Source organism: Rhinatrema bivittatum, chromosome 4, assembly GCF_901001135.1.
Source record: "Rhinatrema bivittatum chromosome 4, aRhiBiv1.1, whole genome shotgun sequence".
NCBI lineage: Eukaryota > Metazoa > Chordata > Amphibia > Gymnophiona > Rhinatrematidae > Rhinatrema > Rhinatrema bivittatum.
The window spans coordinates 477402483-477474571 of record NC_042618.1 but is presented as its reverse complement, the minus strand read 5'-3'; the positions used below and the strand labels follow the sequence as shown (position 1 = coordinate 477474571).

The 72089-nt window shown below is 44.0% G+C and overlaps 1 protein-coding gene across 1 annotated transcript; it reads right to left on the bottom strand.

Annotated features, from left to right (window-relative positions):
- Positions 1-18275: 18275 nt before the first annotated feature.
- Positions 18276-64789, bottom strand: LOC115089227 (aldo-keto reductase family 1 member B1-like). Its single transcript, XM_029597319.1, has 10 exons — positions 64632-64789; positions 52398-52565; positions 52190-52306; positions 49909-49986; positions 49621-49743; positions 35545-35651; positions 34042-34123; positions 26432-26515; positions 19453-19535; positions 18276-18749 (listed from the first exon to the last, which is right to left on the bottom strand). The coding sequence occupies exons 1-10, from the start codon at positions 64695-64697 to the stop codon at positions 18707-18709; spliced, it is 951 nt and encodes a 316-aa protein (XP_029453179.1). The 5' UTR covers positions 64698-64789; the 3' UTR covers positions 18276-18706.
- Between the last annotated feature and the right edge of the window lie 7300 nt (positions 64790-72089).

The following is a 72089-nucleotide window of genomic DNA, read 5'->3' as shown; positions in this document are numbered from 1 at the left end:
GGTAAGGAGGGCGGAGAGAGGGCGTCGGGAACCGACGGACACAACATATATCCTGTACATTTGCCTATTAATGATACAAAACCTGCTGAAATGGTGCACATAGCTTATGTAAATGCCAGGTCAGATAGGAAAAAAGAAATCGAGATAGCGAATCTTTTATCTCAGTTTGATTTGGATTTTTTATTTATAACATAGTCATGGTTAAAGGAATCTGATGTGCTGTTGATAAATGGTTTATGTCCAATGAGCTATTCCTATGGGAAAAAAGGTGGGAAGATGAATACTCGTAAGTTTTAAAAACCATTTTATTTATTTTATTTATTTATTAAAGGCTTTTATATACCGACTTTCTTGATACAAATCAAATCAACTCAGTTTACATCGAACTAAGCAGTAACTATAAACCAACCAATCAACAAGAGACAATTTAAAAGGAGCATAAAGTTACATTATAACAAGGATGCCTTAACGGAGTAGGAAAAAAGAGAGGGAGAACGAAGATAAAGTACAATATTCGATAGAGTATGGGAGGGAGGCAAGGAGCCGACCTCATGATGACTTGTGAGCGTAATTAGCGTTTGTTTATTTACATAAGTGATGGAACAATTCTAAGTCAGGCTGTTGGGCTGCAGGCGGGGAAGGCTCGGCAGAACAGCCATGACTAGTTTCTTTTTAAAAGTTAGTAGACAAGTTTCCTGCCTGAGGTCCAGAGGCATGGCTTTCCAGATGGAGGGACCTGTGATAGAGAATGTCCGGTCTCTGATGTTTGAGTGGTGCACAACTTTGATAGAAGGAACATGTAAGGATCCCTTGTAGGCAACCCTTAAAGGTCTGGCCGTCGAGTGCAGTTTGAGGGGGTGTAGCAGATCAAGAGGGGTCTGATGGTGAATATTTTTGTGGATAATTGTGAGTGATTTATGGAGAATCCTGAAGTTTACTGGGAGCCAGTGAAGATCTTGTAGAATGGGAGAGATATGCGCTCTCCGATTGATATTCGTCAAAATTCTCGCCGCTGCATTTTGGAGCAACTGGAAGTTGAGATGTCTACTTCAACTAATTTTTTAACTCCATTTTAACACAAGCACAATACATGACTTCAAATAATTTTGAAGCTTTATTATTCTATGTCCAAGTTTGAATTTTTTACCTCGTCTGTTTACCATCTGCATGGGGGATAAGCAACGGATGATGCAGTTCATTTTCTATCCACACTATGTGCTTTAAAACATTTTATAGTTCTTGAATTTAATATACATGTTGAGAACAGAGAGGCTAGGAATGCTGTTGAGTTTTTATCTGCAATGAATGTTATTGGGTTGGCACAGGTGGTACAACAACCTACTCATCGTGGTGGTCATATGTTAGCTAGGCATGTTGTATCTTGTTTAAGAAACTTCTTCATTCCATGGTCTGATCATAGGCTTCAGTTGTTTAATCTTTATCATATGGGGACAATGAGTAGGTGTGACATGAAACGTTGTTCGTCCTGTAATTTCTAAGGCTTGCTAAATGGGAATGATTGAAAATGTCATTTGACTTTATTCAATTGGATGATGCTGTCAATTGGTGGAATCATCTATTGAAACATATGTATGATGAAATTGCTTCATAGATGTTTGTGGATGTCTTATACACCATGTTTTTCCAAAGATTTACTGACATTGCAGGAGAAGTTGCATAGAGAAAGACTTTGAAGGAAAATATGAGTCCTCTGTTCTTAAGGATAATTATTTTACACTCTTATCTTTGTGTCAAAGGGAAGGTTTTTAATACAAAGAAAGCTGTCTACTCAATGAAAGTTGCTACCACAGCCAATAAACCCTTGCTTTTATTCAATGTGGTTAAGGGGTTAATGAAGAAACCTTCATGGGATTTGTTTATGATTCTTACTGCTGATGATTTAGTTCAATTTTTCCATTAAAAAATTGGATTGGTTAGGAATTCAATGGCTCTGTCTAATGTCATCAACATAAGAAATTTCTGTTTGGAAGATACTCCTTCAAACTGGTCAACATTTTGTATGTTATCGAAGTCTACACTTGCTGATGCAGAGGTTCTGGAAAGCTGGCCCACAAATCTTTAGATCCGTGTCCATTTTTTTTTGTTAAAAAATTCTCTTGACTGATTTTTGGAACAGATGGGATGTATTTTTAATACGTCTCTGACTGAAGGAGCTGCTATAATTCAACCTTTTCAAAAGAATTCTATGCAGTCTGTAAATATTGTGTCAAAGTTTAGACCAATTTCAAAATTATGTACTATGAGTAAAATCCTAGAGAAATGGGCACTTATGCAATTAGACAACTTATTTTTAGAACAATATCACAGCAGATATTCAAAAGCCATGTAGATGGATAACTGAAAAGTTATCTGTCTAAATAAGCCGCTATTTTAAAAAGCTTAACCAGCTATATTCTAGCCTATTAATGAGTTTATTGGGGTAGAATATAGCCGGTTAAGGCGGGGGCAGTCCAGAGGTATAAGAACATAAGAAATTGCCATGCTGGGTCAGACCAAGGGTCCATCAAGCCCAGCATCCTGTTTCCAACAGAGGCCAAACCAGGCCACAAGAACCTGGCAATTACCCAAACACTAAGAAGATCCCATGCTAGTGATGCAATTAATAGCAGTGGCTATTCCCTAAGTAAACTTGATTAATAGCCGTTAATGGACTTCTCTTCCAAGAACTTATCCAAACCTTTTTTGAACCCAGCTACACTAACTGGGTGTAGGCAGGCAGGCAATAGGTATTCCTGGGAGAAGCGGAGTTAGCTTGTTAACCTAACCAGCTAACTCTAGCCACGTCGAAAAGCTGGTTTAAAGTTAGCCAGATACACCTATCCGGCTAACTAAGATATCTGGGTATATTCAGTGGTGCTACTGTGTATCCAGCTGTTCAGCAGCCGAATAGGAACCCAATCAGGTTTTAGATGAAGAGCAATTCAGTTTTAGAAAATATTGTGGAACTGAGACTTTGTTGCTTTCATTGTTGGATGTGATTTGGTTCTAGAGTACTAGTCCAATTGGGCGTGGCATCTGCATTTGATAGAATTTTCACTCTGTTACTTACATGCTTAAAAGCGATTGGAATAGGAGACTGTAAGTCTTCTGGGGATAGGGAGTACCTGAATATAATCAGATTTGAATATAAAAAGCTAAAATAAAATAAATAAACAAGGATCTGTTTTAAAATGGTCTCCCTCTTATTTGTCTACTAGGTGTCAGAAGGTTGATTGTGAGGGCTCAGTTTCCTGTAGACTCAGAAGTTCCCCAGGATTCAGCCCTATCAGTGCCCCTTTCTCATGTATTTGTACAGCTGTTGTGCGTAGTGCATACATCTTATGCTGATGACGTGCAATATTTCATACCTTGTGAGGAGTCTGGGGTCTTTTCCCATGGCTCATTTTAAAAACATGTTATGAGGCTGTTAAACATTGGTTGACTTGTATCCAATTATTGTTGAATGAAAATTAAATTACTCTTTTGTTTGGGGCATAGGTTATTGAGATTTCGGGTGGGTAGAATTTCAGTCTGATAGAGGAAGCACGAAATTTAGAAGTGATGGTGGATAGTAAAATGTGTTTTCAAACTCACATAAAAAATGTTTTTAAACAAGGATTTTATAAATTGCATCTGGTAAGGTTATTAAGGAATTATTTGTCACCTATGGATTTTCAATTAGTGATTCACGCTTTGGTTCTGAGCATATTTGATTATTGCAATTCTTTGTTTATTGGCTTACCGAAATATTTGATGAAAGTTTTACATTTGGTTCCGAATGGTTTTTGGTTTAAAATGGGGGGATGATTTTAAATCTCATATGAGAGCTCTCCATTGCCTTCCAGTTTTGCAGCACTCACAGTTTAAGCTACTTTCTTTAATACATAAAGCGATATAGGATGATTGTAGTTCTTTATCTGGCAAGATATCTTTATATGTACCAAATTGTTCTCTATGCTCGGAAATAAAAAATGGAGTATTTCCTCCAGTCAGGATTTTAGAATGCAGCACACGCAATCACGAACATTTTCTATTGTAAGGTCCCAGTCAATGGAATATGGGGCCCTTGGAGTTGCTTTTAGACATTAGTTACAAAGGTTTTCAGAAAAAATTAAAAGCCCATTTGTTTATAAAGGCCTATTCAGGTTGACATCCACTATTGCTCATAAATATTAATACCTTTTTATGAATAACACCTCTTTAACAAATCTTTGTTTGTGTGTTAAACTATAACTATGTTTGTAAACCATTGTGATCTATGCATGGAACGACGGTGTATAAAATAATAAATAAATCTTGGATGTAGTGCTACTGATGTGATTATTTTATATAATCACATCAGTACACCAAACCGCTCCAAATGGTCCAAAACGCAGCAGCGAGACTTCTAACAAACACCAGGAAGAGAGACCATATCTCCCCAGTCCTAAAAGATCTCCATTGGTTACCAATTCACTTCAGAATAATTTATAAATCCATCACCTTAATATACAAAATCATTCACCATCACACTACAATTGACCTACAAATTCCTATTCGTCCACACATATCCACAAGACCGACCAGAGAAGCCTACAAAGGATGCCTCCTTATTCCACCTACTAAAACCACTAATCACAGTACCTTAAGACACCGAGCCTTCTCCACAGCAGGCCCACAGTTATGGAACGACATCCCACCAGATCTCAGAAACGAGCCATGCCTACTAACTTTTAGGAAAAGACTCAAGACATGGCTGTTTAGGCAAGCGTTCCCGAGCTCCACTTAATACGCCACACCATTAAAGACTCCTCTCAGCAGCTGTATATTTCGGACTGTGTATATATACTGTACTATTGTTTATAATTAACCTTATCTTTTCTCTTTACTTCCTCCTCCCAGTTTATTAGCCCCTGTTAATTGTAACTGCATCTCTTCATCACGTTTATTTATGTTATTGGTTGTATTCTTCACTCCCCTGTTTTCATGTAAACCGACATGATGTGAACGCTTTCATGAATGCCGGTATAAAAAAAACCTTAAATAAAATAAATAAATAAATAAATATGCTGCAATGTGTATTTTATGATTGTAGTTTAATGTTGTAGATGTTAATTTTATTATGTATTTTATGACGTGTATGTGATAAGTGTAATGGATGTGGTTTAATGTTGTAGATGTTAATTTTATTATATGTATTTTATGACGTGTATGTGATAAGTGTAATGGATGTGGTTTAATGTTGTAGATGTTAATTTTATTATATGTATTTTATGACGTGTATGTGATAAGTGTAATGGATGTGGTTTAATGTTGTAGATGTTAATTTTATTATATGTATTTTATGACGTGTATGTGATAAGTGTAATCCGCATTGAACACGTTAGGACTTGCAGAATATAAAATGACACCTTGATCTTTTTCCTGGGTGAAAGTTTGCCATGGTGTATGCTCTTCCCTACATGCACCTGTCTTTGCACATGTTACAAAGACAGGGTTGTTCAGACAAGCCTTCCCCTAATCAAGGCTAGCATCGCCATGCCATAGATCAGATGTAGGCCTCTCTACTACCCACCATCTCTATAGTTGTAATTATTTTATTGAATACTTCCCCCCCCCCCCCCTCTGCATTTTCATCTTCCCAGTTACATCCCCTTGTTTTATTGTAACTATTTTGCTCCTTCTGATTATGGTTAACGTTTTAATGCCCCTGTTCCCTGTAAACTGATTTGATTTGTATCACGAAAGTCGGTATAGAAAAGCTTTAAATAAATAAATGTCCACTTTAATACCTGCAGTCCCTGAATGTTATGCATTTTAAAGGGCCCAAAAGACCATCTAGAAATAAATAAAAATAAATAAATCATGTGCCATCCTTCAACTTTTGCAGTCTTGTGCTGATATCACTCCCCAAGAGTTTGCCGATTTTTTACTTTGGCTGTAGGAAATAGGTCAGAGCAGCCAGGTGTTAAATCAGAAACTCTCTGGGAAACAAGTGCACATTTCCAAAGGGGAAGGTAGGGCCTTTATTAATGCAAATGAAGTAGTCATTCTGATCTTTGGAACGCTACCTATCGCACCTTTTTAACGCTCAGGTTACTTTTTTTTTTTAACTCCCGATGCAGTAAGCTAATGCATCAGGAATTAAAAAAAAAAAACCCCACACAAACTTTAAAATCTGCGATTGGCACAGGCTGAATGTAAACTTTAACTCGGGAAGGGAAGGGAGGAGCCAAACCTGCAGCGAGAGCCCTCCTGGTCCGCCTTTTTTAATTTCCGATTTTCATTTCTGGGCGGGGGAATAACCCTGAAGGAATCTGCAGGGAAGGCGAACGGAGAGAGGTGAATCAAAAGGCATCCCGAGCCGAAAGGAATCTGAACCCTTAGCGCCCAGGCCAGGGAAATCTAAGCGGCAAGATCACACCCTGCAAGGAGCATTTGATGTATTTCAAGCATTCAGCATGATTCCCTCGCTACTTAGCCTGGATAAAGACCAATTTATCCGTCCAGCTGGTGCGAGTCACTGCTGCTTAGCCGGCTAAGTAATGGTGACCTGCTCTAGACAGACAGATCAGCCGATACCTATCCGGGTAACTGGCGTCAGGTACTTATTTGTGGACATTTCTAAACTGGTTTTAAAACTTTTCCCCCCCTTTTTAGGGGGTTTAAGTGCCAGCATACTAGCACTGGGTACTTGACTGCAGCTCTGACCTGGTGTTACACTTCCAGTGCGCTGGCCCAATACATCCAGGGATACTGCTTAATGCCCTCATTCGCATGGCATTTCCATGCAAGGGCGCTGAGCAACTCTCCTTGCTGCATCGGCGTAGCTTTTGCGTGCAGAAGGTGCAGCCCCCAAGGTGCGCTGGACTGCACGCACCTGTCTGCATTGGGCCCCTGGATCTTTACTACTTCTTGCTGTTATCACCAAGTTGACTACTGTGTCTCGCTCAGAAGCTGCTGTGCCAGATGTGTTGAAAAGATCCATAGTTAGACCCATAAAAAAAAAGAGAGGCAGTTTATCTGCTGCTGATCTTGCAAGCTAAAGACCAATGTAGAATTTAATTCCACTGGGAAAATTGTTAGAAAAAGTAGTTTTAATGCAATCAAAGGATTTTCTAAATGAACAGAATTTACTTCACCGTAATCAATGTGGTTTTCGGGCCAAGCACAGCAGCGAGAATGTATTAGTTTTGGTGAATGATTATCTTTCACGGTCTATTGATCCAGGAGGAGCAATAATTTAGATATAATGTCTCCATTTGATTCAGTTAATCATGCGATACTGTGCTCCAGGGATTAATGGAACGGAAGTGCAGTCGTTTGCCTCTTCCTTGGCACTTCATGCTCTGACTTAGGACTGCAGGAGGCATTAAGGCTCACTTTTATCTTCAACATTTCTTAATATATATTTACAACCTTTGGGGTAGATTCTGTAACATGCGTGTGCTTCCTGGCGCACACACGTGGACATGCTGATTTTATAACATGCGTAAGGGGGGGTGTGTACTTTTGCAAACTCTGCGCGGTGATGCAATCGGGCCTTCCCCCTCCCCTCGTCTCCCCACCCCCTAAAACTAACCTACCTGCCCTGAATTTTATTTCATTACTTGCCGCTCCTCGGGAACAGAGGTAATTTCCGGGAGCTGGCCGGCTGCTGGCGTGCGCTTCCCCAGGACAGCGGCAAGTGGCTGCTGTCCCAGCTGCCCCTCCCAGACCACACCCCCCAGCCCGCCCCCTTTTCAGGGCCCAGCGTGTCACTTACACGCGTGGCTGGGCCCTCTTGAAAATGCGCAGGGCCTGGCCACACGCGTAACTGATGATATTTGCACGCGTGGCCAATTTAAAATGAACTTTTATGTTTGAAATTAGCGCTTTCAAACTGCAATTTACATTTTATGCCTGATGATATTCAGGTATACATTCCTGTATCTGATAATGTGCAGACGATACTACACTTGATATTCGTTTGTATTGCTGTACTCAGTAACTGGATGGAGGCAATGCTTTTACTTCTTAGCCATAGAGCATACGTTTCTATCTAGAAAACCTAGAGCAAAGGAACTGCTGTTTATTCATAGAAACATACATAGAAATGACGGCAGAAGAAGACCAAACGGCCCATCCAGTCTGCCCAGCAAGTTTCGCACTTTTTTTTTCTCATACTTATCTGTTTCTCTTGGCTCTTAGTAACCTTTGGTTCTATTTCCCTTCCACCCCCACCATTAATGCAGAGAGCAGTGATGGAGTTGCATCCAAGTGAAATATCTAGCTTGATTAGTTAGGGGTAGTAACCGCCGCAATAAGCAAGCTACACCCATGCTTATTTGTTTTACCCAGACTATGTTGTTCAGCCCTTATTGGTTGTTTTTCTTCTCCCCTACCGTTGAAGCAGGGAGCTATTTTAATTATTTATTTAGAAACTTTTATATACCAGTATTAGTGGGGACATCATACCGGTTCACATAATAACTGCAAGCTTGGAAAGTACATTTCAACAGGGAGAGTAACTGGGCGCGGGGGTAACCAATAGGCAGTATGAAGGATAGAAAACAAGGAAGTCATAACCAGCTATGCTGGATATGCGTGAAGTATCAGTTTTTCTTCTCCCCTTCCATTGAAGCAGAAAGCTACGCTGGATATGCATTGAAAGTAAAGTATCCGTTCTCCCCTGCCGTTGAAGCAGAGAGCTATGCTGGATATGCGTGAAGTATCAGTTTTTCTTCTCCCCTGCCGTTGAAGCAGAGACCTATGCTGGATATGCGTGAAGTATCAGTTTTTCTTCTCCCCTGCCGTTGAAGCAGGGAGCTGTGCTGGTTATGCGTGAAGTATCAGTTTTTCTTCTCCCCTGCCATTGAAGCAGAGAGCTGTGCTGGTTATGTGTGAAGTATCAGTTTTTCTTCTCTCCTATTCCAATCAATAGAGTGAATATCATGTTTAAGGATCAGGTTTGAAATTTAGGCTTCTGCCTTGCCCCAGGTTTAACCTATAGCAAACAGATTATAAATGGTTTTATCAAGTGGTTATTTTAAATTAAAATTACTTTGACATTTCAGAGCTGTATTAGAGAACCTGCATTTTCATACAGTTGTGCAAGGGTTTATTTTAATCATCTTGCAATTTCTTACAATCCTTTTGTGATTTCACAACTTTGAAGAATTTTGTATCAGCAGGTTTGATCACCTCATGCATTACCACCATGTTAAAAAGCAGTGGTTCCCTTACAGCTCTCTGGGGCTCTCCACTATTCACCTTCTCCACTGAAAAACTTGAGCAGTTAGCCCTATCCTCTGCTTTCTATCTTTTAACATTTCCTCCTGTCCTATGACTTGGCAATTTCTTATGTTCTCAAAAGGCTCTCAGGAGGGACTTTGTCAAATGCTTTCTGAAAATCCAGATATGGTGAATCAGCTGGCTTACCTTTATCCACCACGTTTACTCACACCTTCCAAAAACATAGCAAACTGCTGAAACAAGATTTCCCCATGTTGGTTATGTTCAGTAATTTTGTTCTTTATAATAGTTTAAGAACATAAGAACATGCCATACTGGGTCAGACCAAGGGTCCATCAAGCCCAGCATCCTGTTTCCAACAGTGGCCAATCCAAGTCACAAGAACCTGGCAAATACCCAAACATTAAATAAATCTCAAGCTACTATTACTTATTAATTAATAGCAGTTTACGGATTTTTCCTCTAGGAACTTATCCAAACCTTCTTTAAACCCAGTTACACTAACTGCTGTAACCACATCCTCTGGCAATGAATTCCAAAGCTTAACTATGCGCTGAGTGAAAAATAATTTTCTTCGATTTGTTTTAAATGTGCTATTTGCTAACTTCATAGCATGCCCCTGGACCTTATTTTACCTGAGAGAGTAAACAACCAATTTACATTAAATTTTTCAAGTCCTTTCATGATTTTGTAGACCTCTATCATATCCCCCCTCAAGTCGTCTCTTCTCCAAACTGAACAGCCCTAACAGCCTTAGTCTTTCCTCATAGGGGAGCTGTTCCATGCCCCATATCATTTTGGTCGCCCTTCTCTGCACTTTCTCCAGTACAACTATATCTTTTTTGAGATGCGGCGATCAGAATTGTACACAGTATTCCAGGTGCGGTCTCACCATGTAGCGATATAGAGGCATTATGACATTTTCTGTTTTATTCACCATTCCCTTCTTAATAATTCCTAACATTATGTTTGCTTTTTTAATCGCCACAGCACACTGAACTGATGATTTCAATGTGTTATCCACTATGATGCTAAGGATCTCTTTCCTAAGATAGAACCTAACATTGTGTAACTACAGCAAAGGTTATTTTTCCCTATATGCATCACTTTGCATATGTCCATGTTAAATTTCATCTGCTAGTTGGATGCCCAATCTACCAGTCTCACAAGGTCCTCCTGCAATTTATCACAATCGACTTGAGATTTAACTACTCTGCTTAATTTTGTGTCATCTGCAGATTTGATCACCTCACTTGTACCCCTTTCCAGATCATTTATAAATATATTAAAAAGCACCGGTCCAAAGACATATCCCTGAGGCACTCCACTGTTTACCTTTTTCCACTTTTTCCATTTAATCCTACTCTCTGTTTCCTGTCTTTTAACCAGCTTGCAAGCCACAAAAGGATATCACCTCCTATCCCATGACGTTTTAGTTTTCTTAGAAGCCTCTAATGCCGGACTTTGTCGAATGCCTTCTGAAAATCCAAATACACTACATCTACCTTTCACCTTTGTCCACATGTTTATTCACCCCTTCAAAAAAATGTAGATTTGTGAGGCAAGACTTCCCTTGGGTAATCCATGCTGGTTTTGTCCTATCAAGCCATGTCTATCTAAATGTTTTGCGATTGTATTCTTTATACAGTTTCCACAATTTTTCCTGCACTGAAGTCAGGTTCACTGGTCTATAGTTTCCCAGATCACCCCAGGAGCCCCTTTTAAATATCAGGGTTACATTGGCCATCTTCCAATCTTCAGGTACAATGGATGATTTTATTGATAGGGTACAAATTAATTGAAATAGATCTGAAATTTCATTTTTTAGTTCTTTCAGAAGCCTGGGGTGTATGCCATCTGGTCCAGGTGATTTACTATTCTTCAGTTTGTCAATCTGGCCTACCACATCTTCCAGGTTTACTGTGATTTGGTTCAGTTCATCTGAGTCATCACCCTTGAAAAAATTTCCAGAATGGGTATCTCTCCAACATCCTCTTCAGTAAACACTGAAGCAAAGACATCGTTTAATGTTTTCAGGATAGCCTTATCTTCCCTGAGTACCCCTTGATCATGTTATGATGCTTTCTGCTTCAGATATATTTTTGAAAGTTTCTATTATGAGTTTTTGCCTCTATGGCCAACTTCTTTTCAAATTCTCTCTTAGCCTGTCTTATCAATGTCTTGCATAAGCATTGTCAAATTAAATGCATTATCCTATTTTCTTCTGTTGGATCCTTCTTCCAATTTTTGAATGAAGATCTTTTGGCTAAAATAGCCTCTTCCACCTCACCTTTTACCCATGCTGGCAATTGATGACCTTCCTTCCACTTTTCTTAATGCAAGGAATACATCTGGACTGTGCTTCTAGGATGGTATTTTTTTTTTAACAATCTCCACGCCTCTTGCACACCTTTTACTGTTGGAGCTGCATCTTTCAAAAATTTTTTTTAACTATTTTTCTCATTTTATCAAGGTTTCCCCTTTGCAAGTTTAGCACTAGAGCCATGGATTTACTTACTGTCCCCTTCCACTGTGCAGGCAGACAGGCAGGCCTCATGTGCCCAGCCCGAGTGACCTGTACAAGCCCAGCAGTGCAGGGGGCCTGGGGCTGCGTAAAGGGCCACAGTGCCGAGTGTGCAAACTGGACCTTGCAACTTTCCTAGGAAGAACGGCAGAGAGAAAAAGGGGGAACAGTCAAACTAACTGCTGAAGGTTGGTGGAAGACCGGCACTTATTAGTCTGTGTCACAGCACCCACCCCATCTGCAGGTGCTCACAGAGAAAACCCTAACATCCTCTTTTCATTATTGGAACGCCCAGGTTTTATGATTTCTGCACAGCATTGGCCTCCTCTGCTCCAGAAATAAATGAAATCATTAGAAGACAAAAAAAAGAGCGACTTCTGGGATGACGTCAGCGGGGGCGGCAGGATAGTGAAGAGCTCCGGGCCCTCTCCCCCACCATCGGCCTCCGTCCCTCTCAAAAAATTGTTTTTTTATACATTTCTTTTTATCTGAGGTTGTGGAGGGTTTGGGGGGCTACTGAGTCGCCAAAGTTTGAGGTGAAAATGAGCGGGTACTGACCGGCTATGAGCAGGAAAGCGGCGAGACTTCCCTGCACAACAGAAGCGAGTCACTCCCGGGCTCCTTCCGGTTGCATCGGCCGCCATCCTCGCGCATACTTTTCCTCTGCCCCTTTTTTTTTTGTGTTGAAGATCAAGAGGTCACTTGGGGGCTATCGATTTGCCGCAATTTGCGGCGAAAACGAGGGCTCTGGGGCCCGGGATGAGACGGAGATCGGCGCGCGTCTCCCACGCTCATCGGGCTAACGTGGCCAAGATGGCGGCCGCGACCGCGGGGGGGATCTCGCGGCTCCGGTGGCAGAGGTCTCGGAGGAGACCCTGGTAAAGATATCAGCCAGGGTCGCCGAGGCCAGACTCTCAAAGATTCAATCTTCCCTTCAAGCCTCTATGGAAGAGGTTAAACATGGTGTAGAGGGGCAGGCTGAGAGGCTGGAAGAAGCAGAGCTCAGACCGTCTGCCCAGGAAGACCGGCTGCACCATGCGGAGAGGCAAGTGCAAGCTCTATCTGCGCAGGATACCTCCTTGCTAGACTGCCTGGACGATCAAGAGAATAGAAACCGGCGGAATAATGTTAAAGTAATTGGACTCCCCGAATCTGACCCAGACCAAGAATTGTATGATCTTATTGAAACTGGGCTACCGAATCATCTGGGTCTGACTTTAACTTCGGGACGCTGGCGCTGGGCACGGGCACACAGGACAGGGCCACCCAGAGGCGCTGCAAGCACGCCACGGCCCGTGATGGCCAGGATTTTAAACCGGTCACACAAAATGCAGCTCATGCGAGCCTTTCGGCAGCGCTCTGGGGTGGAATATCAGGGGCACCGGCTCCCGCTGTTCCACGATTTCTCCGCAGCGGTGTCAGCACAACTTAAAGCCCTGTCCCCTGTACGTACCGAGCTACACAAGAGGGGGACACCGTTTGCGCTCCTGCGAGTCCAACATCACCGTGCTGTTCACTTTTTCTGTAAAAGGGAGGAAGCCAGTTCCTTTATATCCTCGCTGGAGCCAGGAAATGTTCCCTGAATGCCACAGACGTGTTGTACTGGGATCCAGTAGCGACACCGTTTTCATCTCACTGTCCACACTAAGACTGGATCCTGTCCATTATACAGGGGCTACTCCCCGTCTCTTCATGGACCGTTTGGTTCTCCGTTGTTTGGATGTCTTTTCCTGCCAAGCTGCGAGTTTTCCTTAACGGTGCTGTCTCTGTTTTCTACACGAGGGAGGGAATCGATTTCGTATGTTACTTGCCTGGCAAAGGCCCTGCTGAACTTCAATTCAACAAGGAGCCCACGTTCACTTCACCTCCTCAATACCTTTGTTGCAAGACTGGTTTGGTTCCTGTACGGGGGTTATCTCCATCTCTAATTGGACCGTTTTGCTCCTACATTGTTCTTTTTATTCTGACTGGGAGATGGTTAAGCCTTCCGCTTCATAAGTTTGCTCAGACCATAACCCATATTAGCAGAACTATGTTATGAGGGAGGGAGGGAGGTGGAGGGAGGGGGGGCTGTGGGAGGGAGGGGGGGGAGAGGGCAGAGGGAAGCCCATGATCCTGTTGGGGAGGATGGGTACTTTGTGCCTCTTGTGGAGCAAGATGTTCTGGGTATGGATGGGTTTAGTATGTTTGAGGGTCTGTGTGTGTATGTGGGGATCACCATGATGGGGGGAGGGAGGGGTGGGTACAGGGGGAAGCCCAGGAGCCTCTATGCTTTTCAACTCGGCTTGTACTGTTCATGGATCCTGTTCTGGGGTGGGGGATGGAGCGCCCAGGCTGGGGGGTGTTTGGTCTGCCTACTGTAATTGATTTTTTCTTGTCGCAATCTGTACTTTTTTTTTTTTTCAATTTAAACTTTTTCGTTTATTGAACTATTCAGCACATGAAGAACATACAGTACAAAGAATCAATCTGTACTTTTTGATCCCTTCGCCAGCTGACATGGTATCGATTAAGGTCATGTCCATGAATGTAGATGGTATCCACTCTCTGATTAAACGCAAAAAATTGTTGTCTTTATTCCAGCGCTTAAAAGCTCAGGTGGTCTTCCTGCAGGAGACTCACGTGTCAGAGGTGGAACATCATAAACTGAAGAGGGAGTGGGTGGGGAGCTGTTACTCCTCGTCTTATTCTTCACGGCAGCGAGGAGTAGCGATACTCACACATAAGCAGGTGTCATTTCAGCTGGATAGGGGTTTGCAGGACGTGGAGGGTCGATATGTGGTGTTGGTGGTGGGGACACTTTACTAACAGGACATAGCTTTCCGTAACGCATATGCTCCAAATGTCTACTCCCACCATTATTTTGTCAACTTTGTAGGTATTTTAACTAAATTGCCAGACTGCGACCTTATTCTGGGAGGAGATTTTAATATTATTATGGACAGCAAGTTGACTGTAAGCCCTCAAGGCCTTTGAGCGGTAATGACCTACACTTAGGCGTCAACTTTCTTTGTCATGAGTTAAATTTAATAGATATTTGGAGACTAATGCACCCAGGGGACCAAGATTTTACTTTTTTTTCTCACCCTCATGGCTCCCACTCCCGCCTGGACTATATTTTGATACCTGAAAAATGTTTTCCTCAGGTTACCGATGCTACCATAGGGACTATTTCCATTTCTGATCATGCTCCTATTTCTGTCACTTTCCACGTGGGTAATTCCCCTCCCTCGGCTTTTTCCTGGCGAATGCTCCCGACTTGGACTCTGATGTACTCTTCCAGGAGTACATTAAAAATGGCTGGGAAGAATATATTAAATTTAATAACAAGCCTGATATTGCCCCACAAATGCTCTGGCTAGCTGTAAAAGTGGTAATGAGGGGTAAAATTATAGCCTACATTGCCACGCGGAATAAGCAGAGGAATGCTGAAATATTGCGCCTCACCGCAGAGTTACAACAAGCGCAGGGCAAATTTGCAAGGTATTCCACCGCTGTGAATAAACAGGAGGCAGACCGGGTGTGTCAAGCTCTAAATAATGCTCTGCATCAAAGGGCCTCCAAATCTTTACAATATTTTAAATATAAGCTGTTCAAACAAGGGAATGTCCCAGGTAAACTCCTTGCCAGTTTAGTTAGACCCCAAAAGACAAAATCCTTTATTAGGGGGGTTAGGGGAAATGATGGAGCCTATTGCACTCATCAGAAAGACATTGAAGCTAGCTTCGTAGCCTATTCTAAGACACTGTACGCTTCCAAACCGCACACTGCGCCTGTGACGGCGGAGTTTTTTCAAAACTTTGTTTGGCCTCCACCCCTTGGTGATCAGCTCCAGGCGCTGACCGCACACATCGTGGACTCTGAACTCTTTGCCATTATACGGAAACTTAAAAAGGGAAAGGCGGCTGGTCCTGATGGACTTAGCAATGAGTTTTATAAAGCCGAGTCTAGTATCTTACTATAAGTCTTTGCTTCAGGGCCCACACCTCCCACCGGAAGAAAATTGTTCGACAATTATTCTTCTACCAAAGAAGGGGAGGGGATCCAAGGGATGTGGGGGTCCTTACAGACCCATTTCCCTCATTAATGTTGATATCAAATCCTTGCAGCGGTCCGAGCGGCCCGGCTTCGTAATGTCCTGCCTACTTTGATACACTCGGATCAGACTGGCTTTGTCCAATGGCGGCAAGGGGTCCAAAATGTGAGACATCTCATTGCAGCCCTTAGTTATCATTCACAGGAGGCGGCCCTAGTCCTTAGTCTAGATGCTGAAAAGGCTTTTGACTCCCTTTCCTGGGGCTATATGGTTTGGGTCCTTCAACAATATGGGATCACAGGGGACTTTGTTTCATGGTTACAGGTCTTATACCAAAACCCCAGTGCTTGACTTATTAACAGGGGCTTGACAGCCTCATTCCCTTTACAATGTGGGGTGTGTCAAGGGTGTCCGCTTTCCCCTCCTGTTATTTGTATTGGCAATTGAACCCTTAGCTGAAGAGCGTAGACGTCCTACCGGATTCTGGGGGCTTAGTTTGGGTGGGCACCCTATTAAACTTGCTCTGTTGGCAGACGACATTCTATTATTTGTTGGCCGGCCTCGGCAGAGTGGGCCGGTCATACTTTCCATCTTCACACAGTTCAAGGAAATCGCGGGCCTTTGCATCAATGTTTCCAAGGCGGAAGCCTTAGCTTTAAATTCCCATCTCCCTACATCTTGGCCTGGTTCCTTTCCCTTTACATGGGCACCCAGGAAGTTGAAATACTTGGGGGTTTGGGTCCCTAGAGAGTTGGATTAACTATATGAGCTCAAGATCTGGGAAATCTTGGCTTAACTTGGGCAGCAGTTGCAAGTTTGGCAGTCTCTCCCTCTCACTTTCGCCAGGCGTCGCGCATTAATAAAAATGAGGATTGTTCCTAAACTGCTATACAAGCTTCATATGCTTTCCCCTTTGGCTTACCACTTGTGACCTTAAGAAATTCCAGATGGGGTTGGTTAAATTTTTATGGGCAGGCAAGCATGCTAGGATTAAATATCAAACTTTGACGTATCCTAAGGCACAGGAGGAATGGGACTGCCTGATTTCCGGTCTACAACGTTGCCTGCCAGTTGCGATTTATTGGAGAATGGATTATTAATACTTATAATTACGGTGAGGAGTGGCTGTTAACACGCATGGCTCAACCCTGTCTCCCCTATATTTAGTGCAGGCGCCGGCACCCAATTTCCAACCACTGGCCAGTCCCAAATGTTTGCTGCAACCTTGTCGGTGGGCTTGGAGATGGCTATGCAATCTTTACCATCTACCTAGTCCTTTCTCCTTGTTAACCCCGTTAGTGGATAATTGTGATTTTCAGCCAGGCGTGGGTGCCAGTGGGGTTTTTCAGACATGGGCCCACCATGGCCTCATGTATGCTTTCCACTACTTTGAGGAAGACATCCCTTAAGTGTTACGATATGAGACTACAGTTCAAAATTATCAGCTCCAGCCTACGTTTTTCTGCACTTACTTCCAAGTGCAACACTATTTGCAGACCTTTCATTGGCAACAGGCGGAGGTCTTGAAGGAAACCGCTTTCACTAATACAGTTTGAATTTGCATGTTCGCATAATTCTATAAAAGGTTGGCGTGGACTGATAAAAAGCCTGTTGCCTGCAACACACCTCGATCTCCTGGCCAACTATTGGGAGCCGTCGTGTGTAATGGACAGAGTGGTTACCTCGCTCAAGTCCTGCTCTCCACAAACGCCTGAAGGATGGTGGTCTGCGTGATTTACACTTTAGCATTATACACCACACCATCTGTGATGATGTGCATCGCCTTCCCTCTCCACTATGCATTAAATGTTCACAGGTGGAAGGTATTATGCTCCATCGGCTGATATTTTGTTCATCCCTACAGGTTTTTTGGGCCTAGGCCATGGACTGTATTGCTAAATGTATTCAGCTACCTCTTAAAATGTCAGCAGCGCTCCTCCCAGCTGGACCACAGGCGATGTCTGCAAAATGCACTGGGGCCCAGGCTCATTTCAGCAGGATTGCGATTTTGTTAGCAGGCCGTGCGATACTGGCTGACTGGACTGATCCATTACGGCCTGGCATCATCCACTGCTGGACATGATGCTCCTGGAGCAGATGGACTATACCAACTCGCCTAATGATACAGACAAGAAATATGCTAATTGTTAGGTGCACTATTATTCTCTTCTCGCGCCTGCCTTTCAAGGTCATCTGAATACAGCAGGCTACCCTGTACATTGATATTCCACTGTTTCTTCTGCACCTAGAACCTGAGTGGACGATGATGTTTTTTATTTTCATCCATGATCATTTTCTTTGCTATGAGCCCTGGGGCTTTTGGGCAGGGTTGGGAAGAGCTCGTGTTGTTGGATGGTGAGAATGGTGTATGGGTGGGTATCCAGTGGTGTGAATGGAGTGCTTGGGTTCCCTATGAGTTTGACTTGCTTGGGGATTTCTAGTTGCACCTGGGGGTGGGGGATGATGAATAAATGAAGATTTGCACACCTTCTGTATTATTGGTTACTATGTTGGTATCATTATTTATTGTTATATCCTTATATAACTAACACTCCACAGCAAAAAAATTATTATTTTTTTTTTTTTTTGCAAAAAGAAAACAAGCGTTTTATTTTCCTACCTATACAAACCAGTAACATCAAAAAGTTACACAGTACTAGAACAGCGGGTGAGACGGGGCAGAACCAGAAACACAGGAGCAGCAGCAGCAGCTCAGGTGTAGGGAGTCCTGGGTGGACAGCAAGGTCCATAGGTAGGACATGGGGGGGGGGGGGGGGGGTGTCCTTCTGCAGCCTTCCATGCAAACGGGAAACGTCACCTGCATCAACTGCAGCAGGGCTGAGCTGTCTGACTCGGGCAGGCTTTCCCCATCTGCTCCTGCTGCAGTATACTGCACTGCACTGGCACTGCGTGCTGCACCTGCCTGCAGAACATTAATACTTCGCACTGAAAGGATACTCCTTATGGTCTTTACACCTAGAGAGAAAAAAAGCTAGTAAGTTTGTTTTTTTTTCCTAAATTACAGTCACTGTCTGAAGAATGGAGAGTGCAAGAGAGAGCTCTTCAGTTCAGTGTCCAGCTGCTTTCACCTTCCTCACACATTTAGCACTCTGGGCTTCAAAAGGTCAGCATGCACGGTTACCTCTGTGGCAGGAGCTGTAATAACTTATAGAAATGCAAAGAGGTGGCTTAAAAATGTATTTACAATCGACTTATGAACTTGGAAAACTCATGGAACTAGACTGCAAGACTGGGGGTGGAGACCTTGCCTGCTCATCTGCCTTCAGTGGAAAGCCAGCACAAACAGCTGGAAAAGGAGCGATGATCCCACAAGTGTTCACATTTCTAGGACTGAGATCTGGACTAGATCCTGACCTATCTGCCATCACAGCAGACAAAAGCTCAAAGTGCACAACGCGATGCTTCACGGCTGTAGAGCGCACGGATCACGTTCCCAACCTGTCCTGGAGGAGTCCCAGCCAGTCAGGGTTTCAGGATATCCACAATAAATGTGCATGCTATGTCGGTGGGCGGAGCATGTAGATTTATCTCATGCATATTCATTGTGGGATATCCTGAAAACCTGACTGGGAACCTCTGCTTTCAGGGACTGCACTGAAGGCTCCAGGAAATTCTCTCTCACTGTCAAGTCTAGGAAACGAAAACCAAGTGAACCTACATGAGCATTTCACACACTCTCCAGCCCCGGTGAAAGGACATAATCGTAGCCATCTCCTCGTCTGTCAACTCAAAATCAAAAACCTGAACAAAAAAATAAAATAGAATTAGCAGCTTCGATCTGGAGCATCAACAGCAAAACCACAGACAGGCAGAAGCTGGGAGAGAGCCCTCGGGACTGAGGAGACGGGCTCATCCCAGAGACGTCCTGCATGCAGGCAGAGGGAAGCCCCCACTGTATTTATTTTAAAAAAAAATTTTATATAGACCGGTTTTCATAAACTAGAAATAAAAAACATAAGACAATACGTTCATGTATAGCACAATTTTAAAAATTAAATAAAACAAGTCTAAAACTTAAAATACATGGAAAAAAATAGAAAGTATAAACAAACTAAAGAGAAAAAGTAACTTCTTCAGCATAATGATCTTATGTTAATATACCATGCCTTGACTAATTTAAAGACAATCAATTTCTCAGTTCATTATTTTCTTTCCCCTATTACAGCAGTCACACCACTCGTTTTCATGAATATTTCTTAAAAGCTTTAAAGTCTGCCTGTGTTCTTAAATTAGGTGGCAGAGAGCTCCAAACCTTCAGGCCAGCAATCGAGATTGAGATGGGCTGCATGGATCGAGGGCACAGGCAGGAGGGCTTTTGTTGGCAGATCTCATGTTTGAGGGGTATAAAAATGTACTGCTGCATTCAGCCAGTGTTGTTGCCGTAGATGAATTTATGTAAAAAAAGTCACAACTTTATATTCAATTCAAAATGTAACAGGAAACCAGTGAAGGGAAATTAAAAATTGGGGTGGTGTGTGTGTGAACGTTTTGCTGTTGCATTCCGTAGTAGCTGTAATGGTCTAATAGTACATCCGGGTAAGCCAGGTCGCAGAGAATTGCAATAATCCAAGTTAGAGAATATGAGACATTGTAATACGGTACGAAAATTATCGAGGGTGAGAAGGGGTTTTAAACGCTGTAAAATAAGTAGCTTGTGGTATCAGTCTAATTTTTTTGCTAAAATGTTCTCTCAAATTCAGGGAACTATCAATAATTATATTTAAATCCTTATGGGCAGATTTTCAAAGGCTACGCGCGTAACCCGAGGAAATCTGCCCCCGCGCGCGCCGATCCTATTTTGCATAGGCTTGGTGGCGTGTGCAAGTCCCGGGGCTTGCAAAAAGGGGCTTGGCCAGGGGGCGTGGTGACGGCAGGCATAACCTGCTGGATAAAGGTTAGAGGGGGGATTTAGGTAGGGCTCAGGGGTGGAAGGAAAGTTCCCTCAGAAGTCGCTCCGATTTTGGAGCAGCCTCGGAGGGAACGGGCAGTGCATGCAAGGTGCACAAATGTGCACCCTCTTGCACTCGCCGACCCCGGATTTTAAAGGCTACACGCGTATCTATTGAAATCTGGCGCACTTGTGTTTGCGCCTGATGTGCAAACAAAAGTACGCGCTCATGCTTTTTTTTTTTTTTTTTAAATGTACCCCTTTGCGTGGTTTGCTAGTTCAATCTCGCTGGTGCCTATTTTGAAAAAATAATCGTCATTACCAGGCGACTTCCTACTTAATAGGATTATCTCTGTTTTATTTACATTTATTACAAGTGGGTTAGTAATTTTCCAACAGCAGAGGTGTAACTCTCGACTAATTTCAAGGTGTTATTGATGGAATCATTAACTGGCACCAGAAATTGCATGTCATCCGCATACATGTAGTGTGTAATGCCAAGACCTGCTAGAAGTTGGCACAAAGGTAACATATAGACATTAAAAAGAGTGGCGGACAGGGATGATCCTCGTGGTATGCCTGAATCAATATTAAACTTTTCAGACAAAGTTTCCTATTTTAACTTGGAAGGATCAATTTTTTAGGTAAGAACAAACCATTGAAGTGTTCTACCAGTAAGGCCAATTTCGGAGAGTCTTTGAATTAGAATATCATGATTTACAGTATCGAAATCTGCTGATAAATCGAGTAGGATTAGAAGGTATAATTGATCAGCATCATAACGTCTCAGACAGGGCAAGAAGTAATGTTTCTGTATTGAAGTTTTTTATAAACCCAAATTGAGAGGGATAAAGCATATTGTGTGTGTCAATATATTCGTATAGTTGAGCTTAGACAACCTTTTCTGAAATCTTGGTTAGAAAAGATAAATTTGAAATGGTCTAAAATTGTCAAAATTTTTGAAATCGGAATTTTTCTTTTAAACCAGTTTTACTACTGCATATTTTAAAGAATGGGGCATATTTCCCTCATTTAGTGACAAATTAATAATTTTCAAGATAGGTGTGGCAATGGTCTGAGGGCCAATCTTTAAAGTGGAGGTGGGTATAGATTCGACTTCTAATGATGAAACTGAATGAAAAGAGGACCGTGGAGGAACATCACGAGATTTTAAGGTAAACACTTGGCTAGGAGTATTTGGAATCCTGTTTAAAAATGTACGTAATCTCAATCTGGAAAAATCAAGCAAGATAGTCACATTTATCAGGGAGGAAGCCTAAGTCATCCCTAGGAGTATCTCTAAATTTTGAACGGTTGAAAAAAAGAATTTGTGTATTAAATTTCATATCCTGGAATTTTGTAAAATATTCCTGTTTCACTGAATTGATTAGCTATCTTTACCTGGAGAGCGAGACTAACTCGATAATGTAGAAGTTAAGGGGTGTTTGCGCCACTCTCTCTGAGAAGTCTTTTTGCGTCATATTTCAGCATTATACAGGGTTTGTTCTCTCATATACTTCTGAACTTTCATCAGCCAATTTAGAGGTAATGCTGACCCACGATTCAACTGCTTTGTCAGTATGGTCATAATTATTATTATTTACAGCGTCGGGCAACAAGGTATTTAAAACCCCACTTTCTATAGGTTTCCGGTATGAGATGGTTATTTCCTGGTTTTGAATGTGTGTTTCGATTGAAAGGTTAGAGAGGTGCATAGTAAGATTATGATCAGTCCAAGGAACTGGGGAGCAGCTAACAGGAGAATATTGAGAAGTATGCCTGAACAGAAAACCAACACGAAGAAAGGAAAATATGTCCCAGAGTCCTCTGTTTTCTTATCCTGCCTGGGCCGAATGAACTCTAAGGGACTTATTGAGAATGACTTGCAGGTGTCTCAGGACATTTGGACAAGCTGGCTCCATAAGATTATGCCTATTCAATAGGGTCATACAAAGAAGAAACCAACGGCGGGAGCTTCAGGCTATGTTCTCAGGCCTATCTAAAGAGTGATGGTAAATGGGCCCCCCTGGGAAAAATAATCAGGACAGTTCAGGATAGTCACATCATGCTGTTGACATGACAACCTATGTAAATGATTCTTTGGGCAGTCACGCAATGCTAGAATCTTCTACAATATTATATGTTATCTACAAAAGAAGGATCACTTCCTGTATATGAGGAGAAGCTAGTAGTCTGTATGTCGGAGACATGACATCAGCATCTCCCAAGAATACTTATATTGTTCAATAAAAAATTATGCTTGGCAATAGTGATCATAATATGATCAAATTTGATTTAATGACTGGGAGGGGGACAGTAAGCAAATCCACGGCTCTCGTGCTAAACTTTCAAAAGGGAAACTTTGATAAAATGAGAAAAATAGTTAGAAAAAAACTGAAAGGAGCAGCTACAAAAGTAAAAAGTGTGCAAGAGGCATGGTCATTGTTAAAAAATACCATCCTAGAAGCACAATCCAGATGTATTCCACACATTAAGAAAGGTGGAAAGAAGGCAAAATGATTACCGGCATGGTTAAAAGGGGACATGAAAGAAGCTATTTTAGCCAAAAGATCTTCATTCAAAAATTGGAAGAAGGATCCAACAGAAGAAAATAGGATAATGCATAAACATTGGCAAGTTAAAATGTACGACATTGATAAGACAGGCTAAGAGAGAATTTGAAAAGAAGTTGGCCGTAGAGGCAAAAACTCACAGTAAAAATTTTTAAATATATCCGAAGCAGAAAGCCTATGAGGGAGTCAGTTGGACCATTAGATGATCAAGGGGTTAAAGAGGCACTTAGAGAAGATATGGCCATCGCGGAAAGATTAAATGATTTCTTTGCTTCGGTGTCTACTGAAGAGGATGTTGGGGAGGTACCCGTAATGGAGAAGGTTTTCATGGGTAATGATTCAGATGGACTGAATCAAATCACGGTGAACCTAGAAGATGTGGTAGGCCTGATTGACAAACTGAAGAGTAGTAAATCACCTGGACCGGATGGTATACACCCCAGAGTTCTGAAGGAACTAAAAAATGAAATTTCAGACCTATTAGTAAAAATTTGTAACCTATCATTAAAATCATCCATTGTACCTGAAGAATGGAGGATAGCTAATGTAACCCTCATATTTAAAAAGGGCTCCAGGGGTGATCCGGGAAACTACAGACCGGTTAGCCTGACTTCAGTGCCAGGAAAAATAGTGGAAAGTGCTCTAAACATCAAAATCACAGAACATATAGAAAGACATGGTTTAATGGAACAAAGTCAGCATGGCTTTACCCAAGGCAAGTCTTGCCTCACAAATCTGCTTCATTTTTTTTGAAGGAGTTAATAAACGTGGATAAAGGTGAACATGTAGATGTAGTGTACTTGGATTTTCAGAAGGCATTTGATAAAGTTCCTCATCTCGGCTTCTAGGAAAAATAAAAAAAGTCATGGGATAGGTGGTGATGTCCTTTCATGGATTACAAACTGGCTAAAAAAGACAGGAAACAGAGAGTAGGATTAAATGGACAATTTTCTCAGTGGAAGGGAGTGGGTAGTGGAGTGCCTCAGGGATCTGTATTGGGACCCTTACTTTTCAATATATTTATAAATGATCTGAAAAGAAATACGACAAGTGAGGTAATCAAATTTGTGGATGGTACAAAACTGTTCAGAGTAGTTAAATCAAGAGCAGATTGTGATAAATTGCAGGAAGACCTTCTGAGGCTGGAAAATTGGGCATCAAAATGGCAGATGAAATTTAATGTGCATAAGTGCAAGGTGATTCATATAGGGAAAAATAACCCATGCTATAGTTACACAATGTTAGGTTCCATATTAGGTGCTACTACCCAAGAAAGATCTAGGCGTCATAGTGGATAACACATTGAAATCGTCGGTACAGTGTGCTGCGGCAGTCAAAATGGCAAACAGAATGTTGGGATTTATTAGAAAGGGAATGGTGAATAAAACGGAAAATGTCATAATGCCTCTGTATCGCTCCATGGTGAGACTGCACCTTGAATACTGTGTACAGTTCTGGTCGCAACATCTCAAGAAAGATATAATTGCGATGGAGAAGGTACAGAGAAGGGCTACCAAAATGATAAGGGGAATGGAACAGCTCCCCTATGAGGAAAGACTAAAGAGGTTAGGACTTTTCAGCTTGGAGAAGAGACGACTGAGGGGGGATATGATAGAGGTGTTTAAAATCATGAGAGGTCTAGAACGGGTAGATGTGAATCTGTTATTTACTCTTTCGGATAGTAGAAAGACTAGGGGGCACTCCATGAAGTTAGCATGTGGTACATTTAAAACTAATCGGAGAAAGTTCTTTTTCATTCAACGTACAATTAAACTCTGGAATTTGTTGCCAGAGGATGTGGTTAGTGCAGTTAGTATAGCTGTGTTTAAAAAAAGGATTGGATAAGTTCTTGGAGGAGAAGTCCATTACCTGCTATTAATTAAGTTGACTTAGATAATAACCACCACTATTACTAGCAACTGTAACATGGAATAGACTTAGTTTTTGGGTACTTGCCAGGTTCTTATAGCCTGGATTGGCCACTGTTGGAAACAGGATGCTGGGCTTGATGGACCCTTGGTCTGACCCAGTAAGGCATGTTCTTATGTTTCAATAAAATCTAAGTGTTCTTGTCTCCCTGGCCATAAGAGTCATAAAAAATGGCATGGTGCTTAATATTGAGTAATATCATTGTTAATAAATGTTAAATCTAAGGTATGACCAGCTTTATGAAAAGTGTCACATGCGGAGGAACATGGTTGAGCATCTACACATATATTGAAGTCTCTTAAGATAATAGAAGCTGCATCAGAATCTAAGTTGTTATCAATTAATTCAATCAAAAGGGGAACTATTATGATCCAATAGGCCTGGGGTACAACAGACTAGACAAACTGAAGGAATTTAGATTTAAAAAGGCCTACTTCAAAAGGTGAGCAAATAGAAATAGGAATTTGTTTTAGACATAATTCTTTTTTGGCAATTAGCAGCAGGCCACTGCCCTTCCTAATAACCCTTTTAATAGAAAAAATGTCATATCCTGGGTTGGAAAGTTGGTTTAGGAACACAGAGTCCTGGGTTTTTAGCCAGGTTTCAGTAATACCAAGCAACGTGGGGTGATCATCCAGTATATCATTAATTATGGGAATTCTTTAAAGTATAGATTGAGCATTGATTAACAATAACTTAAACACAAAATAGGTAAGCACTAGGTTATTGGCAATGTATGGAATAGAACGAAGGTTTTTAGCATTTTGATACGAATATCGAGAGTTGTCATCTTAGCATTAGTCGATTTAACCCTGCGAGCTTATGGTCCTTTGTTTTGAACCGTGTTGAGGGAGTAGTTGAGAAGACCAACCATGGTAAAGTAAGGTTCGAAAATTAAATAGAAGGTCTTAGTAGTCTTGAACTCAGGGGTGTGCTTCTTCGGTGCGTGGCGCCTCCGCTGTCGCAGTCACGGCTAAGAACCCTCGTGCCTGTAGGTGATGTCAATTAGGGGGCGGAGACATACAAAGCAAACACGCAGCGTGCGGTGACTCTTACACCCGCTACATACAATACAAAACACAGACATTTTCTCCCAATCTCCAATGTGTAGAATAAGATCAATAAAAGACACCCCCCCTTCAGCTTCCCCCTCCCTGGAGCCTTCCACGGGAGCTGCACTGGTCTAAAGGCTGCCGAGGCACCTAAGCCTCTGTTTTACTGTCGCAGGAGCCAGCGGGATCTCTTACCTTGAAGTTCTCCTCGATGCGTGCTGGAGTGACCGACTTTGGAATCACAACTAAGTTCCTCTGTATGCCAAACCGGATCAGAACCTACATAAAGATCACCAGAGAAGGCCAAAATGATATTGCAACTCACTTTGCAGCACAAGAGCTAGTAAACAGATTTAGTGGCAGCCGCTCGGTCATTTGTTTTTAACCCTATGGAGTCTGAGACCCTAGCTTTGCCACACAATACAAAGGAAAAAATGTTCCCTCTCTATCAGAAGACACCAAAGAGCTATCCCAGCTAACTAAATTAACTTTAAAACTCTTCAGCTCCATGTCTTTCTGATTTTTATTTTGTTCAAGAGGAATCTGAAGTCTCTTGCTCGGTATCTTATAGACCTAATAAATAAAAATCAGCAGCACTCAGACACATCCGTACCATAAACAGTGCAGGAATGAGATGTAGCTCTCATGTGACAAGGGCACCGTGTGCTTCCATGTAAACCGACCTTCTCACAATCTGGAAGTCTGGCAGAGCAAGTCTTGAACTGGTGGCCTCCCATCCTGGCTGAGAGTCCTCAGGCCTGCAACACCACTCTCCTCCCACCACCAGGTGGTGCTGGCAAAATGGGACTCTCTGTGCCTGTTGAGACGTCTCGTTTTACCCCGAGACTTGTAAGTACATTAAACTTGCCATACTGGGTCACACCAAGGGTCCATCAAGCCCAGTATCCTTTTCCAACAGTGGCTAAGTCAGGTCACAGGTACCTGGCAGGATCCCAAGGGGTAGAAAGATTCCAAGCTGCTTATCCCAAGAATAAGCAGGGGATTCCTGCAACTCTACCTTAATAATAGTTAATGGATTTTTCCTTCAGAAACTTGGCCACATTTTTTTTTAAAACACAGCTACATGAATAGCTTTCACCACGTCCTCTGGCAATAAAATTCCAGAGTTTAATTATGCGTTGAGTAAAAAAAATATTTTCTCCTATTAGTTTTAAATGTATTACCCAGTAACTTCATTGTGTGTCCCCTGGTCTTTGTACTTTCTGAAAGAGTAAACAACTAATTAACGTTTACTCGATCTATTCCACTCGTTTTATAGACCTCTATCATATCTCCCCCTCAGCCGTCTCTTCTCCAAGCTGAAGAGTCCTAACCTCTTCAGCCTTTCCTCACAGGGGAATCGTTCCATCCCTTTTATCATTTTGGTTGCCCTTCTCTGTACCTTTTCTAAGACGAGGTCACACCATGGAGCGATACAGAGGCAGTGTGATATTCTGTTTTATTCTCCGTTCCTTTCCTAATAATCCCGAGCATTCTGTTTGCTTTCTTGGCTGCTGCTGCTGCACACTGAGCTGAACTTTTCAATGTATTTTCAATGATGACACCTAGAGCCTTTTACTGAGTGGTGACTCCTAATGTGGAATTGTGCATTTTGGAGCTATAATTTGGGTTATTCTTCCCTAAGTGCATCACTTTCCACTTGTCCACATTGCATTTCATTTGCCATTTACATGCCCAGTCTCCCAGTTTTGCAATGTCCTCTTGTAATTAAAGAACTTTGAATAAATTGTGTTGTTGGTAAATTTGATCACCTCACATGTTCCCATTTCCAGGTCATTTATAAATATATGGATCCACAAAACAGTACGGTAAGCGGTCTAGAAAAGCCACATTGTGAAAAAACAAAGCAAGACCGGAGCCTTGGAAAGAAGATTTATTGATTATACACAGCCCGACTCTGGCCAAAGTTTTGCCTTTTATGGCTGCATCAGGGGCTCTTGATTCTGAGTAGAATATGGATTGTGGATCCGGGCACCGTATGTGGTTATGGAATGTTTTTACTTGTTTCATCACTTGTGATATAAATTGGCAGCTCATCCTTACAATATAACTTTGGAGAAATATCGCTATTCCTTCCATGAATCAATTGGTTTATAAATATATTAAAAAGCAGTAATCCCAGAACAGATCCCTGGGGCACTCCACTATTCACCTTTCTCCATTGGGAAGATTTTCCATTTAGCCCTGCTCTCTGTTTTCTATCTTCTAACGAGTCAGCAATTCACAATAGGACACTGCCCCCTATCCTGTGACTTTTTAATTTCCTAAAAAGTCTCTCGTGAGGGACTTTGTCAAATGCTTTCTGGAAATCCAGATACACTATATCAACTGGCTCACCTTCATCCACATTTATTTACACCCTGAAAAAAAAAAAGTGTAGCAGATTGGTGAGGCAAGACTTCCATTGGCCAAATCCATGTTGGCTTTGTATCATTAAAATATGCCTATCCATAAATTCAGCAATTTTGTTCTTTATTTCATACAAGCCGTTAAGCCCGTTAAAAACGGGCTACATCCCTCTGTCTCTCACCGCCCCCTCATTCTCTCTCCCCTCACTCTTCACCACCCCCTACCTCCCTCCCTCACACTCACCCACTCCTCCCCACCCTCCCTCTCCTCTGACTCAGTCCCTCCCTCCCAACTCAGTCTCACTCCCTCCCCCCTCTCTCCCTCCCTCTCACACTCAGTCCCACTCCCTCCCTCCTCTCCCTCAGCCCCACTCCCTCAGTCCCCCCTCTCCCTCCCTCCCCCCTCTCACTCAGTCCCACTCCCTCACTCTCACTCAGTCCCACTCAGTCAGTCCCTCCCTCTCTGTCAGTCCCTCCCTCCTCCCTCACTGCTGCCCGTCTTCGCCGCCCTGTCTCTCACCTCTCCCTCATTCTCCCTCTCCCCCTTCCACTTACTCACATCCCTGACTCTCACCTCTCCCTCATTCTCACTCTCCCCTCACTCTTCCCCACCCCCTACCTCTCTCCCACACACTCACCCACTCCTCCCTCCCTCCCAGTCCCCCCACTCACTCACACTCCCTCCCCCCACTCACTCACACTCCCTCCCCCCACTCACTCACACTCCCTCCCCCCACTCACTCACACTCCCTCCCACTCTCAGTCCCTCCGTCCCTCCCAGTCCATCCCTCCCTCGCTACTGGCCGCTGCCGCCCGCTACCGCCGCCGGTACCGCCGCCACCCGCTGCTGCTACCGCCGCCATGTTTTTTTTTTTTTTTTAAGCTGCCTAAGACCGACGTGCTCGCCCGCACATGCGCAGTAGAGCTGCTCTCTACTGTGCATTTGTGGCACGTCGGTCAAGCGTCGTTTATCTAGTTAGATTTATTTACCATCATTCTGAACTTAACAATCATGGCGGTTTATAATTAAAAAAAAAACCATTGTATTAAAAACCTAAAATTATATACATTCCACCTGCTATTAAGTTGACTTACATAACCACCACCGTACTAGCAACGGTAACATGGAATAGACTTAGTTTTTGGGTACTTGCCAGGTTCTTATGGCCTGGATTGGCCACTGTTGGAAACAGGATGCTGGGCTTGATGGACCCTTGGTCTGACCCAGTATGGCATGTTCTTATAAAATTATTCATTTACATTTAAAACAGAATAACTACAATGAGAATTCTTTTCTGCTGTCTCTTCCGACCTGCAATTTCTGTTTTTTTTAGCATATGCTAAACTAAATAGCCATGTCTCAAGATCTTTTTTAAACTGCGTGCTGTCTCTGTGTTCGTAGATCAGCTGGCAATGTGGTCCAGCGACTGGAGTGCCCTTTCTCTGACCTCACTTAAAATGTGCTCCCATGTACTGTTGAAACCTGAAGGCCTTTATTGGCAGATCTGAAGTTCCCAGTCAGAACATGCGGATGTAATGAGGCATTCTGTTATAGATCATGTTGTGAATGATGGTAAAATGATTTTATACTGTGACCTAAATTTGATTGGCAACCACTTTAAATGACTTTAATATAGGTATACTATGGTCGTATTTTTTATTACCCGATAATATTCAAGCTGTTGCATTTTGTAACAACTGAAGTGGACTGATTATTATTAGGTTTACTCACAAGCACAAAGAATTACAATAATCAATCACTATGATAGTTTCTGGCACACACGTCAGACTCGCTGGTTTCTTGGATCACCCCTGGATCTCTTTAAAAATTGGCATTACATTGGCAACCCTACAGTCTTCAGGTACCATAGCCTATTTTAATCAGTCTAAAAATTACTAATAGCAGGTCCACAATTTTGTTATTTGGTTCTGTCAGCACTATGGGATGTATACCATCTGGTCTAGGTGATTTGCTCTTCTTTAGTTTGTCAATTTCCCTTATTACATCTTTCAGGTACACAGATCATCACCTCTGAATACCATTTCTGGCAGGGGTCTCTTTTACATCTTGCTCAGTTAAGACCGAAGCAAAGAACTTGTTTAGTCTCTCTGCTAGGGCTCTGTCATCTCCAAGTTCTCCTTTTACCCTTTGATCATCTAATGGTCCAACTGACTCCCTCACACAGGCTTTCTACTTTGAATATACCTGAAAGAGATTTTATGAGTTTTGGCTTCCAAGGAAAGCCAAATTTTAAAATTCTCTTTGCCTTTCTTATCAGTGCTTTACATCTAAATTTACCAGTGCTTATGCTGTTTCCTTCATTTGGATCCTTTTTCCATTTATTAAAAGATGTTTTTAGCTATTATAGCCTCTCTCACCTCACCTTTTAACCATGCCAGTAGTCATTTAGCTTTCCTTCCACGGAAATCATCTGGTCTGGGCTTCTAAGATGATATTTTTAAAACAATGTCCATGCTTGAGCTAAACTCTTAACCTTTGCAGATGCACCTTTCATTTTTTTCCTATTTTCCTCATTTTATCAGTCAATTTTTTGAAAGTTATATTCACACTTTAGTGATTTCTTTAGTGTCCTCCCCTCCAGTTAGAAAATCAAATATCATGCTGTTGTGTGAGCATTGTTGCCAAGTGGCTCCAATGCTGTTAACTTTTGCTTTCATATTAAGACCTCTTTTCCCTTGCAATCCTTTAACTAAAATGCAGGCGCAACCTCACCCCTGAAATTTCTGGCACCTAGGACTGAACAGATTAGCCTGCTAGGGACCCCAAACTGAGGCTTGGAATGCATACTCCCCAGTCTCCACAAGAAGGTGCAATGCATGGCTACAGATCAGGATATCAGTGCCTCTGGCTTTCATTGGTCATATGACCCAGCCAAGAAAATCTCAGTCTTGGCTGAGAATGTAAAGGAATCTGATCAGTGTCAAGACCTTGTCCCAGTTCTATGCAGCCTTGTGAGGATAGCCTCTCCTGAACCTCCCCAGACACTGGCTTAGTAAGTGAAACTTGTCCAGTTAGCATTAGCTGTATGAATCCTCTTTATTTGTTGCTGTTTGCAAATTATATTTTGTTTACTGTTCTTGCTATTTGTTAAACTTTTTAGTTTGTTAGCTCTGTGCTGTAATAACCATCCCAATATTTCTTGTATTTACAGTTCTTAAACAAAACAAAAAAAACAAACCAGTGTGACTCTTGCATTGTGGTTTTTCTATTACTAGAAACCACCATGGAATGTCTTACAAGAGCAGAGTAGTTGCTTAAAGATAAGCAGAAACCTATTTGGGGGGTGGGAGGCTGCTAGTGTAGGGACACATATAAATATAGGTAGGCTTAGGCAACGCTTGGCAGGACCCCCCCACCAAGTGTCCACAGAGTTAACCATGAGTGGATGTTAGGGGTAGCACCAAGGCCTTATGTGACAACATTTTGGAGTCCTATTACTGAACTGAATATAGGGACCAGTGGCAACACCTAGAGGAACAGGATTTGATCCCTTTCCTTCAGGCCTGCTCTCCCGGCGTGCGCACAGGCCAGTGTCCTGTGTGCGCAATCCAGTAAATAAAAATTTGCTAATTAGGGCCCATGGTAAAAGGAGGCGCTAGGGACACATAAGAACATGCCATACTGGGTCAGACCAAGGGTCCATCAAGCCCAGCATCCTGTTTCCAACAGAGGCCAATCCAGGCCATAAGAACCTGGCAAGTAACCAAAAACTAAGTCTATTCCATGTTACTGTTGCTACTAATAGCGGTGGTTATTATCTAAGTCAATTTAATTAATAGCAAGTAATGGACTTAAACATATAGAAACGACGGCGGAAGAAGATCAAACGGCCCATCCAGTCTGCCCAGCAAGCTTTGCACTTTTTTTTTCTCATGCTTATCTTTTACTCTTGCCTCTTAGTAACCTTTTGGTTTCATTTCCCTTCCACCCCCACCATTAATGTAGAGAGCAGTGTTGGAACTGCATCTAAGTGAAATATCTAGCATAATTAGTTAGGGGTAGTAACTGCCGCAATAAACAAGCTACACCCATGCTTATTTGTTTACCCAGACTATGTAATTCAGTCCTTGTTGGTTGTTGTCTGTATATAGATCCACTTTACTTCATTTCCCCCTGCTGTTGAAGCAGAGAGCTATGCTCTTCCAAGAACTTATCCAATCCTTCTTTAAACACAGCTACACTAACTGCACTAACCACATCTTCTGGCAACAAATTCCAGAGTTTAATTGTGCGTTGAGTGAAAAAGAACTTTCTCTGATTAATTTTAAATGTGCCCCATGCTAACTTCATGGAATGCCCCCTAGTCCTTCTATTATCCGAAAGAGTAAAAAACCGATTCACAAGAGTAAAAGCGTCCCTAGCACCTCTTTTTTGACAGGAGCTGCGGTTGTCAGCAAGTTTGACAGCAGACGCTCAATTTTGCCAGCATCTGTTCTCAAACCCGCTGACAGCCATGAGTTTGGAAACCGGACGCCAGCAAAATTGAGCATCCGGTTTTCAACCCGCAAGCTGATTTTAAATTTTTTATTTTAAATTTATTTATTTATTTTTACTTTTGGGACCTCAGACTTAATATCGTTTTTATTGCTTTTCTGTGCACTTTCCCGGTGCCGGCAGAAATTAACGCCTACCTTTGGGTAGGCGCTAATTTCTGAAAGTAAAATGTGCGGCTTGGCTGCACATTTTACTTTCTGAATCGCGCGGGAATAACTAATAGGGCCATCACCATGCAGTGGGTGCAATTAGTTTTTTTTTGGGGGGGGGGTTGGACTCGCGTTCAACCGCGGGTTAACAGTGCGCGCTGCTGGAGCGCACTGTACTGTATCGGCCTGCTTGAAATCTAAGATTTCTGGAAATGCTTCCTGTTCCCAGCAATTTGAGGGCTACTTGACTGTGCTGATGGAACCCAGATAAGGAAACCCATGATCTCAGCCTGGATGTTCTGACCTATTTATATAACTATGGAGCAAATCTGGATACTGTGACCCTGAACTGGACTTGTGTGCTGCCTTGAAGGATATGGATATTTCAAGGGACTGTCCCTGCTTCTGCCCTTAAGGAGGGTGTGTTTATGTTCTGAATCTATGAAGGCCATGTGCTGTTTTCTTAACCTTGCAGTTAAGAATACATCTTGGGCCGATTCCAGGAGTGGATTTAATAATTCGAGCCAAGAACGCGACCCTCCCCTGGTCTTGCTCCTCCTTCCTGGCACTGAGAAGGCTCCATTCAGGGAATCCTCAGGCTGCTTGCTCTGACCTCAGATCAGGGTGCAAATCTCTTCCAGCCATGCCTTGCTGCCAAGCATTTCAACCCACAGCAGCCTCAGGACAACTGTTACTGCCCGGCTTCCTGTGCCAGTGTTGGCGTCGGTGCCCTGCAGCAGGGAACCGGATACCTTTCACAGAGGCGTGTACCTGAGCTGCTGTTTTCTTGTGCTTCGATGCAATCGCCTGGATTTTAGGATCATCTAGAAGAGACGGGTCCTCAGGTTTAGCCCTAAAAAACAGATAATTCGTTAGCGGTTGTCTGCTGAGACAATAGGGGATTTCTCTAATAAATTATAGGGTTTTTTCCCCATTTTCTGTCTAAGGAAAAACTGCTCAGTACATTGGGCCCACAGCAAGTTGCATTTAGAAAAATGTATCAAGAAATAAACCTATGAATGTTTGTGCAAAACACAGTATCCCATTATACAAAAACAAGTCAGGTCTGGTCTGCATGTAGCCTGGGAAAGCTGAGCGGCAGGGTGTGGCACAGCGCCAGCACAGCAGGTGGGGAGCCCAGGCAGCGCCAAGCCTCCCGCCAGTGCACCAGGACGTCAGAGGTAGCAGCAAGATGGACAACATTTCACCATCTCAACCCACCCTTTGGCTGGCCTTTTCAGCTGGTAACACTCGTAAAACAAAGCTTTAATTAATTATAACGACCTTTCTGCTCACGCTGCCCCCAAATTATTACAGTAAAATGTTCAAGAATTCTGCAGGGTAGATTGAGCTGCCACAGCCCCTTAAATTTCAGAGGGGCCAACGTAATAAAAGGTGTGCTAGGCTGACTGCACATAATTAAATTCACAGTTTAGTGAGGATTTTAGTGCACAAAAATATGTGCACAGATTGAGTAAAACTATGTGCGCACATTAGTACAGTTCCATGCAAATAAAGGCATTAATTAGGGACGTGCATTAATAAGCCTTCAGAGCTTTAATGCTGGATTGACTCCTGAGTCAGATGCTCGCACTTCTGGGGCTAGTGTTAGTCTATGTCCCGGACCTGGTGTTCCTGGACTCGCATATCACAGGTCTAGGCTGGGGGACAAGATGACTGCGCCTGGGGCAACAGTGCTCCGGGATGATCCTCTCCATCCTCACCCCTGTAAATAAAACGTCCCTGGACTGATGGACAAACAGGACCTTTACTAAAGAAACCAAACCCCGCAATCCTCCTAAGCAAAGGGCAGAACGATCACAGGCAAACTCCACCTCTGATCCAGCTAAGAGTTAGTAAGGAATTCTCATCACAACTGCGATAGGAACTTACACCGGGTAAGAAGATAAAGATCACCTGCGTTTCATTTCCTGCTCACCAGAGGCTTGACCTCTGACAATGGCTCAGCTTCAAACACCAGTTCTACTGAGCAGAACATGCACAAGGCTGCAACCAATCTCTCGCGCCATGGGTCACAGGCGAAGCTGAGCAGTCATCCACCTCACGAGTTCCACCTGTCGCATGCATCAGTCTCTGCAGGACCAGCAGGCTCGGTGATCGCTGCTTGTAATGCGTCCACATAACCGAGCCTTAAAATGATGCTTAACCCTGCCAAAGTGCCCCAGGAAGACATTCAGGCTTCAAACATCTTATGTCCCTCCATGCACCCCGGCGAGGAGGAACTACCCCCGCTTTGCACCCAAGTATTCTTACCAGGGCCTGTCGGGGGAGCCCAGAGGGCTGTACGCAGTCACCGAGATCCCTTGGGATTGGCAGTAGCTGATTAGCTTCTCCTGGGTGAGGTACGGGTGGCTCTCAATCTAGAAACAAGAATCTGAAGATTACAATCAACAGAAGCTTCCACTCTTCCAGCCCAGCAGGAATCGGCATCCTCATTCCTCAGTTCTGTGCCTCCGCACTGCTTTTCTCCTGTATCAATTTAATTCCTGCTCTAATATTTCTCTTTGTATACACACACACACACACACACACATATATATATATATATAAATGGTCCAGGAAACAGCTAGAAGAGAGAAGCTCACACGGCCATGATGGTTACTAGACTGACAGCGCTAGGAGAGTCCAAAAGCCTAAACAGCATCAGCCAAGCTTTGACGTTTTATACAGAGAGAGGAGGATGAGAATGGCAGAATCTGTGGCAATGTCTGATTTTTTACCTCAGTCTGCAAGTCAAACTCTCAGCTCCTAAGTCAAATCACAATCTCATAAACCTCTTTACCTATTGATATTCAATATTTCCTTAGGAAAGGCTTCAAGAGTTTGTAGTCAAAATGCCCAGCCCTTTCTGACCCAAGCATAAGGAGAAATTATTTCTTACCTGATAAATTTCCTTTCTATGAGTCCAGTCAGACCAGTCCAGACCAGTGGGTTGTGTACTCCAACTAGTAATTGGAGACAGGTGAGCCGGCTCGTTGATGTCACCCTTATATGCACCCGTGCTGACCTCAGTCTGCCAGTATTACCTGTAACAAGGTAACTGTGGACAACAAATCCATTTCTTACCATAAAAGGCATTTTGTTTTTTAAATAGGGCTTCCAAGAGCTCCAAAGAGAAATGGAAGGAAAAGAAAGCAATGAACTGAGGCATCATAAACATACCTGAACGTACAAACTGCGTAGAATGAGAGCCTTGCTCTGTAATATAAGAACCAGACTTTTGGCAGCATAGCGAGGATTCTGGACTGGTCTGACTGGGCTCAAGGTGAGCAGTCTGAGCAAAATCTCCCTAATAGGTTAAAACTGCAGATCTTCCAAAAAGGATAAAACTAAGTCCAGGCAGAAACCAAAGGTCTCAATGAAGGCCTAATATGCATTACTCATTTTAGGAACAGCAACACATCAGGATGAAAAGATAAGGGCTTGCCCAGGACGCCTCTTCTGAAACATGCGATAGCAGCTACTTGCACCTTCAAAGAATTAAGTGCCAAACCCTTAAGGAGAGTCCTTCCTGCAAGAATATCAGAACCACCACTGCTCAAACATCCTTCAGAGAGGTAGAAATCTTTCAGAGAGGTAGAAATCCTTCAGAAACATATTCAGTACCTCCTGAGAATTAACCTCTCAACTAAAAACGAGCCCTCTCATGAGCCAAGCCATCAGAAAAACGACCCGGATCCTCATGAATAATAGAACCCAAGACAGCAGGTCCTCTTGTTGAAGAGGATGCAATGGCTTGCGATGCAACCACCTCCCCAGATCCCACTCTGGAGCCACCAGGATTGCCAGCCCCAGATGCCCTGACGTTTTCTGAATTACTCTCCCTATTGAGGGCATGCATAGAGAACCAACTCTGAAGGCCAACTCTGAGCCTGAGTCCCTAGCACGGAAGATAGAGATTCCTCTTCTACTGTAACACATTCCCGAAGGTGATCAAGTAGTTCATCAGTGGGACCCCTCACCTGGACACTATGAGGTCAGGGACAATGCCCACTCCCCTAGATCCACTGCATGCCAACTGAGACAGTCTGCTTGAACATTGTCCACGCCTACTATGAAAGGCCAATAGCAGGCTCAGGTGCTCTTCCACCCAGCTGAGCAGCATTTCTACTTAACATAAGAGGGGCCATCTGATTCCAGTATCCTGTCTCTGACAGTGGCAAGTCCGGTCATATTTATTTTTGTTTTATAAGCTTCCAATACCAATATCCCAAGGCGGTTTACATTTAAAACAATCTATAGCATGTAACAAGCAAGCATTAACACACATTACAGCAAACACAATTAAGCAGAAATGACGAACTTAAAAGGCAGTCTCATTATCCAAAAGCTTGCCTGAAGAAAAATCTCTTTAGTAAACTCTTAAATGCGTCAGTTCAGGCAGTTAGCCTTACTTCTTGAGGCAACAAACTGCAAAGTGTTGATGCCTCCACAGAGAAAGCATGATCCCATGTCTCAGTAAGCTGTGCCAAGCAGTGCCCTTGTCCTTAATATTGTGTTCATCCAAGGAAGAGTCAATTGCTAGGAGTTTATGAACAAGGCATCTTACAGTTTTCTTTCCACCAAATAGGGAGCCAGTGGACATCTTGCAAAACCAGAGAATATGATTTTTTTTTCATTATCTCCAGAGATCAACTTATCAGAATTTGGGCTATAAGATTATAGAAGGCTTTCACCCATTTTTTAAAAAGTTTTCCCCAAAATTATATCGCTTTAAGACTTTCCACAGATAAGACTACTCTATTCTGTCAAACGCCTCCTCAGAATTCAGATTAAAATTCTCATCCTCCCTTCCTTGAAGAGCCAGTAACACTGTCAATAAGTTAGAGGAAGTATAGCAGCCCTTTATAAAACCAGACTGATCGGGATTCACTAGTGTGTCAATTACATTGATTAATCTAGCTGCCAAGGCAGATGCAAGAATTTTATATCCTGATTCAGGAGCGATATTGTTTATATTTTTCTGAAAGGGAATTATCCCGGTGAGGTTTTAATAGCAACACAACAGATGCTAATGGAACATTTCTTTCAATCCAAGGAGTTTGTAAAACTCCCCTCCAAAGCCATCTGGGCTAGGTGACTTAGCCAATGTCAACTGTATTGGGGCCTCAAGATCCCTTTTCTGCACATCAGGTAATTGAGAGGAAAAAGGTATTTTATTTAAAAAAAAATAAATTCATGGCATATTCCAAATACAACCCTTCCACATATAAAGTCTTAGAAAAAAAAAAAAAAAGAAAAGCTTGTAAAATTAGTAGGGGTGGATGAGTGAACAGTGTTTCAGTCTGGCCACCAATGTGCACAGTCTATTCGATTTCAGATTCACTAGTAATTTACCTATTACCCCATTGGAAAAAGTTTAAATTGATAAAATGTTATATTATAACAAGCTTGTAAATCCATCATATCCAATTCTTTTCCAGAGATTTGTTGCTAATATCAGATAAATCCTTCACATGTTGTCTATACAACTCTGACATCTTGAGTGAGTTGCAAATTTGTTTTCAAGATTTTTCTCTCTTTTTATGCGACTGGTAGGAAATTTGACCTCCAAATACAGCTTTAGCTGCATTCCAAATTAATAAAGGATTTTCTTTTCTTGCATCCTCATCATACGAAATACAGGAGTCTCCTCAGCAACGAGGGTCTCCAAAAGCCGAAGGAGAAATGTAGCAAAACCATCCATAATGCTGGAAACTCAAGAGTTAGAACCTTGTGCAAATGGGCCTTGTCCTTATTAGCTAAGAAAGCGATCATAAAGGTTGACTCACTGTTCGTGCTCAAACTGATATGTCCTGCCTTCTTCAAGCATGTGATATCGCGGGGTAGCCTTCAGATAACCGAGCATGCAGCAATGGGAGTGTGAAATTCAGCATCCGTGTTAAACCAAACCTCGGCACCCTTCCCTGTGCCAGGAAGTTGACGTCACCATTTATAATCTGCACAGATATGAAACTACAGGGAACCCAAAAAATCACAGCTGAGCAAGGCAAGTTTTGGCTTCCTTGCTCTGTAAAAACTCACATTTCCCTGTTATGAAAGACATTGAGCTTTGCCATTACTTTAACAGAAAAATTGGCAAAAAACAGCAATTTGTTTTCATTATTTCAATTCCTGTGAGAATTTTAGCTTTTGTCAATAATGTTCAACGTGCCTTGGTTTAGTAAGTGAAGGGTTTCCAGTTCCGAGTCAGTGCACTTGTTCCAAGCCTCAGGAAGCCAAGAATCTGTAAGTTTGAACAGTGCCTTTCCCCGAATCTCCTCTGCACCGGCTCCGGTTCTCCAGCTTGTAGGGTTTATATTCCATGTTCTTATTTTTGGGACGCAGCGGGTTCACTGTGGTGGCAAGTCATTCCAAATGCTCCTTGTGCACAGATAGCGACTGGGACAGAGTGGTTGCTGTAGTGTTAAAGTTGTCGACCTTATCCCCGCAGTTCATCTACGAGGACTGAAGTTTTTGTAGCGGGATAGTTAGAGCTGCAGATACTGCACGCGTTAATTCTCTAATCACAGGCTCGGACAGGCCCTTGTCTCCACTGCCATTTTGTTCTCTTGTCAGATTTTTCTGCTTATGGTATCAGTATTTTTCTTAATCACAAAAATTTCCATCACCCATGATTTTAAAGCTTTCAGCATCTCCAGCAGCAGAAGCAAATTTAACACCGGCACTCCATGGGCTCCAAGAGAGCAGACCCCACAGATATCTGCTCAGAAGGAGGTCACTGCCAGAAGTCCACAAGCTTTTTAATTCTAATATACTTGAAAAAATGTTTTTTATTACTTGTTTTTACCTCTCTGGCAAGCTTCTTTTCAGATTCTCTAAGCCAGCTTATTACATTTAACTTGCCAATGCTTATTCTCTTCCCGACCTGTCTCATTTGAATGATGCCCTTTTGGCTTTAATTGCCTTTGACCTCACTGGCAGCTGTTTGATTTTTATTTGGCGGTTGTTAATACACATAAGAACATGCCATTCTGGGTCAGACCAAGGGTCCATCAAGCCCAGCTTCCTGTTTCCAATCCAGGCTACAAGTACCTGGCAAGTACCCAAAAGCTAAGTCTATTCCATGTTAACGTTGTAGTAATAGCAGTGGCTATTTTCTAAGTCAACTTAATTAATAGCAGGTAATGGACTTCTCCAAGAACTTATCCAATCCTTTTTTAAACACAGCTATACTAACTGCACTAACCACATCCTCTGGCAACATGCTAACTTCATGGAATGCCCCCTAGTCTTTCTATTATCCAAAAGAGTAAATAACCGATTCACATCTACCCGTTATAGATCTTTCATGATTTTAAACATCTCTATCATATCCCCCCCTCAGCTGTCTTCTCCAAGCTGAAAAGTCCTAACCTCTTTAGTCTTTCCTCATAGGGGAGCTGTTCCATCCCCTTTATCATTTTGGTAGCCCTTCTCTGTACCTTCTCCATCGCAACAATATCTTTTTTGAGATGTAGCGACCAGAATTGTATGCAGTATTCAAGGTACGGTCTCACCATGGAGCGATACAGAGGCAGGATGACAAATATTGCATTTTGCTGGATCTCAAGGAAGGTAATTTTAAATGTGATCTTGCCTCCTGCAACTCTTAGCATCTAAAAGCAGCAGTTTAGAAGGTAACAGATTTCCTCATTTTATCATAATCTTCCCTTTTTACAGTTAAATGCTATGCAGTTATCCTTTGTAGTCCCCCTCCAGTGATTGTCAGATTGTATTATATTATGAGCAGTCTTGCCAAGCAGATCCACACCTGTATCTCTTGCGCCAGGTCCTGCGTTCCACTGAGAACTAGATTTAATAGAGTTCCCCTTCTCATGGGTTCCTTGACCAGCTGCTGCAAGAAGCAGTCATTGATGGCATCAAGGAACTTTACCTCCCTTGCATGTCCTGATGTGACATTTACCCAATCTTGGGTAATTAAAGTCTCTGATTATTATTGTGGTTGTTCATTTTACTAGCCAGTCTAATGTCTGATAGCATTTTGCAGCCTGTTTCCTCATTCTGGCTAGGCAGGTGGTAATATATTTGATTTATATTCCACTTTTTGGCACTTCAAGGTGGATTACATTCAGGGAATAAAAAATATCCCCACTATTATACTCTTCCCTTTTACCCTTGGAATTTCTAGCTATAAAGATTCCAGAGTGCAGTTTGTTTCCTGTAAAAAAACTTTTATCCTGTTTGATTCTTTGGCATCCTTAACCTATAGTGCCACCCCTCCACCAATTTTATCTGCCCTGTCGATATAATGTGTACCCTAGTATCACAGCGTCCCATTGGTTATCCTCCTTCCATCAGGTCTCCCAGATGCCTATTATGTCTATTACCTTGCTTTAGCACCATGCATTCTAACTCTCCAATGTTATTTTTCAAACTTTTGGCATTTGCATATATTTTAAAGCAGTTCATTAATAGGCTGTCATTTAATACAATGAAATACATGGAATATAGTTGCAAAAATGTATACAAATAAACTAGGCTGCAATATATAGGGAGAGCATTACTTAAGAAGAGATACTAATGTATCATATAGGAAAACAAAACAAAAAACACGAGTACCTTACAATTCTAATTATAAGCCTAATTATTCATCCCAAAAGCTAAGCTTGCAACCCACGCTCCATACTTTTAACTATAAAAGTCTAGGAAAATAAACTTAGATTGTAAAGTAATGAAACACCTACAAGGAAATTTTAGAAAGAGAGGCTCCAAGAGCCAAACTTTACTTTTCAAAAGAAATATCCTTATTTCTGAAATATTTAGAAAACCCTAGATCCTCATCTTGTTCAGAGCAGAATGAGTCAGTTAAGGTAGCCATGTTAGACTGAAAGAGTCTTCCAAAAACGTGGTAATACCCGGGGCTATCTAATGAAGTGATCAACATTCTCCAAATTCCTCTGTCTAGGCAAGTTGAATGTTCTGGATTTAGATGGCAATCTCCTCATCAAAAGCTAGAATCTCTGAAATACTTTTTAAACATTTCAGCTGCTGATAATAACCAAGTACAGAGAAAATTCACAAAATCTAATGCCTCTATTTCATTTTGCATAGACAAACTGCAGAGCTAGCGCAGCATTTTGTGATGATGAAACCTGAGTTCCGGGGTAGGTGTGATTTTTTTTTTCAAGTGCTTCCAGCGTCTTTCCCTGCGATTCAAAGGAGGATCTAGTTTCAACTACAAAAGGAACCAAGCTGCGGGGTGGATTAAGAATGTTTTTATTAAGCTTAACCATTAACCTCCAAAGGTCTGAAAGAGTAACATTAGGAGGCTCTGGGATTTTTTTCTCCACTGCCTAATACTGGTTGTTGAATACTTTCGGACTCAAGTAGGGGACTTCAGGTACCACGGATCTGGCACTTCCCAGATCTCTCCCTTCTGCCACAGGAAGAGTTTAGAGATTTGAATAGTACCTGTCGGTTGGGGAGGTGGTCGGCTTGAGCCAGGACTCTGAGGTACCCAAAGAAGAGACCCAACTGCAGTCACCAACTGGCAACTCACCCATTCTCTGCAGATGATTATATCCATGGCGCCTTGGACCATGACAGGAGCAGAAGATGAAGTAAAGCTCTTTGATTTCCTCTCCATTACTACAAAGCCGCGCGCCGCTGGCTGTGCACTGCAGCACTTAGGATTTTATCGAGGCACTCTGTCCCTCTCTGATGATGTCACTGCCGGCACCTCAGGGTGGGAAAGGCAGCTCAATGCGATCACTCAGCTGGCTTGGGTCAAGGCTCCGCTGGCACTCTCCCACGTTAAAGCAGTTTTATTGGTATTTCTATTTTTGTATGTACCTGAAACCTGCCTATTATTTATTTTATGGTTTTATATACCGACATTCAAAGATATCACATTGGTTAACAGTAAAACAGTAAACTATGCTTAAGATGCGTTTGACATGAAACAGGCGAATATATACATTGCCATGAACAAAATATATATAATCAGAAAGATTAGCTATATATGGATAAATGGAAGTTCAAGATCACTATATGACGGAATATGATGGTTCAAAGAAACCTCCAGTCAGAAAGATTGTATATATGAGGCAGTATGTAAATGGGAACTATATACATTGCACTACAAATACTAATAAGATTGCTTCAAGTATATTGAGAATGCTTAAAAGAATACAAAAGGGAGGTTATCAATTACTTGCAAGATTGCTTCCATTATACTGCAGGATTTGGGAAGATTGAACACGAGACATGGAAATCGATTCAAGGAGATGAATGGGAATGGTGAACATGTATCATGGAAATAGTATCAAGGAAGTGCATTAAGGAAAGGGGATGCCTCAGAAAATAGACATAAGGAGGTGGAAGGGACAGCGGGGGAGTTGGGTGTGTAAGGTGTAGTGTGAATAGACTGGGTGGTGTTAGGTGTAAGCTTTTGTGAACAGCTTGAACATTTTTTGGCAGTCCTCCTGGCGTAGCTAAACTGGCATTATATTCCAAAGGGTGGGGCCGGCTACCAAGAGCACACGTGCTCTTGTGGAGGCCAGGTTGGTGTTTTTGGGAAAGGGTGTATGAATGGTAGCGAGGTATTGGTGTCTGGTAGGTTTAGTTGACTCGTGGAGTATCAATGAATCGTTGAACCAATTCATCTCAGGATTGTGAAGTGCCTTATGTATGATAGAGAGGGTCTTATATTGGATTCTGAATGCAATTGAGAGCCAATGTAATTCCTTTAGTACGGGTGTTATGTGCGTTTCTGCGCATGTTAGTGAGGATCCGGGCAGCTGTGTTTTGTAGTATTTGGAGAGGGTGGATGGAGTTTTTCGGTAAGCCGAGGAGGAGTGAATTACAATAATCGAGTTTAGAAAACATTGTACGAAAATCAGGAGGGTGGAGTAAGGGTCTTAATTTCTTAAGTGTGTGCAATTTAAAGAAACACTCTTTTAAAGTGGTGTTAATGAATTTCTTGAGGTTGATGTGCTCATCGAGGATGATCCCTAGGTCCCATACCTGTTGAGAGAATGGGATTGGTGGTGATAGAGTGAAGTAGGGGAAGGGTGTTAAGGTGACTTTGGGGTGGAATAAGCATGATTTCAGTTTTTGCAGTGTTCAGGGCAAGGTGAATGTTGGTTAGGAGCTTGTTGATTGAAAGTAGAGTGGATTTCCAGTAGTGTGTCAGATACTGGAATACGTATCTGCATGTTGTCTGCATAGATATAGTGGGGAAGCTTGAGGTTGGATAGGAGGTGACATAGTGGTAGGATGTAAATGTTGAAGAGGGTGGAAGACAGGGAGGAACCTTGTGGGACTCTCCTTGGTCGAGGGGGTATTGCTTTGGACTCATGGTTTCCAATTTTGACTTTGAAGTTTCAATTACTGAGATAGGAATTAAACCAGTTGTGGGCAACACCTGTTATTCCAATTTCATTTAGTCGCTGTAGGAGGATATTGTGGCTGATGGTGTCAAATGCTGAGGATATGTCTAGGAAGGCTAAGATATAAGCTTGTCCTTTATCAAGGCCTTTAATAAGTTGGTCTGACAGGGAAAGGAGGAGGGTTTCCGTGCTATGGAGTTTCTGGAATCTGTACTGTGAGGGAGCAAGGAGTTGATTGTCATCAAGGTATTCTGTGAGTTGCTTATCGATTGTTTTTTTTGAAGGATTTTTTAGATGAACGGAAGGTTTGAGATGGGGCGGTAATTAAGATATATTGGCATGACAAATTTAGCTTGTTTGAGAGGGTTAGGTACAAGGCCTGAGGTGATGGAGGCATTTATAATGTTGGCTATGGGTTGGGCGATTAAGTTAGGGATAGAAAGGAGGAGTTTTGTGGGTATTGTGTCTGAGGGGTGGGAGGAAGGTCTGGCTTTCTTAATAAATGATTCTATTTCAAGGACGGTGGTGTATTCTAATGAGTTAAGGCCTTTGGGGATGTTTTTTGGGAAGGCCGGGTAAGCTTCTTGTGGAGGTTTGAATTGGTGAAGAGGTGGGGGGGAAATCGTTGTCAGCAGTTTGTTGATTTTATCTTGGAAGAATGTAGGGAGTTCTTCACATTTGATTTTGGCTACATCTTCCAGAATATCTGGGGGTGCTGATTTGGTAAGTGAGGCAACGTAGTCAGAGGGCTCGTGGATTATATTGGAATTGGTGTATTCTGGAAGAATAGAAATTTCTTGACATTATTTAGCCTTTCCCTGTAGCAACGTAATGAAGATTTGAATTGTGCCAGGAAAGTGTGGGTGTGTGTGTGTGGGGGGGGGGGGGGGGGTGTCTGATCTTTGCGCCAGGCCTTTTCTATTTTTCTAAGGTTATGTTTCAAATCTTTTAGTTCTTGTGTATACCATGGGTTTTTTTAATTTGTTATGCTGTGGGTGCAATTGCCTTGATTGTAAAGGGCATATTTTGTTGGCTACAGTATTTGTAATGTTGTGCCATGATGCTAGGGCAGTATCTGCATTTGAAAGATCCAGGTTGTTTAGTGTGTTACAAAGTGATGAGATGAGAGTCTCTTTTACAAGTTTTTCTGTAGTGTATGGTGTTGCCTGAGTTAGGAAAGCTGGGGGGTTTCTTTACAGAGCAGGAGGTTCTAATGAGGTAGTGGTCAGACCAGGGGATGGGTGTGCCAGTTGGAGGGTCAACCTGTATCTGGGAATTGGTGAAAATTAGATCAAGGGTATGACCCGCTTTGTGAGTTGGGAAGTGGATGGTCTGCTTGAAGACTAAAGCATCCAAGGAATCAAGAATGACGTTGCATGAGGGAGTTTGAGGTGTGCTGTCAATATGTAGATTCAGGTCTCCTAGAATGATTGCTGGAGTGTCTATGGAAATGTTTTTGGCAATATATTCAATAAAGGACGAGGGGTTGTTGTCAAGAGTTCCTGGAGGGGCGTAAATTAAACAGATTTGTAGAGATGGGGATTTAAAGAGGCCTATTTCAAGTTTAGGGGGAGAAGTGATAGCTTGGGGTATCATGTTGAATTCTTTAACGGTTAGTAGGATTCCTCCTCCTTTTTTTGGGGGCCTAGGGATAGAGAAAATATTGTAAGAATTAGTGGGGAGTTGGTTTAGGAGAACTGTGTCCGTTTCCTTAAGCCATGTTTCGGTTATTGCGCAGATGTCCGTGTTCTCATCAATGAGGAGGTCATTGAGAATGGGAGTTTTTTTTTACTTAACGATTGTGCATTGAGTAGGATGAGTGAGAGGGCAGCAAAACCGAACGTTTGGGTGACGGGAGGAGAGATCATGGTAGGGAGGATGGGTTTGAGGTGTGAGAGTGTTGCCGTAGATAGTAGTGGGCAACGGGTCTGTGTTTGTTGTGTTTGAGTATAGTAATGTTGTGGTAATCATGTTGAAGGTGGAATTGTGTATATGGCGATGATAGCTGCGTGTGTTTGCTGAGTGTTGAGTCGAGTTGGGCGGCGTTGTTTGGGTAGTGAGACCAGTTTTGAGAGGGGAAGGGATAGGGATGAGAGGGGATGTAGAGTCAGAGGGGGGTGTAATATTGCGTGTGAAGGGGTGGAGGGCAAATGAATGCTGTAGGAAAGAAGAGAACAGGTATTTGTGGGATAGGGAGCATGCAGATGGGGTAAGGAAATCCATGAGAGGAAAGGGAGGTAGTAGAAGGATCAAGAATAGATTGTAGGATGAAGAGAGCTGACACACTCTTGATGCACTCTTATTATTTATCAATGTTCAGAGGAGGTAGGGACGGAGAAGAAAGTGCAAGGGGGCAAAACAAAGGGAAACACAAAGGGGCAGGCCCCTTTGGCTGCGCGACGCTCGGTGCGCGGCACCGAAGGTGAGTTTTGTTTAATTTAAAGGGCTTGCCCGATGATGTCACCAGTGCGCCTGGCCTCCGATTGGCCAGTGGCGTCGGGAGATGCAGTCGTCTTCGGGCCATGTGGGTCGGGTGAGGGTCAGAGCTCGTGTCCTGATGGGCTGCGCCGGCCACGCAAGTTCGAGGGGTCCCACCGCAAAAGATGATCCAGGCAGTTTGGGATCATTGTGGTCTGCATGCTCTAAATACAATGTGTCATTTTCAGCTTTTACAAACTCCTCTCCATTGGGCCATTCTAACTTACTTGGTTTGCCGGTATGCCTAGAAGATACCTCTCTCCAAATCCTGCACGACTGAGCGACTGTGGGCTTTCCCTATGTTCTAGTTTAAAAACTGCTTCATCTCTCTTTTTATTTTTTTTAGAAAAACAATTTTTATTGAGTAATATAACAATGGAAATACCAGCAAACAATGGTGTCCCCTGACACATAACAAGTACTATACAAATGGGTAGGCCGGGCACCATCAGCTGAACTGAGTCAACTCATAATGACCATTCAGAGCCTCATCCCCTCTCCCAGGTTGTGAATAGTAGCCTACGAAGTGGTCAACACATACAAGAGAGACCTGCGGAGGTGCCGTGGGCGCAGGATTCCTTATACACCCTTCAGCACCCCCCCCCCCCCAGGTTAGGAGCAACACAAACATATCACCCCTATGGCCTCCCCCCCCCAAATCGCTCCACCCCCAGCCCCTACTCCGGGTCCAACCAAGTAAAAAATATTAGTCTCTCGGTGTCCTTGAGGTTTCTGAATACTGAACCCCAAACTGCAGAGTCCCTTCCTTATCCGGTGGTACGGATTGAGTATCAGGCTTCTGGTGCGATGAAGGCAGGGCTTGTAAATAGATCTCCCAGGTTCGCAGGAACGACCGATGTTGTGGTGAAGATCTTGAGGTGAGAGATTGTCCATCTGCATCATACAATGAAGATGTATACGCCAGGTCCAATAAGAGGGAGCAGAGGGATCTTTCCAGTAAAGTAAGAACTTTCTTCCCCACCAGCCATGCCTTCCAATCCGGTTAAGGCTGTGGCATTGCTGTAAGGGGCAGGCAGGGCGTCGTGGTGGCTCCAGTGCATGGGAAGATGACTGCTGCCACTGCCATGACCGGGGAACCCAACTACAATGATTCCTCCATAGAAGCTGCAAACAGACAACCAGGAAGAACTCCTTTCATCCCATGAGCCCGAGATCCTTCAGTGCTTGTTCTGGATTTTTTTTTTTTTTTTAAATAAACTTTATGGTCTCATCAACCCACATTTAGTAAGAAAGCAGAAGGCAGCAGGGGAGGGGAAGAAGGGAGGGAAGACAAGATTCAGAAGAATAAATCTAGAAGTCCCCTGGCCCCTAGCTCTGCTCAACTGAGGGAAGGAGCATGCAAGCTTTCACCTCAGGAGCTGCCAAGTTTCTCTTATTTATTTAATGCCTGACTATCCTAGGGCAATGCTCGACTGAAGGAGAACTGGCCTTTCACCTCAGGAGCTGCCCAAACCAGCATCCCTATTCAGCCTACCAGGCCCCAACCTAGGCACTTTTTGGTATTTTCCGTCCATCTCCAGTAAGGACCTGTAACAGCGTAGCAGAGGGCTGGAAGCCAGGAAATGAGATTCCGCAGAGTTGGAAGCCAGTAAATCTTAGCCAGCCTGCTGGCTGTAAATGGCTAATGGGTGCCTACTGACAAATGCAGGGCTGGCCCCAGAGCACAGCATGGGATGAACATCTGTACCATCCACTGGAGACAGAATACCGACAAGCTGAGCTCAGCACAGATGCATATAAGGAGTAACATCAGCGAGCCTGTTTCTCTGTCTCCATCTGCTGGTCAGGGTGTATAACACTTGCTTAGACTGGTCTGACTGAATGACGAGGAAGGTAAGTGATTGAGAAACTCATTTTACACATTTGTTTTTTGTATTTAAGATAAATTTAGAACGCATAAGAAATGCATATAGTCTTGATTATCAGCGCTATGGCTCACAAGTTTCAAACTCGTGCTAACTCAATCCCAGGGCTGGATTTAAAATTACTGTGCTCATAGGTGAGCGACCTCTGGTTAGGAGGATGTTCCCCTGGAAATCAGCAGGGGGTGTCCCCAGTTTTTGGGCATCTTCAGAATCTGGCACTGTAGGCACCTGCCTGTATCTAAATCTGGCCCTGTTCAATGCCTTCTCGTGTGCCTTTGAAATCAGGAAGAGACACCTTTCATTAAGGCTACAATCCAATCTTAGAAACCTCCTCCATTAATACACAGAAGCCTGACATTTTAGAGAAAAAATAAAGTCTTCTATACCACTTTCCTGAGGAAACAACGCACATGAAGCAGTGAACATGGCAGACAAAATGAAGCAAAACTTAACTACATCAATGCATCAAAAATAGACAAAAATACAGACTGAAAAAAAAAAGCATCCAGCACAAAAGAAGGCCACACCATCATCATCCATGCCCGATGCATCCACCTCTCCCCCAACCTGACCAAAGAAAGCTTCAGAAACACGTTGCACCTAGACGTCTGCAAGCCTCCCACAGCTTTTACCTGGTTGTTTGCCGGTTTGTACTTCAGCTGTGGGATGTTCAGGATCCTCTCAATCTGGCTGCGGTTGAAGTTGGAGATTCCAATTGCTTTCACCAAGCCAGCGTCCACCAGCTCTTCCATGGCCTAAGAGGCAAACAAAGCAGCAGCACTGACTGGTCTTAGATTTCCAGGACAGGTCGGGCTTTCTCCGTTACTGAGGGACCTCTTAGTGCCACAGCACTACATCCAGGTCTTCTGCATCTCACCACCAGGCAAACCACAAAAACCTTCCGCCATATCTGCCCTTACCTGCCAGGTGTCTTCAAGCTTTGCGGCACTCGGACGTATATGTCCTTGGTCATCCACCGGGAATAAATTCTCTCCAGCCTACAAAGCAAAGAAGATGCACAAACTGCCAGTGACCCTGCTGGAGTGGAGATAGGCCCTGTATAAAATTATTTATGGAGTTATTTACTTTTTGTGAAGAACTTTGTACCGCAATAGAAATTGGTGACTTTCTTTGTTCCACTAGTTACTTGTGACTTGGATTGGCCACTGTTGGGACACAGGATGCTAGACTTGATGGACCCTTTGACCCAGTATTGAGGATTTAAGTTAGTTGTTAAATTGCAGATTTAAAGAACACTGTCCCATGTTGACTATTACTAAGGCTGAGAGCAGCATGAGAGTGCAGAGTGAATTCCTGATAAGAAAGGTGCCAAGAAAGTTATAAGAAACAAAGGAAGCACTGAGTAAGCAGAATGTGATGTCTGAGAGGTGCATGAAGGAAAATTATGCAAGCCATGTTTAACAGTGTATAAGAGACTAAGGCAAATTTAAAAACGATGAGTAAACTGGCATCACTCAGAAAAACAGTAGATTCTGTAAGCTGGGCTCTGTTTACTTCCATAAGGAAAACACAATCTTGATTTTCCTTATAGTTTCTGCTATCTTAACTTTGTATGCATGCATGAAATAAATAAATCCTGCCAGCACTTATAGATCTCTAAGCTACTTAATAAATGTTATGTTTTGAAACTGAAAGTCTGTTTCATCACTGGCTAGCTCTGGGGAGGAAACCAGGCGGGGTAAGGTTTGAGGTTTTCAACAGTATGGCATGTCTTTCGTTCACTAATATAGCTAGGGTAATTATTTGACATCAGGACTATGCCATTTTTCTTAGCTTGCTTTTACCAGGAACAAGTCATGAGATCAGATATATTAAGGAGCAGTTACTCATGAGGCCAACTGTGCAGATATCAGGGAACAGAACATAAGTAATCTAACTACACCCAATTACTGCTGATGTGTTAGTACAGATAGTGAGGCCTCAACAGATGGCAAGAACATATGGGAGTTGCCCAGAAAAGAAACTGGAGTATAAGTCAGAAGAATTAACCTAAAAAGATCAACGTTGGACAAACTGTTTGTAATCAGAGAAAGAATAGATCAGAAGAAAAGCTGTTGAACATTATAATGATTAATGAAGTGACTTGTGGACTGTTCCTGATTTCCCAGCGCTGTTTCCATTTTTCCAAGATATACAAAGACTCACACTGGAAACTGTGAGGGGGAAGTATCTTTGTATATATTCTTAATGCAAAATCTAATCTTGTATACTTTCATTGCTTATTCTCAGACTTAAGTAAAAGCTTCCATACTTATAGTGTATCATGTATTCTATGACAAAATAAACACCAATTTGCAAACCCACTACAGACCCCATCCCCAGGCAGCCATTGCCAAAACAAGACATAGCATAACTGCAGAAGTGCTGCATGCAGACAAGACAGGTCATTCCTCGTCCACCCCAACCCCCTACAACTCAAAAGCCCACCCTGTTAATATGCAATCCCAAATCTAAATGTGCTTGAACATCACTTTCTACTATAAGGATGTATCCTGCCATTTTCCTTTTTAACCAGAGTTGGTTAAGTAAATACTTTTAAAAGCCGTTTTGTTTACATTGTTGGCTGGCTCTTCTGCCACAGAGGCAGCATATTGAGAAACCTTTGCTTGGTGTTAAATACACCCTCCCATCTCTGTTCCTGCAGCAATCAGAACAGCCCAGCACGTGCCAGCAGCAGACGCAGGCAGCAGAGCTTGCAGACACAGCCTAGGAGGTGCTCTCTGGCTGATGCTCCCAGCAGCTGGAACTGAAGGGCTGGGCACTGGCCCAGGAGCAGCCTGGGGACTGCACTGATAAGAGAAGCCCTGGGTCTGGGACAGCTCTAAAACTGGAAGTAAACAGAGGCTAAGACAAGTTAAATGGGATGAGCAAGGACAATCTTCAAACAAATACAATTCCAGATTATCTGCATCAACGGAGGCTCCTCCTAGGGTCTCTGGTGGCAGTTTATACTCCCCTGGAATCCCTAGAAAAACAAAAATGTGTCTACCCATGTAATGTCTCACAGTCACAAAGGTTACAAACTTCCCCCCTAATCCTGAGCCACTCCTCCCTCTTCCACTGGCTGCCTCTCCACTCCACCCACCTCTTGTCCCGGTGATGTTTATTAAACTCTTCCGAGTGGTAGATTCCCTTCCTCAGCCTGGAGAATATGAACATCCGCACAGTCACTCACAGTACCTGAAATCCGAGAGGCCAGTGAATGAGATAAAGGTCCAGATAGTCCAGTTTCAGAGCATCGAGGGTCTTCTGGCACCCAACCTTCACCAGTGACTTTTCGTGAAATGTAGACCACAGCTGGAAGGGAAAAAGAGATTAACAGTCAGAAAGCCACATACCCTCTCTATCCATCTACTCCCAGTGTGAAGAGGGCCTCCTGGTTCCATACCTTACTGACTATGAAGAGGTCCTCTCGTTTCACCACCCCTTCCTTGATCTTCGCATGGATTCCTGCCCCAACTTCTCCCTCGTTCTCATACACGTAGGCACAATCGATATGACGGTATCCCACATCAATGGCCACCTTTACAGCATCAGTCACTTTGCCTGGAAAAGACTGAATTAAGACGACAGAGAAAAGGTGAACCGAATGAGCATCAACTGACTGCAGCTGAAGATGTTCTTCCCCATTCCAGTCAGGTCTGTTTCACCGTCAGCTGACCACACTGCATCTCTCAAGTACCACTTCTGCCCCAGCCTCCTGTGTCAGTACAAAGTTCATACAAATTCTTCCTTCTGAGGAGCACAGTTAAGAACATAAGAAAATGCCATACTGGGTCAGACCAAGGGTCCATCAAGCCCAGCATCCTGTTTCCAACAGTGGCCAATCCAGGCCATAAGAACCTGGCAAGTACCCAAAAACTAAGTCTATTCCATGTAACCATTGCTAATGGCAGTGGCTATTCTCTAAGTGAACTTAATAGCAGGTAATGGATTTCTCCTCCAAGAACTTATCCAATCCTTTTTTAAACACAGCTATACTAACTGCACTAACCACATCCTCTGGCAACAAATGCCAGAGTTTAATTGTGCGTTGAGTAAAAAAGAACTTTCTCCGATTAGTTTTAAATGTGCCCCATGCTAACTTCATGGAGTGCCCCCTAGTCTTTCTACTATCCGAAAGAGTAAATAACCGAGTCACATCTACCCGTTCTAGACCTCTCATGATTTTAAACACCTCTATCATATCCCCCCTCAGCCGTCTCTTCTCCAAGCTGAAAAGTCCTAACCTCTTTAGTCTTTCCTCATAGGGGAGCTGTTCCATTCCCCTTATCATTTTGGTAGCCCTTCTCTGTACCTTCTCCATTGCAACTATATCTTTTTTGAGATGTGGCGACCAGAATTGTACACAGTATTCAAGGTGCGGTCTCACCATGGAGCGATACAGAGGCATTATGACATTTTCCGTTTTATTCACCATTCCCTTTCTAATAATTCCCAACATTCTGTTTGCTTTTTTGACTGCCGCAGCACACTGAGCCGACGATTTCAATGTGTTATCCACTATGACACCTAGATCTCTTTCTTGGGTTGTGCCTCTATCACCTGACGCTGCTCCTGAGACTTGAGGTATCCCAAAGGGAGAGTCCAGGATGCGCTACTGATCTGTACTACTGCCACCCACATTGCAGGCAATGCCTGCTCAAGACTGGCGCCATCCTAAGTCCATACAACAGGGAATACACAACTTTGCGGGTGCCACGGCTTGCAGGTGCCTCTGAGTCAAATGTCCTGAAAACCCCTATAGCCAGGCCCTAATCCTACTTGGAACACAGTCCAACATGTCTAGGACTGAGGACCCAGGGGCACTGAGCCCGTCACCTCTAGGACTGGTGTCAAAGACAGTGCAAGCCTGAAGACCCCGTCACCCTCAGAGGAAGACACGGAGATGAGGATGGAAAGGCAGTGTCAGAAGCTTGCACTGCTGCCGCCCGACTGCCTTCGCCCCTTCTCCTCTTAAGATCTTTTAATGAGGCTCTAACGATTCTTATGTCAAAGGTGGCAAAAGTCTCGAGAACCTGTAGCTGGATGATTTCGATACTCGTAGTACGAAACTCTCCCCCCCACCTCCACAAAAACCCTTCTGCCATCTGACAACGTGGCTTTTTCTAAAGTTTAAGTGCTAACATTTTATGAATTTTGACTGCCCGGTATTTATAAACGAAGTTAATTGAGGTTTCCACATGCGCAGCTTTCCTGTTTTATTCAGAATACCTGCGTTTACTTGTTAAGGGATAGAACTTGGATGGCTGTATTGATTACCGCGCACACGGTTAAACGTCCGGTTCCATGCATCGATTACCGCGCACACGGTTAAACGTCCGGTTCCATGCATCGATTACCGCGCACACGGTTAAACGTCCGGTTCCATGCATCGATTACCGCGCACACGGTTAAACGTCCGGTTCCATGTACTGATTACTGCGCACACGGTTAAACGTTCAGTTCCATGCATTGATTACTGTGCACACGGTTAAACATTCAGTTCCATGTACTGATTACTGCGCACACGGTTAAACGTCCAGTTCTATGGTGCAACGTGGAAGGGAGGGAGGGGTTAAACTGCTGCCACCCCCACCGTCCTTATTCTGTGGATAAATGAAGGACTTTAGGTTCTTTCAAGTCAGCGTCCGTCGCCTGCACCGAAATCTACCAGAAAATTATTTTAGTGCAGGAAGCCAAGCTTGGAACAACTCAACCTGCCATATAGAAACATAGAAATGACAGCAGAAGAAGACCAAATGGCCCATCCAGTCTGCCCAGCAAGCTTCACATTTTTTTCTCATACTTATCTGTTTCTCTTAGCTCTTTGGTTCTATTTCCCTTCCACCCCCACCATAATGTAGAGAGCAGTGATGGAGCTGCAACCAAGTGAAATATCAAGCTTGATTAGTTATGGGTAGTAGGGGAAGTAACCGCCGCAATAAGCAAGCTACACCCATGCTTATTTGTTTTACCCAGACTGTGTTATTCAGCCCTTATTGGTTGTTTTTCTTCTCCCCTGCCGTTGAAGCAGGGAGCTATGCTGGATATGCGTGTAGTATCAGTTTTTCTTCTCCCCTGCCGTTGAAGCAGGATATGCATTGAAAGTGAAGTATCAGGCTTATTTGGTTTGGGGTAGTAACCGCCGTAACAAGCCAGCTACTCCCCGCTTTGTGAGTGCGAATCCTTTTTTCTTCTCCCCTGCCGTTGAAGCAGAGAGCTATGCTGGATATGCGTGAAGTATCAGTTTTTCTTCTCCCCTGTCGTTGAAGCAGAGAGCTATGCTGGATATGCGTGAAGTATCAGTTTTTCTTCTCCCCTGCCGTTGAAGCAGAGAGCTATGCTGGATATGCGTGAAGTATCAGTTTTTCTTCTCCCCTGCCGTTGAAGCAGAGAGCTATGATGGATATGCGTGAAGTATCAGTTTTTCTTCTCCCCTGCCGTTGAAGCAGAGAGCTATGCTGGATATGCATTGAAAGTGAAGTATCAGGCTTATTTGGTTTGGGGTAGTAACCGCCGTAACAAGCCAGCTACTCCCCACTTTGTGAGTGCGAATCCTTTTCGCACTCACAAACATTCACATCCTGCCGATGTGAATGTTTGGTGCAGGTTCACCTTGTGCTTTTCTCGTGGCTCAGAGACCTCGGGGTGGGGCCAGGCTCCTAAGAAGCAGAGGATTCCCACTGCTCCGGCCAACACTCACATTCCTCTTTCCTCCCTTGGCAGAACTTCATTTTCTTGTAAAAGAAAGTTTCCACCAACACTTTTTCAGTAAAACTGCTGCTGTCCTACAACGCTTAGCTGAGTGTTAGGAAAAAGCAGCGGATGTAAACCATAACGCAGGCAATGTTATTCCCACGGTTTAATACTCAGAGCATATGAATAATCATTCTTAGTTACACAGAGAAAAGGGCTAAGAGGCTGGCCAACCACCTCCTATACTAGAACAATTCACTGTTTTGGAATGAAATTCTCATATCAAATTCTAACAATACGGATCTGTTACACCAGTCTATATTTCTTTAGAATGAAAGCACAGTCATACAGAATTACCAGATATCCCACAAGTACTGAACAGCTCTTAAGCTCTCTGTGTCCTTGTGTTTATTATTCACCCTGTGGGTTACTTTGTCTTTTACCTGTGGCAGTCTCTCTCTCTCTCTCTCTCATGGTAAGTCTGGAATACTGTATGGTATTCCTGGTAAAACTGTCACTGCCTCCTTTCCTCCTCTCACTGCTTCTCTTTGCTCCTGTGCATCTTTTCCAACTTGCTAAGCTCAGGGCCTGCCTATATTCTGTGGTGTGTATACTCTTAATCTGTCCGTTGCAAGCCTCTCTCCTTTTGTTGTGGCAGCTCAGGGTCCCGGTGTGAAAGAATGATCAATTTACCTCTGCTCCGAGAAGAAAAACAACAACAGTTTCCTTTTCCCATTCCTTCTCGCCCTGACACATTAATGTGGATTACTTGGGGTTTGGGGGTCAGTAGGTCTCTGTGGGAGCAGTGCATCACATTGGCGAGTCCACACACGCAAGGCTTGGACAAGGCAGGGCAGGCTGGACACTAAGGCAGGACCCGGGAAGGGCGAGACAAGGCACGGACAGGAGTCTGGGACTGGCAGGACAAGACCAACAAGGCTGACTAGGGCAGGACTTAGACAAAGCAGAAAACCAAACAATGACGCAGAAGCCCTAAGGCAGCAGAGCTTGGAACAGACAGAATAGGCCCGAGTCCGTCAAGGCAAGGCAAGGCCTGCAGGCCACGAAGCAAGGAGGTCAAGCGTCAGGTCACAGAGCCAGAAGTGACACCTGAGAAGACAGGGTTACCATGGCAAGACCTAGGGCTGGGACCAGGGCAGTGAGGCACACTGAGGGCCTCTGCTGGTGGGGAGGCGTCATGGCGGCTGCGTGGCAGGAAGGGTCACTGTCTGCCCCTGCTGCTGAGGGCGTTGGAGACCTTCCGACCCTGCATTAATTCTGCTGTCCGTCCCTGTGCCAGTCTCGCTGCTGACCGGGGACGCAGATGCCTGATTTTTCTGGGATGGACCATTAGGTTTGGGGGTGGATGGGCACTTTCCTCAGGCAACAAAAATCCCCCAGCACTTCACAACCAGTCGTGTCCCCCTCAGATCCCACAAACCACTGTCAAGCCCGCCACTGCCACCTTTTACAAACCATTGCTCTAATCATTGAGATAACCGGGTCAGGGTCTCCTGTCTCACACTGCTAGGGGTTTGGGTGTTTGGCAGGTCTCCCACGAGGCGTTATTTCTACTTTAAAGGCTGGAAGGTGGTGTCACACTCATCCCCACTCTCCAGAACCCCCCATTTTTATTTTCTTTTTGCTCAATTTGCCATTTTTTTAAAACTAAGTTCATGACACCCTCCCCCCTTCCCAAACCGTGGATCTCACAGCCTGACTGAATGTGCCACATCGTGGCCTTCCCCATGGACCCGACACCTATTACCTCACTTCTAATGCAAGCCACGGCGGTGCTGACCCCGGGACTCACCCCATGGGCTCCAGGCTGCTGTGACCGTGATCGACTGCTGCCGCTCAGCCGTTTCCTACCACGTGACTTCTCTTCACCGCCCCTGCCTGCCTCACGATGCTCAGCCGCTGCTCCGGGCCCTCTGAAACTCTCTCTTCCTCGCCACGCTGGCTAGCAGCTGCGACAGCCCGACGCCGACTTGCTCCCCTCAGCCTCTCCCCCCCGAGCAGCTGCTCTGGGGACCTCGCACCACTGCCGCCTCAGCAGCCCAGCGTTCATAGCTTTCTCCCACGAGACTCCCGGCCAACCCACGAGGAGCCGGTCATGCTGCACGTGGCCTCTCACCTAGGCCATCACGTCTGCTCCCCTGCCCCCCGCATCCACACTCTCGCCACTTCTTCACGGCCCCCCACCGAAGGCTCAAATCTCTAGCAGCCTCCAAGTAAGGGACCTGGCAGGCCATCACTGGCCTTCTCTTACAGGGACGCGGTCTCCTCGGGATGATCTCTGCTCCATAACCCTGAACCCAGGGGTTTTTTAAAATTAAAATGTGCATACCCTGTTTAAAAGGGCAAAGAGTGACAAAGCACATTAATGCTCCAGCGCACGCCTGGCCGAAGGCAGCTGAAGCAAGAACCTTTTATAGCCTCAGCGCGCTTCTGGTGCCCGGCGTCCTTTCCCCATCATCACTATTCAGTTCCGGCTGGATTTACAATCCAAATGAAGCAGGGTCTCTGGTGGCAGACACGAAGCCCAGGGCACGTTTTACCTATAATAAGAATAAATCCCGCCCGCCCCCCCTCCCAAAAGCACCAGAGTGTAATGCGCTGTCAGGCCACAAACGCTGCAGGGAATCCTACGCACACACACAGGTAAGTGACTAAGAGCCGGAAGGTAACTCAGGCCTTCTTACAATAATGGGGCCCAGTCCCCCACAGAAGAGGTGGGCAGAGGGCGACAGATAAGTCAATCCAGGTTCATATCTCTCTGGGATAGTGGGGAAGGATCATGAGGTATATGGGTCACTCCCTTTAATCTCTTCCACGCCACTGAAGAGAGAACTCAGCCAGGATACGGCTGCCAGGCCTCACCTTGCTGTATTGCTGCTATCAGACGGGATTTTTTAAATTTATTTACATTTTTATTTTCTGCTTTCCAGCGCTTCAAAGCAGATCATATTCAGGTACAGGAGGTATTTCCCTATCCCCAGAGGGCTCACAATCTAAGTTTGTACCTGAGGCGATGGATGTAAAGTGACCTGCCCAGGGTCAGGAGGAGCCACAGTGGGACTCGAACCCTGGTCTCCTACTCCTCCACAGGTGTTCCTGAGGGCACTCTGCAGCTCAGGTTCCCATCCGGTGCCCGGCAGTGCTCTGGCACTCAGCGTGCCCGGGATAGCTGCGCCCGCGCATTTCTGAACAAGTCCCTGCGCCATGGGATTGTCAATTACTTTAAAAGTTCTAACCCACAGGTTCTGCAACACCAAGCTAAGCAGTCTGGATCAGAACAAGTTCCAGTTTCCTGCGCGCACCTCTCAGCGAATGCGCAGTGCCACAGGTTTCACGCCCTCCTTCTGCCACCCAGGTCTCTGATGCAAGTCCTGCACTCAGCCTCCCTCCCAGCCCCAGCATTCCCAGCACTGGGCGAGACAGCCAGCTGTCACATCCAATTCAGCAACGGGCATTTATAAGAACATAAGAACATACCATACTGGGTCAGACCAAGGGTCCATCAAGCCCAGCATCCTGTTTCCAACAGTGGCCAATCCAGGTCATAAGAACCTGGCAAGTACCCAAAAACTAAGTCTATTCCATGTAAGCATTGCTAATGGCAGTGGCTATTCTCTAAGTGAACTTAAGAAGATCCCATGCTACTGATGCAATTAATAACAGTGGCTATTCCCTAAGTAAAATTGATTAATAGCCATTAATGGACTTCTCCTCCAAGAACTTATCCAAACCTTTTTTGAACCCAGCTACACTAACTGCACTAACCACATCCTCTGGCAACAAATTCCAGAGTTTAATTGTGCGTTGAGTGAAAAAGAACTTTCTCCGATTAGTCTTAAATGTGCTACTTGCTAACTTCATGGAGTGCCCCCTAGTCCTTCTATTATTCGAAAGTGTAAATAACCGAGTCACATCTACTCGTTCAAGACCTCTCATGATCTTAAAGACCTCTATCATATCCCCCTCAGTCGTCTCTTCTCCAAGCTGAACAGCCCTAACCTCTTCAGCCTTTCCTCATAGGGGAGCTGTTCCATCCCCTTTATCATTTTGGTTGCCCTTCTCTGTACCTTCTCCATCGCAATTATATCTTTTTTGAGATGTGGCGACCAGAATTGTACACAATATTCAAGGTGCGGTCTCTCCATGGAGCGATACAGAGGCATTATGACATTTTCCATTTTATTAACCATTCCCTTCCTAATAATTCCTAACATTGTTTGCTTTTTTGACTGCCGCAGCACACTGAGCCGACAATTTCAATGTGTTATCCACTATGATGCCTAGATCTCTTTCCTGGGTGGTAGCTCCTAATATATGAACCATAAACAAATACTACCAGCAGCACAGTTTGTTCCATTGCATTTTAAGCAAACATAGTGCAGTTTTCATTTTAAACTTACCCCCCCCCCCCCCCAAATTAACTAACCCTCCATCCCTCCCACAAATTTAAGCTAAAGATAAGGCAACAGCATATAAAACCTCTTCAGAATAAACCTGGCTTCCTGCAGTCTTCACAGGGGTCCAGTCAGGCTGAAGCGCAGCTCCTGTCTCTCTGTAAGGCTGTCAAGCACCACACGTTCACGTCTGCAGCAAGTCTTCCAAAATAATGCAATTTCCTATTTAGTTGGTATTGAAAGCTGCCTAATTAACTTACCTTCTGACTGGTGCGTCAGGGACTGGCAAACAGAAAGCTTTTGGATGCAAGGTTAGGGTCACTTTAGTTCTCACAAATAGGGCCTCAAGCTCAGAGCATTCCCAGCACAGATGCCCATTTCAGAGCACCTGAGTGCTAAAACCCCAGCAAAGAGAAGGACTAGGCAAGGTCATCAGCCACAGAGACCCCGAGGCACCAGGCTCCTGCAAATTCAGGAGATCTGCCCACAGGAGAGGGAAAGGCACCCCTGATTCTGCTCTGGAATCCCTCCCCTGCCAGGGTTTCAGGCACTAGAGATCAAGACCAAGAAGAGCACGGCTGGGCCAAGTCCAGGATCAGTGCGCTGCTGAACTACAGGCGGCACCAACCTGGGCTGCCCCACAGCCGAGCTTCCCAAAGAAACCCCGAGTCTCATCACACACAGGACAAAAGGAGCCACGCACTGACCTCATGGCAGCCTCAGGACCCGTCCCCACTGCAGCTGCAGCTTGACCCCAATGACAGGCTGAAGTCACTTAGTGCCGCCTGGCCACGGGACACGGCTCGCCCGACTGGCTGAAGGCTGCACTATCCCATGCCACCCTGATGCCCTCACGCTGCACAGCATCAGCAAATTCCCTTCTGCTTTCATGTTTTAAAATCTTTACCAACGCTGACAAGGAACAGGTAAGGAGGAGGTGGTGATGGAGAAGCTAAGAGACGCTCACCCCAGGGGACCCTTTCTTCTGACGCTGCATTTCAACCGGCCCCAGTCAGAAACGGGGAGCCACCTACCAGGGCCTGCACAGGGACGCTAGGACCAGAGGCTGCTCCAGCAGAGAGAAGAATCACAAAAGGACCATTAACCTGGGAGCAGAAGGACCTGCTCTAGCAGCAGAAATCAATACCAAGAGCAGACAAACTGAACCCAGAGCCCGGACCCCACTGCCCCGGCCCAGCACGGAGCACCGTCAGCTGCAGAGGGAATATACTGGCCAGGGCCTGTGCTGCAGTGACCCACGTCTGCTCTAGAATAAGGAAACCCGGTTAGTGCAGAAAGCACTGCCCCTTCTGGAAACCCTTGTCCTGTTTACCAGCTCCCAGCCAAAGCACATTCAAGATGACATAAGTGAAAGCGAGCTTTTATTCTCAGCTACTGGAGCGCAATGCCAGGGCACCAAAAAAACTCTGGCCACATGAGAGCGCCAGCGGTGGGAGACTTACTGCCTCGAAAGACAGCAGGTAGCAAACCTGAGAGACAAAACCTGGCACCGTGTAACATTCGAGGAAGAATGCCAGTTACATAAGACACGTATTCTGGCTCCAAACATGATGTACCACCATCGGTGTCCACATCTGAGCGGCAGCAATGCCACAGGAGGAGAGCGCGACCTACCTGGCCGCAGCATCCAGCACAGAGGGGCAGCGCTGAGAGCGACCTGAAAGCACCCCCCCCCCCCAGGAAACAAGGAGGGAGCACAGGTAGATGCTGGGGCCAGATGGACTGTCCCTCCCTCTGCCCGCCCACCACCACTGGCACCCACATCTGAGATGTATATGCTTGAAGCACAGACACGCCGACACAGTACAGTGCGCGCCGGCGGAGCGCACTGTTAACCCGCGTTTGGACGCGCTAGCTTTACCCCTTATTCAGTAAGGGGTAAGAGCGCGTCGAAAAAGCGCATCCAACCCCCCCGAAACTAATAGAGCCCGCAACATGCAAATGCATATTGATGACCCTATTAGGTATTCCTGCGCGATTCAGTAAGTAAAATGTGCAGCCAAGCCACACATTTTACTTTCAGAAATTAGCGCCAACCCAAAGATAGGTGTTAATTTCTGCCGGCACCGGAATTAATATCATGGCGATATTAAGTCTGAGGTCCCAAAAGTAAAAAATAATTTTAAATAATAAAAAATTTTTTTTTTAAATCAGCTCGTGGCTCGAAAACCGGATGCTCAATTTTGCCGGCGTCCGGTTTCTGAACCCGTGGCTGTCAGCGGGTTTGAAAACTGACACCGACAAAATTGAGCGTCGGCTGTCAAACTCGCTGACAGCCGCCACTCCTGTCAAAAGAGAGGCACTAGTGTCCCTAGCGCCTCTTTTTACCGCGGGCAGATACTAAATCGCCCGCCCGCTCTCCCCTGTATCAGCCCGTTTGTAAGTAAACTTTAATTACAGCCCCTACCAATCAGACCTTATAATGGAGCCGGTCCACCTCACTGAAGCTATGGATCTCTTCAGAGAACCTCAAAACACACACAAAAGAAAAAGAGCAAGTAACAACTGTCCCGTAATTTCTGCCTGCCTAATGTTTACTCTCCTATTACTAACTGTTAAATCTTGTCAAAGAAAATCGCACTGATAAATGTTCTGCTAGAGGAAGTAAATCCCATTGTCTTCTGCATTACAATATCCAAACCCGGCTGAAAGACAGTAACAATGTAGCAGAGATAATGCTAGGAGAGTGAGCAATAAGGAATGAAGGATGGAAAGTGTAATGTCCGTAGAATCAGAATTTGTATTTGATGTTGTGTTGACCTAGAGTATGAAAGCTGACCAATAAGAATGCCGATTTTGTAAGCCATTGTGATCTTCTTTTGGAATGAGGGTATTTAAAACATCTAAATAAATAAATAAAAATAAGTTTTAACCTCTGCCTGCAAGAACATTTTTTTGTTTATGAAAGCGTGTGTGGGCAGATCAGAGATCTACAAGTCTGCAGAGTTTCTGGGAACTAAGCTGAACAGACATGACATAGGCTCCCTTCAAAACTTCCCTGCCCTCCACCCTTCCAACAAGGCCAAGCAGTTTCTGTAAATGGCTACTTAAATTGGATTGTCCTTTCTATAGAGACTGGACTGCTATGATTCAGGATTATAAATCCATTCATTCTGTTCTAGGCAGAGACCCCCTCTAGGAGGTAGATACAGTTTTTTGTGCCCATTCACAGCGGATAGTGTTAGAATCAGTGTGGAACCCAAGGCCAGTCATGTCCAACCCATCATTAAATATAAAAGTCATAGCCCTAAGAGAAAGATAAATGAGCGGGCAGTCTCGCTGAGGGTCAGGGACCACTGCATGATGTATGCCCACCACCATCCTGTCAGCTCTGCTCCAATAACAAGTCCCCAAGCTCAGGGACAAGGGATCAAACCAGGGCACAGAGGCTTTCATCCACGGGAAAGCTGTCTGCATGACGTTTCTCCACTTGGATACTTGCCCAGCTCACACTGACCGATCCCATCCAACAGCAGTCACAAATGTATTTCTCCCACAAAAAGATCTCCCCTGTAGCTTTATTTCTAACTATTCAAGGAAAAGAAAAAAAACTGTACAAAAACCTAAAATGAGAAACCAACTGGAGCCACAATGCTTGCTGTTCACAATCAGTCCGAATGGAGTTTGGTGATGTCGTCACTGGAAGCCTCAAAGTGCTGATAGAATCCTTCAACCCCAAAATCATTTCCAGGAGGAATGCGTGCCCACTTAGCACATCCAGAACAAACTTACTGCAGTCCAAAGAAAGAGAACCCACAGAGCCGGTACCTCTGATAGTGCATACAACCCAGAAAAGTCCTAAGATCCACCACGACAGGGGATGAGTCCCTGTACAAGATTCCCTGCTCCACCAGTACCAGGGTTTCGGGACCGGAACCAACAATTAGGGAAACGCGTGCTTCCAACAGAAGAGAACGGCAGAGATGTCCCCAGTGCGCCAGGCTGCAAACTTTGCACGCGCACATGTGGCAGGACCACGCAGGGAAGACCTGCAGCAGAAGGGACCTCCACTCGCGCTCTCCCTCTTATGGACTGCACATCAATCAATGTGAAGACTGCTCTAGGGGGCAATCAGTCCTCTGCAGCAAGAACCTAGGGAGCAAGGCAATTAAAGCCCAAGGGACTTTCCTGAACGGACTCTTTTAAGGTCCTGAATTTCTCAGCGCATACGGATCCCGCTGTCCCGGGAGGCGCAGGATTCACTTCTGTTTTCTGGCAAACCTCGTCTTTTGCTTAGACTTAAGGAAGGGCGCGTCGGCTCCCTAAGTGCACGAAGTCAGTCCGGCCCCCCGAGTTTTATTTAACCTTTCCCTGCATGCACGCGGACTCTCAGACTGCAATAAATACTACAGGAAGCGCGTGCAAGCCACGGTCCAAGACCGGGAGGCGAACCCACGCTGGCCCGGCTCAGGGTAGCAGAACTTTCGCCCCCTGCCAACCTCCAGCGCGGGGCACTCCCGGGAAAGGGGAGTCCCGTCCCTCGCCCCCACGGATCCCCAGCACTGTACCTTCCAGGTACCCAGGCCGAGGCTGGGCATGAGGGCGCCGGTAAGGAGCCGAATGGAAGTCGCCATCGCTGCTGTTACCGCTACTGCGAGTCAGAGCCACGCACCGGGAAAAGGGCGCGGGACCATTGAGGCTAGCCCCGCCCACTCCCAGGGAAATTCTATTCTGTGCCCGCCTCCTGCTCCCCATTGGCTGGTGTCTTGGTGAGTACGGGCGGGCAGGTGTAATGGAAGAGGGGCGTTTCCTGGATGGAGCTTGCCACGCCCCTAAATCAGGCTGTGTTAGCCTGAAGCGGCCAATAGTTAAGAAATAGCTTCTATTAGGAGGAAGACAGGAACGTGAAGAGAGAATGAAGGTGAAAGCAAACAATCCGGCGGATCCAAAGGGAAGCGGCTGCCTTGCAGAAAGCATCGTGCAGTGTAATCCTGCCGCACCCTGTGCACTGAGCTGGCTGCAAACTGCCTCAGGAGAGGCAACTTGCACAACGAGGGTCCTGAGACCAGCTTAGCATGCATCATTTGTCCAGGAAGGACAAACTGATTCTCACGAGATGTTCCTAGGCTTTAGGTTTATTAAGAGAGGCAATTTATTTATTTATTTATTTAAGCATTTTCTATACTGTCCTTCCAAAAGAAGATCACAACGGTTTACAAAAGCAACATTCATATTACGAATTAATAAAACACTTAAAACATTAGAGTTGGTTTAGAACGCTTATATCACTCAGTTCTTTTCATTGTTTTTTAATACTGTACTTCTCTGCATATTGATACATTATTATAGATCATTTGCATTTTTGAAGAGCCAGATTTTCATTATTTGATAGGAAAAAAATTGAGAGCACGGCTGTTTTACGTCCTTTTGCTAATTTCCTGTTTCAGTTTTGGTGGTCTAGATGTGTGATTATCGAGTTGTTACCGGAGACATTTTTCTTTTATTTATTATGGTTTTAGATTATTTAACCAAATGTAAATCATTATATTAGAACAGAGATCATGGAGTGCCATGAACAATTCTGATTTTCAGGATATCCTCGAATATTTGCATGCACTAAATCCAGTATATGCAAATATATCTCATACCTATTCATGATTGGGGGGGAGTGGGGGCCCTGAAAACCTGACCTGGTTGTCATACTCCAACACTGGAGTAGCTTACCCCTGTATTACATTGTGTATTATAGGGCTGGGATTCCCAGCCTTTCAGGGCGTGTAGACCCCTTTTCAGCCTCAAAAATATACGGAGACGCCCATGCACATCTCTTTAATTTTTGCATGACATAACAAAATAAATAATGATATGCGCTCCAGCAACAGTCATTATGTATATAATTTCATTAAGTGTTTCTTACTGAGATAAACTGAATACATAAGGAGGGAAATTTCCAAAGCTATTTAAAAATTGCCCTCTTAATTGAAGGTTGAAGCCAACAGTGGCCTCTACCTCCAACCGTAGGTGCAATGGGCAATAAGAAGCAAGTTCAGAATGTTCCAGGTTAGCACCTCCGGGTGACCTGGCAGAAAATCCACACCGAGACCTGCAATCTGGTTTTCAAAGGGAAACCAGGTGCGGAGTTTCCTTTTGAAAACTTGGGGCCACACGACCCCCCTTCCCCCCCCCCCCCCACCTTGCAGGAGCAGTGCGGTAGCAGTGACCTCCTTCTACCTCCCTTTTGGCAGTCCTGCCATCCCACAGCGGCCAAAGACAAGGCCCAGAATAACAGGGGAGGCCTGAAAGCTGTGTGTGTGAGTGAGCCTGTGTGTATTCAAGACAGTGAGAAAGCCTGCAGGTGTCAGAGGCTGCAAGCGTATGAGACAGCAGGAGAGCCTGTGTATGTGTGAGAGACTGCATATGTATGAGATCAAGAGAGCCTGTGTGTGTGTGAGAGACTGCATATGTATGAGATCAAGAGAGCCTGTGTGTATGTGAGAGTGAGAAAGCCTGTGTATGTGTAAGAGACTGCATATGTATGAGATCAAGAGAGCCTGTGTGTATGTGTGAGAGACTGCATATGTATGAGATCAAGAGAGCCTGTGTGTATGTGTGAGAGACTGCATATGTATGAGATTAAGAGAGCCTGTGTATGTGTGAGAGACTGCATATGTATGAAATTAAGAGAGCCTGTGTATGTGTGAGAGACTGCATATGTATGAGATTAAGAGAGCCTGTGTATGTGTGAGAGACTGCATATGTATGAGATCAAGAGAGCCTGTGTGTGTGTGAGAGACTGCATATGTATGAGATCAAGAGAGCCTGTGTGTATGTGTGAGAGACTGCATATGTATGAGACAGCAGAGAGCCTGTGTATGTGTGAGAGACTGCATATGTATGAGATCAAGAGAGCCTGTGTGTGTTTGTGAGAGTGAGAAAGCCTGTGTATGTGACAGCATATATGAGGGAGGGCAAAGATTGTGAGACCCCCTCCCCCAATCCACAACAATCTCTGGGGGACTGGAAATCTAAAGATCTAAGGTATAGAGACTAGAGCTGGATATTTTCAGTCCTATTATTTTACATTTTGGGGTATTATTTAATGTGTCTGCTGTTTGAAATATTAGAAAACAAATTGTGAATTATTTGAATTACTGGATGTTTGCTGGCTGTTCCCTGCTTGACATATTTATCCTTTTTATTAGTCTGGTTTTACCGTGTTTCCCCCATAATAAGCCATAGTTATAGGTGGATGTGCGGTTGCACCCCAAGACTTACCGAAAGTCCCTGGGGGGGGGGGGGGAGCAGATGGGGGATTGTAAAAAAAAAAACAAAACAATACCCCAAACCCACCCCAACCCTTCAAATGTAATTAATTGCAAACCCCCACCCTCCCAAAACTTGCCAAAATTCCCTGGTGGTCCAGCAGGGGACCCGGGAGTGATCTACTCTCAGGCCATCAGCTGCCAGTAATCAAAATGGCGCGGGCTGTCCATTGCTCCTACCATGTGACAGGGGCTGACCAATGGCACCGATAGCCCCTGTCACATGGTAAGGGCAAAGGGCCAGCGGCACCATTTTGATTAGTGGCAGCCGACGGCCCGAGAGGGGCAGATCGCTCCCGGGACCCCGCTGGACCACCCGAGACTTTCGGTAAGTCTGGGGGGGCGGGGTTTTTGGTTTTTTTTTAATGTGCCCTCCCCCCCCCCCTCACCAAAAACGATAAGAAAGCCACATGAAATTTCGTGGGTTTTCTTATCGTTTTGTCACCCCTCCGAAATGCGACAAAATAGGAAATATCGTCTCTCTTTCCTATTTTGTCGCAAACGAATGCACATCCCTAATGTTTTATGAGGAATGGTGATTCTGGTTTTCCATTGTTGCACTGCATACGGAGTCTGTCTTATTACTGTTTCCAATTCACTTTTGTCTGCATGTTCTTAGTTACACTTTATGCTCTCTTCATTCTGTATCTGACGAGGGATTGTGCTCTCAATATTCCTCCAAGATTGTAGCACTATACATATTTGAGATTTTGCTTTATAAAAAAAGCAAAAACTGGATTACAGGTCTATAAATAAAAACCACAATCCTACCTACCCTAGATTTTCTTTTTTTCAGTTAGATATTATTCATCTTAATTAAATTGAAGATCTTCTAGTGAGGAGACAGTTAGTGAGTCTGCATATCATACAATTAACCCTGATTTCAGGGGTTGAATAATTTTAGTCTTTTTTTTTCCTTTCGTCATTCACAAACTAACATAAGTCACCTAGTTATCAATTTAAAAACCTTAGACTTTAAAAGACACCAAATAATTTAAAATCCCTTAAATTAAGAGACACACCTACCCCTTAATAAGCTTGTAAAACTTTAGCTATTTAATAAAACTAAGATGCAGGTAGAAGTCCTGCAGTGAGTGAGGGGCTATCCAGCCTTTGCTCCGAGTGGCACATGTATGACATGTGGGTGAGAGTTTGTGTGCACCCAGTGCAGAGTTCCTGGCTGTCAGAGAATGCATCCGATCTCAGGAGAACAGAACGGCAGAGCTGGAGGAGCTGAGGCAGAGAGGAGACCTTCAGGGACAGAGCAGAGCACTCCCAACTTCTCGCAAGCATTGGAGGAGCAAGGTGACCTGGCAGGAGGTGATCCTGTAGCTGGGCCCTGCCTTATCCTCTTGCACCGAGGATGTGTCTCCAGGGCCCAAGAGGGGAAGGGTTAGGATGGCCGTTAGAGTGGGCGATTTGATCATTAGAAATGTAAATAGCCGGGTGACTGCGAGGATCCCTTGGTAACTTGCCTGCCTGGTGCGAAGGCAGCGGACCTCACGCGTCACAGAGATAGGATTTTAAAGAGTGCTGGGGAGGAACCGACTGCCTTGGCACATGTGGGTAGCGATGACATAGGAAGGTGCCGGAGGGAGGTTCTGGAGGCTAAAATTAGGCTTAGGTAGGGAAACTCCAGCATAGCATGAGCAGAAATGCCTCCTTTTTACGTGCAGGACCCCAGCTGCAGACTGAGCTCCAGAGTCTCAATGCGTGGATGAGACGATGGTGCAGGGAAGAGGGTTTTACATCTGTTAGGAACTGGGCATCATTTTGGGGTAGGGGGCACTTTTCCAAAAGGATGGGCTCCACCTTATCCAGAGTAGAACCAGGCTGCTGGCATTAACCTTTAAGAAGAAGATAGCGCAGCTTTTAAATTAGATGATGGGGAAAAGCAGACACTCACTCAGAAGCAAAAGGATCAGAATTTTGCATCTTTAGAGGTTACGAACAAAACAGGGAGTTAGGTCATCCTGATAGAGAGGTTGCAATAATTGCTAAAGAAACTCAGCGGCCTTTAAGTAAAGAGCAGCCAGAGCAGAAAGATTAGCAGATTATTAATACAAACAAGAAATATACTTTGCAATGTCTGTGTGCAAGTGCTAGAAGTCTGAAAAACCAGATGGGAGAGTTAGAGTGCAGAGCGCTGGATATAACTGGCAGCTCAGAGACCTGGTGGGAGCTGGATAACCAATGGGACACTGTGATACCAGGGTATAAATGATACCACGATGATAGGATGGATCACATTGGGGGAGGGGTGCTGCTATATGTTAGCAACTATAATTAACTCAATGTGTAACTGTTCTCTGTTAACGAGTTCAAAAAAATGTTTTTAAAAAACAGACTATGCTGTATTAATTAAATACATTTATATAAATCTTGCGCAGACCTACGCATAGCGGAATAATTCCTTTTTTGTATTAAATATGCAGACTATGCTGTATTAATTAAATACAGCATAGTCTGCATATTTAATTAATTCAAAAAATGAATTATTCCGCTATGCGTAGGGCTGTGCAAGATTCATATAAATATAAGAACTTTGACAGTCATATAATGCCTTTTACAGCTTATGGCTTACATGAAGCCTTGTGTAGCACGGGGCTTTTCTGATCATAGGTCTCATTCTTGTATATAGAATTCAAAATGCCCTCAACCAGGGCTATAGCAGTGCACTTATCTATTAGAGTGAATCTTCCACACCGCAGCGATTTTCAATACTTCCAACACTGCAATCTTTCGGAGTGGCTTTAACTCCTTCTTCAGGGAGCTTCAACTTGAAGACTGCAGAGGATTGATATATTTAAGAGAAGTGCGGTCAGTTTACTGATGAGTTAACAATCACTGAATATGTTTTCTCGTGCTGTAGGGCTACCTGTCAATGTGTTTCCCTGTCTCTGTAAGCCTTCATGTAAGCTTTAAGCTGTAAAGGGCATTATATGATGGTCAAAGTTCTTATATTTATATAAATCTTCCACAGCCCTACACATAGCGGAATAATTCATTTTTTGTCTTGATTCAAGCATTTCACACTATTTTTTGGGTAATATACATTTTTTATTTAATTAAATCAGCATAGTCTGCATTTTTTAAAAACATTTTTTGAGGGGGAAAGGAGGAGTACCTGACTGTTTGCTGGGTCCCCGAGACGAGTGCCGTGGAGCTGAGTGAGTGATAAAGAGCTGTGAACTCCTCGTCGAGGGAGAAGGGAGGTGCGGCCGGAGAGCACGCCCCCTTAGTGACGTCATCTTCAGGAGCCCCGGGACAGCATATAAAAACGGGCCCTGCGGCGCGCTGCCGAAGCGGCGCGCCCCTGGTAATTTTTTTTTTTCTGCTTGGTGATCCTTTTTTTTTTCTGGGATTACCATGGGAAGAAAACGCAAAGCAAAGACCTGGACCTCCTCTCCTACAACAACTGGCCCTAAGAGAATTGGACCTATGGACGACCATATATTACGTATGGGTGAGTCCATAGTTAGGGACGAAGTAGAAGGGAACTCCCATTCGGGAGTTTCCTTAAGCCCCAGGTCCGAGCAACTCCCCTTACAGCCTTTAAGAGAGGGTATTGGTTTGACAAATGAATCTCTGACAGGGAACCAAACAAATGTTGGTCCTGCTGTAACAGAGAGTAGGTTGTCTTCAAATGTAATGGAAGAAATTGAAATAAATGTTGGTAATAATGTAGTTCCATCCTCAGTGGTTCCATGTCCAATGGTTTTACCAGATTTAACTGAGGAGGGGAATGAATGCAATGTGGAACCAGAAAGTGTCACCCTCCTAGATGTGTGGAGGTTATCAGCAAAAATCGATAAAAAATTAACTAAATCTGTTTCACAAGTGCATGAATTCTCCCTTCAAGTGTGTTCTAAATTTGAAGATTTAGAAAATAGAGCCACTAAGGTGGAACAAGCACGTGCAGTATTAAGTCCACAAGTAAATGTTATGTACAATACCAATACCACTTTCATCAAAGATAATTTGGTAATGCACAATCAAATAGAAAAAATGGAGAATGAACTTAGGGCTTTCAATTTAAGGTTATTGAACTTTCCGAAAACTCGATTGTTGTCAGCTACCGAATTGTTTAACAAATACGTAGTGGAAATATTGTCCTTTGAGTCTGATAAAATTCCTGTTCTGTCAAGACTTTATTATTTACCTTGTAGAAGAATGCTCCAAGGTTTAGAAGGGGGTACGGATATATTAGAGAGTCCTGGGGTCTCCACATTTTTGGAGGATTCCATGGACAACGTACATACAAGAGCCACTTTGTTGGTTTCTTTTTCCTTAAGAAGGGATAAAGATTTATTCTTCTCAAAATATTTTCAGGTAAAAGATTTTTTGTTTTGCGGGCAAAAAATCCAGATTTTTCCGGATGTTTCCCGGGCTACGCAAGCACGTAGGAAACAATTTCTAAATTTAAAAAAACAGGCCCTAGATTTAGGAGCTAGTTATTTTTTGAAATTTCCCTGCAAATGTTTTATAACATATCAGAATAATAAGTTTATCTTCACCGACCCTGTACACCTGGAACGTTTCTTAAAGGACAAGTCTCCAAATTGAGATTTCTCTTTTTTGTTTAAGGAGTTAGGGTTGCAAGAAGTAAAGAGAAATTGCAACAGTCAGGATCTCCACCCGTACCCCTAGATGTGGACTTTACAATGAGTATATTGCGATAATAGTATTGTGAATTGATAATTG

Coding starts and splice junctions, on each gene's coding strand:
- LOC115089227 (XM_029597319.1), bottom strand. CDS start 64,697: ATGGCGACTTCCATTCGGCTCCTTACCGGCGCCCTCATGCCCAGCCTC. Junction 49,744..49,908: donor AGCTTGAAGACACCTGGCAG/GTAAGGGCAGAT, acceptor TTTGCCTCTTAG/GCCATGGAAGAGCTGGTGGA. Junction 35,652..49,620: donor ACAAACCGGCAAACAACCAG/GTAAAAGCTGTG, acceptor TCTTGTTTCTAG/ATTGAGAGCCACCCGTACCT.